This window comes from Malania oleifera, chromosome 6, assembly GCF_029873635.1.
Source record: "Malania oleifera isolate guangnan ecotype guangnan chromosome 6, ASM2987363v1, whole genome shotgun sequence".
Taxonomy (NCBI): domain Eukaryota; kingdom Viridiplantae; phylum Streptophyta; class Magnoliopsida; order Santalales; family Ximeniaceae; genus Malania; species Malania oleifera.
The window spans coordinates 90,305,122-90,377,210 of NC_080422.1; the positions used below are offsets into that span (position 1 = coordinate 90,305,122).

The 72,089-nt window shown below is 35.3% G+C and overlaps 2 protein-coding genes across 2 annotated transcripts; one reads left to right on the top strand and one right to left on the bottom strand.

Annotated features, from left to right (window-relative positions):
• Positions 1–18,171: 18,171 nt before the first annotated feature.
• LOC131157317 (probable pectinesterase 53) lies at positions 18,172–22,097 on the top strand. The gene is made up of 5 exons (XM_058111375.1): positions 18,172–18,913; positions 19,270–19,459; positions 19,534–19,740; positions 20,330–20,565; positions 21,849–22,097. Exons 1-5 carry the CDS (start codon positions 18,552–18,554, stop codon positions 21,997–21,999), a joined length of 1,146 nt encoding a protein of 381 aa, XP_057967358.1. The 5' UTR covers positions 18,172–18,551; the 3' UTR covers positions 22,000–22,097.
• A 241-nt stretch (positions 22,098–22,338) lies between these two features.
• Positions 22,339–32,069, bottom strand: LOC131158699 (uncharacterized). Its single transcript, XM_058113563.1, has 3 exons — positions 31,768–32,069; positions 31,548–31,623; positions 22,339–22,479 (listed from the first exon to the last, which is right to left on the bottom strand). The coding sequence occupies exons 1-3, from the start codon at positions 32,067–32,069 to the stop codon at positions 22,339–22,341; spliced, it is 519 nt and encodes a 172-aa protein (XP_057969546.1).
• Between the last annotated feature and the right edge of the window lie 40,020 nt (positions 32,070–72,089).

A 72,089-nucleotide genomic window follows, 5' to 3' on the forward strand; every position in this document is an offset into this window, starting at 1 on the left:
TTTGAAATAGTTTGAAGTCTTTGCAACAAGAAAATGCTAGTAACATCCTAATAGCTTCTAGTCTTGCCATATGGGCATAAGTTTCATCATAGTCAATACCCTCTTGTTGGTTATGCCCTTGAGCCACTAATCTAACTTTGTTTCTAACAATATTGCCATCTTCATCTTTCTTATTCTTAAACACCCATTTTGTGCCTATTATTGTAGTGTTTTTGGGTTTAGGAACTAAGTCCCATACTTTGTTTCTTTCAAATTGGTCTAGTTCTTCTTGCATGGCATTGATCCAGTTTTCATCATTTTCAGCTTCCTCAAAGTTCTTTGGTTCTAGATGGGATACGAAAGCTATATGATTACATCCACTTCTTAAGTGAGATAACTCCTTGTGATGGACTACCTATGATAAGGTCAGTTGGGTGATTCCTAACAAATTTCCAAGATTTAGGGAGTTCGTAATTTTCTTCTTCTAGTTCCCTGGACTTTTCATGAGATGATGATTTTGGATGATCAATTTTTATGTCTTGACAGTCTTCATCTTGATCATCATTTATCTTAAGTTGCTCAAGTTCCTTTTCAATTCTAATAGTGGTGACTTGATCATCTTCTTCTATGTCAACAGTTGTTTTGGATGTGTGAGGGTCAGTTTCATAAAAAAACAACGTGTATTGATTCTTGAACAATTTGAGTTCTTTTATTGAACACCCTATACACTTTACTGTTCATTACATATCCTATAAAGATTCCCTTATCATATTTTGAATCAAATTTTGCCAAATAATCTCTATCATTTAATATGAAACATTTGCATCCAAAAACCTTAAAGTATGAAATGTCTGGTTTTCTACCCTTCCATATCTCGTATGGGGTTTTCCCTATTTTGGATCTAATGATGACGCGATTACTAACATAACAAGTTGTGCTAACGGCTTCGGCCCATAAATATTTTGGAAGATTATGTACATTAAGCATTGTCCTAGCCATTTCTTGGAGTGTTCAGTTTTTTCTTTCAACTACACTATTTTGTTGTGGAGTTTTTGGTGCGGAGAAGTTGTGTGAATAGCCATTTTCGTTACAAAAGTCTTCTAGTTCTTTGTTTCGAAATTATCTTCCTCTATCACTCCTAATGTGAACAATTGACATTCCCTTTTCATTTTGAATTTTTCCACAAAAATGGATGAAGGCATTGCAAGTATCACTTTTGTTTGCAAGAAAGATTACCCATGAGAATCTAGAGAAATCATCAACTATTACAAAAGTATACAATTTTTCACTAATACTTGCAATATCATTTGGTCCGAATAAATCAAGATGGATCAATTCTAAATCTCTTGAAGTGGATATCATTTTCTTGATTTTGAAAGATGATTTAACTTTTTTTCCATATTAACATGCATCACATATTTTGTCTCTTACATAATTATCTTTCGGTAGGTCATTTACTAGTTCCTTAGATGATAGCCTACGTAGTAAATCCATGCTAACATGGCCTAGTCTTCTATGCCATAACCAAGAATTTTCATTAGTTGCAGCCAAACATCTAATGCCACAAGTTTTAATGTCATCAAACTCAATTTTGTAGATGTTGGATTCACATTTTCCTACTAGTATGGTATTTCCATTTAAATCATTTATCAAGTATTTGGTGGATTGGATTGTAATGTTTAACCCTTTATCACACAGCTGACTAATACTTAATAGGTTATGTTTAAGTGTATCTACAAGAGCAACATTTTCAATAGCCAAGGATGAATTACCTATTTTACCTTTATCGATGATTCTTCCTTTGGCATTGTCTCCAAATGTTACCAATCCTTCCTTCTTGTAGGTGAGTGAGATGAATTTGCTTGCATCTCCTGTCATGTGTCTTGAGCAGCCGCTATCAAGGAACCATTTATTTCTTGTGGAGTTGGTCTTTAGGCATACTTATACACAACACTAAGTGATTTTTTTTGGTACCCATATTGTCTTGAGTCCTACGGGGTTAGTGTTCTTAATCACCCATTTTTATTTCATATCTTTTCCTCTATTTCCCCTAAAGGTGCAAGTAAAGCGTACATGATCCTTTCTTTTGCAATATAAGAAAATTTTATTGGCATGTAAGGGGTTTGATTTAGGTGCAGAGATTTTTTTTGACAAGGAGCTTCTTTTAGCACAAAGATTTGCAAAACTGATTGATTCGGATGATGATAAGCCATACCCTAATCTTTCTTTGAAAATTCCAAATCTTTGGACTCCAAGTAGCTTATCAAAATTCTCTTTACCATTTGTAAATTTGTAAATTGTATTATTTTGATCTTCCACCTTCTTTTTCAATTTTGAATTTTCTTGAAGAATTCCCATAATCTGCTTTTTCAAACTTCCAACTTCTTTTTGAGATGACTCCGTGTAATTTTTACACTCCTTGATAAGTTTTTCATTTTCGAAACTAAGAGATGCATTTTCCTCTTTTAAAGTATCACATGAGCAGATTTGTTTTTACTTACATCTTGAACGAGTTTCTTCTAAAAGTTTGTTTTTCTTATTGGCAGCTATCAATTCAATGTAAAGCTTCCTAAAGTTTTCTTCTAATTCTTCATATGATGGAAGGTATTTGTCGTCAGAATTTACCTCATTTTGTTCGTCCGCCATAAAGCAGAAGTTGGCAACTTCTTCTTCGATTTCTTCATCGGCTGAGGTTCCATCTAGCTCATCCCATCCGGTTGCGTTCACGACTTTGAACTTCTTTTTGTCTCCTTACTAATTGTTACCTTTGTTTTTGAAGAGAGGGCAGTTAGCCATGTGGTGCCTGATTTTTTTTTGCAGTTGTAGCATCTTATTCTTGATTCTTCTTTCTCCTTTTGTTGCCACCTCGTTTGTTCATCAAAAAATTTCTGAATCTTCTTGTAAGGAGAGCAACTTCATCATTGTCATCATTTTCTTCTTCCTCCATGAGCTCCGTTTTCTAGCTTTTAGGGCAATTTTGGTTGCCTTCTTTGGTGCCTTAGCTTCTGCAGTAGTGTTTTTCTTTTTTATTTCATAGGTCATGAGAGATCCAATTAGCTCATTGAGAGTGACCTTTGATAGGTCCTTTGCATCCTCAATTGCTGTGGACTTTGCGTGCCAAGATTTCGGTAAAGAGTGAAGGACTTTTTGCACATTATCTTCCTTAGAATATTCTCTACGAAGGGCTTTTAGTCCATTTGTAATATATGTAAAGCGAGTAAACATAGCAGTAATTGACTCACCATCTTCCATTTTAAACATTTCGTATTCTTTAACTAACATATAAATTTTTGGCTTCTTTACCTGGATTGTTCCTTCATACACTACCTAAAGCTTTTCACACATCTCCTTTGTCGTGTTGCGTTCACAGATTCAGTTGTATTCTTCATCGTTTACAGCACAATAAAGAAAGTTTTTAGTCTTAAAATTTAGTTGTGCTAGCTTTGCATCAGCCTCGGGAAGTTTCCCAATTGGTATGTCATCGCCTTCCTCATTTTTGAAAACGTAGTCTCCTTCGGTGATGACATTCCACATTCGGTAGTCATAAGCTTGGATGAAGATTGACATTAGATCATTCCATGCCGGATAGTTAATTCCGTAGAACTTGGGAGGACGATCCACGGATTGACCTTGGGGAAACATATCCGCCATTTTGATCTTTACACCTATAAATTACTCCGAATGTCTTGCGACTGGCACTCTAATACCACTTGTTGGCCTGGATATGCATCTAGAGGGTGGCTGAATAGACACCTTTCACGGATATACAACTTTTTCTATAATCACAAAGATTTCTTGGCAAGAAAAAGAGTATTATATCACAGTGTATATATAAATCAAATAACAATGATTGAGCAACACAAGAGAGAAAGGAAAAGAGAAGCTTAACGCAGCGATGTTAACGTGGTTCGGCACTGAGCCTATGTCCACGCCTTGAGACCAATTCAAGGATTCCCCAAATCCACTATGTGATCCTCCTTCCCGGCGGAGAAGCCTATACAAGCAGCTGCTCATAACGAGCTCTTACAACGGTGTTCACCTAGAGTTGCCTTACAATGGCTCACCAAAAGCCTTATAATACAAGGAATTTGAAAACAAGTAGATACAATGTAAAATGCTCCTCTTTGAGCTGAATATCCCAATACAAACCTTACACTATTCTCTCTTTGTCAATGGAGTGTAAACAAAAGTAAGAGCAAGAGGGCAAGATGGCACAAAGTGAAATCCTAGTATGAATGCACAATAATTGTTCTTAACAACCAATATGCTTAACTCGTTTGAAATTAATGCATAAGACCTATTTTAAAGGCCAAAGGGACGAGCTAAGAGCTGGAGAGCCGTTGGGCATTTATTGATATGAGACAAATTGAAAACTAGCTGTTTTGGCGCATTTAATGCTATCTGTAGCCCAATGTTCATCGACGAGGTTGCGACTTCGTCGATGAGTCCCATTAGTCCCTTCATCGATGACACCTTGTGCTCGTCGACGAACCATTGGTTCTAAATTTAGATAGGTCTCGATTTCTTTTCATCAACGAGTACCCTGTGTACATCGACGAACCATTGCATAGACTTCGTCGCCAAATCCCCTGTATTCGTCGACAAAGGTGCTTTGAACTTTTAGGTGGTCTTGGTATATTCTCGTTGACAAGCCCTATGTACGTCAACGAACCTTTGCACAGAATTCATTGCCGAATCCCTTGTATTCATCGACGAAGGTGCTTTGAACTTTTTAGGTGGTCTCGGTATATTCTCGTCGACGAGTACCTTGTGTACATCGACGAGGTGATGTGTTGTTATCGTCGACGAAATCCTTGTATTCGTTGACGAACCCTTTACTTTTCCTTCTAAATTCGTTCAAACCAAGTTTATGTTGGAGTAAAATGTTTTCATCTTTGTTTTAGAAATGATCTTTAATCTATTTTAAGATGTCTTGGGTTTGATAAAATATGTTTGAGGGTTATAGACATCTTGTTCAGTTTACTTGACTTGTTATGTATGTGTGAGGCTAGTGCCTGTGTCCTAGTCTCTCGCGAACTAAATGCATATGTAATTAGCCCATCTCTTGCTCGCTACTTTTGAACCGCACCATACACAAAGGATTACAATATCAATCTCCCTTACTCACACACACAACCCAGAGCTTGTGCTTGCTATGCAGAATCCATAAACGCTTTGGTTGAGTGGCTAAGTTCCGGATATGCCATATGTTGGACTGTGTTGATGATCATCTGCTCTTTATTGGTTTGAGACTTGTTTATCTCTTATGCTTGCTTTGGAACTGTCCCATGCATCTAAACTGGACTAGAGGAAAACTGTTAGTAACCTTAAAGAACTGCTAATGGGTTGTTGTTATCAAAATAAGGCTGGAATGAAAGCCCTTAGCCACTAGGTCTAACACTATTTATGTAGAATAATAATTAAATAAAATAATTATGATAATTTTTATTTTTGCTATAATATTTTAGTTTGTATTATTTATACTTTTATTATTTAATCATATTTTTAAATTGTTATTTGATTCAACGACAAAAATGAGTATTTATTTAATCAAGTTTTTATTTATTTTAATTTTATTAATATTAACCAAACAAGTTGTTACGTTTCGAATTTTAGTTTTATTTTCTAGTTTTCATTTTCCTAATTTTTGATGGTGACATCAAATGACTCCTTTGACACAACCGTTTTAAAGTTCAAAATTTAACCAATTTGTAATTAATGCTCAAATGTAAATTTTCTATTTTTTAAATTAATTTTAAAATAATAATTTTTCTTATTCTTAAAAATAAAAAATAATAATAAAATGATTTACACAATTTTCCTTTTTATATATAAAAAATTCCATACCTTCATCTATTATCACCATCAACTGTTATATCAAATTTTAACAAATAATTTACTATTATTTTATAATAATAATAATAATAATTTATGTTTTACAAGGATATAAAAATGTTATTTTTATTTTATATATATATATATATATATAAAGGCTGTATATGCAGTTTTTTTGGGATTACCTTCAAATAACAACAAAAATGAGAGGGGAAAAGTAAACTGGCAGCAGTGATGCACGTGCCCCACCATATGTCCATTTTTGTTTGTGTTGTAGCTGGGCAGACTTTCCTGTTCTCAACCTCTGTGAGATTCGCCAACCCCAAGCCCCTCTCTAACTTTGACTAGAGTGACAAAAATACTTATGCCTGGTTTAGTTTATTACTTTTATTTTTAATTTGTTTTTCAACTCTCAATATTAGTATAAAAGAGTTGGAGAAGGCTAGAAGGTTTACGGTACATGTGAAAAATAATTTTATTTTTTATTATATTTTCAAAAGTTATATCTTGTTTTTAATTTTTAAAAATTTGTAAAAGAAAGTTAAAAAAGATCTCATTATTGTTTTCTAAATTTTTAATTTCCAACATAAAGTTTGAGAATTGAAAATTAAGGTGGCATTTTTTCTTAATTATTTGAAAATCTAGAAATAAAAAATAAAATGCTCTCCATAATTAAAGAAACATTTTATTTTCTACCTTTTTTTGTAATACAAATTTAAAAAAAAAATGAATAAGACGTTATTTTTTAATTCATTGGAAAATATTAGCACGAGAAGAGTTCATGGATAGGCTTGAGACACATAGGTGAACACCAACTTGACCCAAAAGCTTACGGCTATTGGGTCTTGGGTTCAAACATGTATATAAGCACCCATTATCCACTCAATTCTTCCATTGTGGGACAAACTCACAAGTGAAATTCTTAACATAAAACTAAGAATGGAAAATATAACTATTTTTCCATGAGTTAACAGGCACTCAAGTGCCCTACAATTATATTGGACGAGTGCATGTATTCCCATAACATCCAAGTGCTCTCCTATTCTGACTTCCCTAGAGCCTTCGATAGCATAATTGAGACAGCGAGGAGTTTTCCACCCTTGCAGGGATGGAGCGACAAAACTTTTGAGAATTTGAGAGGTCACAATGGAATGGGCTACTAATGTGAGGCTCGCATTATTGGGACATACCTTTTATATACGCAAATCCAAATTCTAATGGGTCTTATGAATGGTGAATTTCAAATCGACAAATCCTTTAAATAAAAATTTCTCCTTCTTTTGTATAATGTTTGGTATGTTGAAAAATGAAATAAGAAAAATATATGGTTGAATATGTAAAATTAGTCAAGACTAATTTCATTTTATTTTTACATATCAAACAAGCCATGTCTCAACCATTGAATATATTATTATTATTATTATTATTATTATATACTATGTCTTCATTCACAACTAGGTAGCTCTAGCTTGGGCAATGTTAAGTTTTGTGATTTTGTTAATGCAACAAGTTAGCCTAATATTCCTCCTTCCTAAGTTGCTCTCCCATGTGTAGGACATGTGGAAAAGCAGACCTACTTCGAGTTACTTACTACACATGTAGGGCACATGGAAAGGTAATGTTGGCGTGAGTTGTTGTTAATTAGAGAGATTCTAGGAAAAATCATAATTGTAAATCCCTTGATTGTAAATCTCTTGATACAAGGGACAACCCTAATTTTAGCCTTAAAATTAGTATAGTCCACTATAAGATTTTTTCTTGTAGATAATTACCTACTATTCTATGTAATTGGTGAAGAAGGGAATAGACAAATAAATTTTCCTTAGTTGTTGACATGGTATTAGAGCAAGGCCGATTTTGTACCTAGGTTTTGTTTTCTCCTTGAAAACTTCTTGCAGGATTGTTGCCTCACCAGCCGGCAAGCAGCCAACGACTCCTTCTTCTTGTGGGTTGTCGCCGGTGGCTTCGTCCAAACGCTGTAGCCTCCTCTGTTTTCTCTAAAACATGAATCGATCCTGATTGACGAACTTACTAATCCTTCGTCGCTCGGTTTCCTTATCACTAGAGGAGTCCGTTGTGTCGTTGTCGGTGATGGATATCTGGACGACTCTACCAGTTCCTTCTCTGCCATCGCCGCACCCAACCAAACATTGTTGACGACCACTCTACGAATATCAAGATTTTGGTAGTCTATTGCCTAATCGAACCGATGAAGGCTGTCATTGAGAGGACGAAGCGAAGAAAGCCGAAGCTATGTTGTTGCCCTTACCCACTTGCCTTGCTTCTCCGTCGTTGCCATCGTCGAAGAAGTCCTATTGATTTGCGCTGTGCTGCAAGCTCAGGCGGTTGCAGAAAAGCCGATCTCTTGATCATAAAAACTGAGACTTTGAGTCCTAATCTATTGAGGGCTTACTAAGTAAGGTGAGTGCCCTGATAGGTATTAGATGTGGCCATACGTGACTGCATAACGTGTTAGGGCAGAGGGAAGCTACCTGTATAGACTGGTAGTCTTCCTTATTCTCAAGAATTTCGTGGGTAAATATGTGTTGGAAATGATTGAATTTGAGAAATTGGTTTTAAATCTTATAAAAGCTTGCGTTATATATCTATATGATTATGAGAATATGTTTATTAGTATATTTTTCTCAGATGAAATGTTGATTTGAAAAGTAAAGTGTGCTATAACTAAACTCATATGGTCACACGTTGTAAATAATTTATTCCTTTTTCAGGGAATAGAGATAGTCTAGGCGATAAAGCTCCGAGACCATAGGGAGTTAAGACCCTGATACACAGTGTGAGTTTTTGGACTAGGGGAGGTGTAATTCCCCTAGAGTTGAATTGTTTTCGAGTATGGGATGGTAATGTATGTATATATATATGTATGTTGATACTATGGATATTGTATTCTAGTTGTTAAGAATATACTATCTTCCGCTGTTAGGTTGTTTAAATGAAATGACTTTTTACCCGGTACCCAATGCGGGTCGAGTCATAAAAGTGGTAACAGGGTTGTTGACGTGGCCAATTGGCGAATATGGTTAACGACGAGGGAATATTTATTATTGTTTTAAAAAAAATTGTATGAAAATTAGGTCGTCACAGTTTGGTATCAGAGCCTAGGTTGCTAAGTTCTGTAGACTTTAGTAGACAGCGGAATACAATAACAGAGTATAGGAGTGGATTTTGAGGGAAATAGGAGATGGGTAGATTGAAATGTAAGTTAGTGATTGTTAGAGGATGAAGTGAGAATTTAAGGTTCTATCTGGCGGCCTAGAGACAGGAGTACTAGGGTTGTTTCTATGTTTTTCCTGGGGTGACAATTTCAGGAAAACCATTGATACTATCGCCGGGTCTTGTTTCTAAGTGGTAGGATTGAATCTTAAATGGAGATTAAGGATGTGAAGATAAATGGATGTGGAAGAGTAATTTATGAATTATAGCAGTGTATTGGTTGCGTGATAGTAATTGTATGCTGAGATTAGTTGCTTCCTTTACAGGATGGATCCGGGAACAGTAACATGAGTACAGGAGGTGATAGAGTAGAACCTTCCAGTATGGGTGGTGGAGACCTTGACACAGTGTTGCGTAGCGTCACCCAACAGGTGATGGCTGAGATGACCAGGAGCTAGGGGAGCGGAGCTGCATGATCGAGCAGTTCACGTGTATACGAGCCCCATCTTTTGCTGGAGGAGCGGACCAACTAGTAGCAGAGAACTGGGTTTAGGACATAGAGGACGTACTGACAGTTCTCTCATGTATTGATGAGCAGAGGGTGTTGTTTGCCATATTTAAATTGACCGGGGAAGCAAAGCGCTAGTGAAGGTCAGTGAGATTACTGGAGGAGCAGAGTCCTGACCTTATAGCGATGACGTGGAGTCACTTTAGGGAGATTTTCTTTGAGTGGTACTTTCCCGCTATGGTTAGGAGTGCAAAGGCATCAGATTTTCTATATTTGACATAAGGGCCTTTGACAGTGCAGTAGTATGTAGTGAGATTTATTGAGCTATTCCGATACGCCTCGTATCTAGTGCCAGATGAGGAAAGGAAGGCAATGAAGTTTGAGGAGGGCCTGAGGCAGAACCTGTATGAGCAGGTGGTAGGTTTCCGAGCTCAGGCATTCTCAAAGATAGTAGACAAGGCTGTAGTGATTGAGAGCGGCCTATAGAGAGGCGCAGCAGCACAGAGCCAAAGGAAGAGGCCTATGCCTTCTGATTTTCAAGTAGGGTCCAATCGAGGGCTGTGGAGGAGATATGATAGTAGAGGGGGACGACGACAAGGAGGAGGAGATCAAGCAATACATGGTAGATAGATACCCCCTCCTTATCCCAAATGTTTCAGGAGGCACCCAGGAGAGTGCCGAGCGAGGGAGGTTGTCTGCTATCAGTGCCACCAACCTGAACATATCGCGAGAAACTAATAGGCACCGCTAGTGGTAGTGGCTGCTCCTCGACCATATAGAGGAGGCTATCAGGCACCTCGAGGTGGACAACAGAGGAATACTGCTCTGGCACGAGTTTATGCACTGACGCCGGGAGATGCTGAGGTGGTAGGAGATGTGGCTGTATCAATACTGTTATTTAAAGTTACTATCTTGTTTGATTCAGGGGCGACTCATTCTTTTATCGCCCAGAAATATGTTCAGTTGTGTGGGTTCGAACCTCAGCAGTTAGATATTAGTCTGTTTGTTGCTATGCCGACTGGGCTGTAGGGATATGTAGAAAAGTACTCAGAGACTGTCTAGTGGGTATTCAGGGGAGGTCCTTGTCAGCTAATCTGGTGGTTTTAGAGATGCATGGGTTTGAGGTAATCTTGGGAATGGATTGGCTAGCTGCCCACTATGCCAGCATTGATTGCCATCAGAGAGAGGTAGTGTTCAAAACTCTAAAAGGATAGGAGTACAGATTCGTGGGATCAAGTGTGCGCACCCCACCTTAGTTACTATCTACTATTTAGGTACGTAGATTGCTATTAGAAGGCTGTCAGGGATATTTAGCTTGTGTGAAGGTAGTATCAGAAGGGGAGCTGAGGGTGGAGGATATCCTAGTGGTAAGGGATTTTCCTGATGTATTCCCCGAGGATTTGTCGGGACTACCTCCTGATCGTGAGGTAGAGTTCGTTATTGATTTGGTTGCAGGACAACGCCGATTTCAAAGGCGCCGTATAAAATGGCACCGGCAGAGCTGAAAGAATTGAAAGAACAGTTGCAGGAACTATTAGATAAAGGGGGTATTCAGCCCAGTGTGTCACCCTAGGGAGTACCGGTTTATTTGTGAGGAAGAAGGATGGGTCAATGAGATTGTACATCGACTACCGAGAAATAAATAAAGTAACTATCAAGAATAAATACCCACCCCCGCCTATCGAGGATTTGTTTGATCAGTTATAAGGGACACAGATCTTTTCGAAGATAGACTTACGCTTTGCGTACCATCAGGTGAAAGTCTAGATGGAAGATGTTCTGAAGACGACATTTAGAACACGGTATGGACACTATGTATTCATGGTTATGTCGTTTGGGTTGACGAATGCTCGTGCAGTGTTTATGGATTTGATGAACACGGTCTTTCACCAGTATTTAGATCAGTTTGTGGTAGTATTTATTAATAATATACTGGTGTATTCAAAGAGCCCAGTGGAGCATGAGGAACATTTGAGGATAGTGCTTCAGGTGCTGAGAGAAAAGAAGTTGTACGCGAAGCTCAAGAAGTGCGAGTTTTAGTTGGAATAGGTTACCTTCCTTGGACACATTATATCGAGGGGTGGTATTTTTGTTGATTCGAATAAGATTGAGGCGGTAGTAGATTGGGTACGACCAAAGAATGTGCACGAGATCAGGAGTTTCTTGGGATTGACTGGGTACTACCGCAGGTTTGTTGAGGGCTTCTCTAAACTATCAGGCCCACTGACCAGATTGACTAGGAAGGGAGTGAAGTTTGAGTGGTCTGATGAATGTGAACAAAGCTTCTAGGAATTGAAACAGCGACTCATCATTGCGTCTGTGTTGACGATTCCTTTAGGAGAAGAGGGATTCATAATTTACAGTGATGCATCCCACAAAGGGCTCGGATGCGTGTTGATGCAACGAGAAAGAGTGATAGCTTATGCCTCATGACAGTTGAAAGAATATGAGAAGAATTACTCTACCCAAGATCTAGAATTGGTAGCGATGATTTACGCGTTGAAGATTTGGAGGCACTATCTATATGGGGTTAAGTGTGAGATATTTACTGACCATAAGAGTTTAAAATATTTCTTCACGCACAAGGAATTAAATATGATGCAGAGGAGAAGGCTGGAGCTAATAAAGGATTACGACTGCACTATTAGCTACCACCTGGGAAAGGCTAATGTGGTCGCTGATGCTTTGAGCCGAAAATTAGTGGATTCATCTATATCTGCAGTGGAAATTCAACATCCAATCCAGATGGATCTAGAGAGGCTCAGTGTGGAGCTGATAGAGGGCGATCACCAAGTGTTTATTGCTGACTTGGTTTTGCAGCCAACTCTATAAGAGAGAATTAAAGTAGCTTAGAGGAATGATGCAGAACTAGTAGAGCTTATGGGGAAGGTACATGATGGTAAGGAAACAGAGTTCAACATCTCAAATGATGGAGCCTTGAGGTTCCATACCAGGTTATACGTTCCTGCCGACCCTGATATCAAGAAGGTTATTCTGGAGGAAGCACATTAGTCCCTGTAGACTGTACACCCAGGTAACACTAAAATGTATAGGGATCTTTGAGAGTCCTTCTGGTGGAGCAACATGAAGAGGGAGATAGCCCAGTATGTGGATCAGTATTTGGCGTGCCAACAAGTGAAAGCTGAGCATCAAAGACCGGTGAGATCATTGTAGCCACTCCACATTCTTGAGTGGAAGTGGGAGCATATAACGATGGATTTCGTCACAGGATTACCGCCGGCTTTACATGGACAAGATGCTATCTAGGTAGTGGTGGATCGATTGACAAAGACTGCCCATTTTTTGCCTATCAAAGTTAGCTACTTCATGGATAGATTGGCTGAGTTATATCCAAGAGATAGTTAGGCTCCACGGCATCCCAGTGTCCATAGTTTCAGACAGAGACCCACGGTTCACATTCCATTTTTGGAAGAGTCTGCAAGGGGCCATGGGTTATCAGTTGTCATTCATCACAACTTTTTATCCTCAGATAGATGGGTAGACAGAGAGGACAATATAGATTCTGGAGGATATGCTGCGAGCATGTGTGCTAGACTTTAGAAGTCGTTGGATACAATATTTGCCACTAGTTGAGTTTGCGTATAACAACAACTGCCAGGCCAGCATTGAGATGGCACCGTATGAGGCGTTGTATGGTAGGAGGTGCCGATCCCCATTATACTGGGATGAGATCGGGGAGAGACAGATATTGGGGCTAGGGCTGATACAACAGACTCAGGATAAAGTTAGACTCATCAGAGACAGAATCCGAACAGCACAGAGCCGGCAAAAGAGTTACACAGATACTCGCCGATGAGAACTGGAATTTGACGTAGGAGATCACGTATTCCTAAAGGTGGCACCGATGAAGGGAGTTATGAGGTTTGGGAGGGAGGGTAAGCTGAGCCCTAGGTATATTGGACCATTCGAGATTCTTGAAAGAGTGGGTCCAGTTGCCTATCGATTGGCATTACCACCAGTCCTGTCTAGGATCCATAACGTATTCCACGTTTCTATGTTAAGGAAATACGTCACAGACCCCTCCCATGTGATCAACTATAAAGCACTGGAGTTGGGTGATACTTTATCTTATGATAAAGTGTCAGTGCAAATTCTTCATTGGAAGGAACAGGAGCTACGCACGAAGAAGATTTCACTGGTAAAAATTTTATGGCGCAATCATGCCGTTGTGGAGGCTTCTTGGGAACTGGAGGATCAGATGCGCCAGAGATATCCACACTTATTCAGTGGAGTTTAGAGTTGAGCCAGTTAGAATAAAAAGAATAATATTGTATATTTTTATTTGTATAGTATAACGTAGGATAGATAGAGTTTTTAGTTTTGGACCGTGTATGAGTTTAGGAGAATTTTGAATAGTTGTAATCTCCTAGAACCCTTTTTGTAACCACGATGTTCCTCCGCCATAAGTGAGGATAATTAATAAAATTGGAAGTGTTTTCTCTAAGGATGGGAAGCAGATGAATAGAAATTTTCGAGGAAGAAATTCTTATAAGGAAGGGAGAATGTAATAACCCCAAAAATGGTTATACAAGATTAGTGGGGTGATTTCAACAATTTTTTTTAAAAATATTGATTAAAAAAATTAATTAATTAATTAAATTTATAAAAATAAATAATAATAATTAAAATTTTTTTTTATTAATAAAATATATTATTATTATCATTATATATATATATATATATATATATATATATATATATATATATATATATATATATTGCCTGAAGCTTCTTTGAAGCTTCAGGGTCAGTTTGAATGTAGAGAGGCTGCGTAGGAGCCCCCCCCTGATTCCTCTGTTGCTCGTCCATCTCTCTCCCTTTCTCCTCGTTTTTCTCGATGGATACTCGCCTGATCGGAAATTGAAAGATACCGCTAGACTCCAATTTTTGTCATCATCATTTCTACCAGAGCGGATTGGTGGTAGAAGCAGCGTAGGCATATCTCCTGGGGTAAGCTAAATTTTCACTTTTACCTCAATTTCTTGTAAATTTTAAAGAACAATTGACGATCAGACACCACCACAAAAATCTAAGGATAATTCTCTACAAATCTAGCATAGCAGATTTCTCGTGGGATCGTCGTAGGTATAACCCCAAATTTGGGATAAGGGAGTTATTAAGGGGCTAATTGTTATTTAATTAGTATTGATTTAGAAATGTTAGAATATTGAGCATCTGAGGTTGAAGTAGGATTTTTGAAATTTAGAGTCCAAGTGAGCGCCGCGAGTGTAATTTTAGGACCCCGCAAGCACAGTTTAGAAAATCAAGTGAGGGTGTTAAATATTAGTTTAAATGTTAACTTAGGGTATATGAAGCCTAGGGAAGGATATATGGGTATTATTTTGGAGAAATGAGTTAATTAATTTGGGAAAAATGTGAATTGTAGGATTTGAGTTTCGGGTGCCAAGGGCGTAGGATTTGGGTTTTAACGAGACTCTCAAGTTAGGTAAGGGGAATAAATTATAACAATATTTTTTAAAACTACTGTTTGAACTGAAATGTGAAAAATGAGCATATGATATTTTGTATGGAAATTATTATGATATAAAAATTAGATAAATTGTGTGGCATTTGAGTAATATTAAATTGTGATATTTTAGAATATGAAATATGATTATAGAAATATTATTTATAATAAATGGGGAAATATGAGAATATGATTTGTATTATTGAAAAGTGTGGAAATTTACGAAATGGGTTATATATACATATATATATATATATATATATATATATATAGATATATATTAATTTGAGATTGAAATGTGTATATTGAGATGGGGAATTCTGAAATTGTGAATATAGAAAATGTAAAAATTGTATTGAGAATTCTACAAGGTTAATACTGAAATGTGAAAATGGGAAATATGAGTATTGTAATGTAAATGCTACAGTATGAATAGTTGAAACATGAATATTGAAATGGGTATACTGAAATGTAAATATGACATTATGAATATTGAGTTGAAATGTAATTATTGAATTGGGTATACTGACTGTGAATATTGGGAAAACGTGAACGTTGCAAATTGCAACTACTACAAAGGGATCATTGAAATATGATTGATGAAATGCCAATACCGTATAATGATTGCGGGTATGTGATAGTGAACCCTGATGAATGGTTGTGAAAACCCTAATGATGGGTTGTGATATTGAGCACGGTACCGTTGCTAGTAGTGTAGTGCAACCACACGGACTCTTGGAGCGTATGGCGTGACAGTCGACTGGGTTGTTTAGTAGAGTTGTTGTGCCCCCTGAGTTCGGATCAGGGCTATAGGCCAACCAGTCGTACTACAGACGCGAGATATGTGATATGATATTTTAATCTAACTGGGTCGGCCAACCGCAGTTAGATCCAACCTTCGGGCCGCACAACCTTAACCATGGGGGGAAGCATGGCGTGGAAAGAAAGTTCCTCAGGGTAGCCATGAGTTACAGATGTGATGTTGGTACTGGATATCAAGGATACTCATGAGCCGGATAGTGAAATGGAAACGGAAAGTGAAAGAATGATAGAAATGGGCTAAAATGAGAAGTGAAAGAAATAATGGAAAATGAGAAATAAAGAATGATAAAATTGAGAAATGGATCTAAGTGAGTTAATAATATAAATAATTAAAGCGAAGTGAAACTCTCCACCTGAGGGATTACTGAGTAAGGTGAGTGCCCTAATAGGTATTAGATGTGGCCATACCTGACTGCATAACGTGTTACGGCAGAGGGAAGCTACCTGTATGGGTGGGTAGTCTTCCCTATTCTCAAAAACTTCGCGGGTAAATATGTGTTGTAAATGATTGAATTTGAAAAATGGTTTTAAAGCTTATAAAAGCTTGTGTTGTATTTCTATATGATTATGAGAATATGTTTATCAGTGTATTTCTCTCAGATAAAATGTTGATTTGAAAAGTAAAGTGTGTTATAACTGAACTCATATGACCACGCACTGTAAATAATTTATTCCTTCTTACCGAGAGATGTCTTACCCAAATTATCTAAATTTTTTAGGGAACAGAGATAGGCCAGGCGATAGAGCTCTGAAACCATAGGGAGCTGAGACTTTGACACACATGGTGAGTTTTTGGACTAGAGGAGGTGTAATTCCCCTAGAGTTGAGTTGTTTTTGAGTATGAGATAGTAATGTGTATATATATATATATGTATGTTGATACTCTAGGTATTGTATTCTGGTTGTTGAGTATATACTATCTTCTTATGTTAGGTTGTTTAAATGAAATGACTTTTTGCCCTATACCCAATGCGGGTCGGGTCATAAGAGTGGTAACAGGGTTGTTGACGTGGCTGATTGGCGAATATGGTTGACGATGAGGGAGTATTTATTATTGTTTAAAAAAAATTGTACGAAAATTAGGGTGGCACATATCAAAACTATTAGAGCATTTAAGTATGTACATGCCTATGTAGGTAGTTACTAGCTTATCAATAACCATCCACGTTCTTGTGAGCTAACATCCAGGAGCGGTTAATTCACAAGAAATCCGGGCATAAAGGGAAGATTATTCTCAGAAGGGTAAAGACAACACAAAACTCTCCCTCTTTGAGAGAACTTTCTTCTTTTCTTTCCTCTAAACCTATTCACTAATTTAGGTATCGGGAGATCTCCCGGAGCCCATTGGATCTCCTAAGAGCTCATTTTTGCCTTATAAATATTGAAGATGACAACGAGACTTCATTAACATTCCATTTTATCAACCTCTGAAGCGATGATCCACTTTTTGACATCAACAATTAGCACTTTTGGTGTTAAAAAAGATATTTTGGGTAGTGCTTCTCTTAGATAATTTGATTTAAATCACCCAAAATAATCAAACAATATTATAATGTTAATTGTGAGCACAATCAACCATAACTAGTGTTTTCAAAATTTAAATTACGCCAATTTCTTACAAAAAAAAAAAAAAAAGAAACAATTAATTATGGTATTTGAATTAAAAAGTTTTTTTTTTTCTACAAAGTTACACCATAACATAGCAATCCAACAATTCAAAGATACGAATAAATCATAACAATAATATTAGATAGCTTAGTATGTCAATAATCTTTATCAATTGTATAGGATGTCAATCATTTTTAATACCTGTAACCTTCCTCATACTAGCATGTATAATAACCGTGATCAATTGATTAACCTTAGAATTTTTCAATAGACAAATTTTTAGAAAAAATTATCTTTGAGCATAAGATTATGCTCAATGTGAACCCGTATAATATGAATGGTGGTGATCAATCGATTAACCTTGATATTTTAAAATAGATATATATTTAAAAAAGGTTGTCTCTAAACATTGTGAATTCTTAAAATTGTACTGAGTCTTGTACAACTTAAGTGGTTCAGACACTAACAGGACAATAGGTTAAAGATAATTGGTTGAAGGATGATAGGTTTTTTAAGGTAATTCTCCCTTCAAGGACCCTAATAATTAATCACGCACAACTTGGTCCCAATAATTGGACGGCCCTGATTGATGAGCAGGTACATTTTAGAGAACTTTACAAGCCAAAAGGCAGAGGCATGACATGAAATGAAACAAATCCCACACTTTAATTTGCACGAATATTCACCTTCACACCAAAACAGGGAAGTCGCTCACGGGCACCCCCCAACAAAACCCACCCCCTCTTAAAAAATTTGAGGTCTCACTTTGAAAACTACATTTTTATAACGCAGAAAGTGCAACCGTGGGACGCTGTCTTGTCCTGTGGCTTAGATTGTTCGCCTGTGAATTGTGATCCCTCTGTCCATCTCTCCCTCTCTCTCTCTGCATTGATGTCAGTAGAAGAACCCGTGACCTCTCCCTCCCATGTCACCATTTCTCTAATTCGATATCACTTTCCACATAAAACAAGAAAACTAACCTATATATAAATCCACACAGAGGCCAATTTCTCTTGCGCTTCATGACTCTCAATTCCCCAAACACCAGCACTTCTTTTCCAACAATCTTACATTTTCATTTCTATTCTCTTTCTGTTTCTGCTTCAGTCACTGCATTCTATTCTATCATTCTTGAAAATGTCTAATTTTCAGCACATGCTTTACAGTTTCTTTGTTATTTTTCTTCTTCTCTGTTCGAGCCAGACCCTGTGCCACACCAGGAAAATTCGACCCGGGAAATCCCCCCTGAAGCAGTTTTCTGTGAATATGACACAGACCCAATTCTCAGAACAGCAATTCATGAAGTGGGTCAGATTTGTTGGCAGCCTCAGGCACTCCTTTTTCAAAATTGCGAAGAACAAGCTCATTCCTTCTACCACTCTCACCGTCGACAAGAATCCGGCCACTGGAGACTTCACGTCTATTCAAGACGCCATTGATTCGCTTCCTTTGTTTAATGTTCTTAGAGTTCTCATCAAGGTCCACGCCGGAATTTACACGTGAGTTGCTGCTTAATTGCTTTCTCAGTTTCTCCGCTTCTATAATTTTACAAGAATTTCTATCTTTTTTTTTTTGGATTTGTATGATTTTATTTTGGGTCTGGTTGCGCCAGCAGTTTTCTACTCACCGACGATGGATACTCCTGGTTGTTTTCGGATTTTGTTTCATGCATTTAAAAAGATGAATTTTTTGTTTTTTATTGTCTTTTATGTTACTGATAAAAATATCTGCGGGCTGAAGTTTTTGGACTTGAATTGGGCACCAAGGATTGCCTAAGTTGTCCTTTGTTATGTATTTTTATCAATTATTTTTATAGAAGGGAAATGAGTCATATTCAAAAATGTGGAAATTTCAGGGAGAAGGTAAGTATTCCTCCATTTAAAGCCTTCATAACCATACAAGGAGCAGGGGCGGATAAAACAATTGTTCAGTGGGGAGACACAGCTGACAAACATGGGCCAAGAGGACTACCTCTTGGGACCTATGCTTCTGCAACCTTTGCTGTTAATTCCCCTTACTTCATCGCCAAAAACATCACATTCAAGGTACTCTTCTTCTTCTGTCTCTGTCTGTCTCTCAAACAGAATGTATGGAGATTTTGATTAAGGCTTTGATGCAGAACACCGCACCTACACCACCGCCGGGAGCAGTGGGGAAGCAGGCAGTGGCATTCAGAATATCAGCAGACACAGCAGCTTTTGTGGGGTGTAGATTTTTGGGCGCTCAAGATACTCTGTATGATCATCTGGGCAGGCATTATTATAAAGATTGCTACATTGAAGGCTCTGTGGATTTCATCTTTGGCAATGCCCTCTCTCTCTTTGAGGTTAGCATCGATCATCTCCCTCTCAACCAAGTTAGCATTCTCCTCTTCATTAAATTATGAGAGCTTGAATGAAAAGTATGCCTCATTCATTAGGATGGTTCATTTTTTTTCTGAAGGGAAAGCAGCTGCAGCCTCCAGAAAATGAAAAATTGAACTAGTAAAGAGGGATTCCCTAGGAGGGGAGTTGGTCCAAATGCTAGGAGCCCTGGCATTTCTAGAAAGATGGGTCTGCGGATTAAATTCTTGAATTGGAAAAAGTAGGTCCAATCATTCAAATATCATACGCATTACTGACCAGTCATCACCTCATGCATGCCTTTAGGTTTTTGACATCTGTATTTTGTATATATATATATATTTGTCAAGTGCAATCTTCAATTGCCCATTATGGTGCACAACTCATTTTAGGGTATCTTAAGAGAAGGAAATGTTTGTCAAGGTTGGGCCTAGAGGCATAGCATATAGTTCTCTAATTAGGCACAGTTAATGGCGAAATGTGATTGGATGACATCATCTGAAAAATTAATTATAAGGGGATAAATAGTATTTAATATTAATTAAGGCGATTAACGAACGAATGAACATGCAGGGGTGTCACGTGCATGCGATAGCGCAGAACACAGGGGCCGTAACAGCGCAGGGGAGGAGCAGCCTATTGGAGGACACGGGGTTCTCCTTCGTGAACTGCAAGGTCACGGGGTCAGGAGCCCTCTACCTTGGGAGAGCATGGGGTCCCTTTTCTAGGGTTGTCTTCGCCTACACTTACATGGACAACATCATCATCCCCAAGGGCTGGTATAACTGGGGTGACCCAAATCGCGAACTGTAAGTCACCCCCAAACCTCTCTCTCTCTCTCTCTCTCTCTCTCTCTCTCTCTCTCATGCAGATTAATGTATAATTAACTAAGGCTCTTAGATGTGAATTAGTGATAAGGACGGGCAAGGAACTGAAAGGGATCCTAATTCAATTCTTTTTTGGGTTATCTTTGAATTGGTTCGTATTGACTATAGGAGAAATTATATAAGGAATCTCTCTCTTCAAGTGTTTATGTGAAAATGGGTCCCTATTTGATATTAATGAATGTAAAACTAATTTGTCACATATCTAATATTAAAAAAAATATGCACACAGATACGTGGAGGGGGAGATCCTCTATAATTTCTCTGACTATAGGATGTGCTCAATTTATTTCGAATTTATAAGAAAGTAAAAGACCTGAAAAAGTCATGGACCAAAATTTTCGGTCATAAAAAGTAAACATAAAAAAATATCTAAGGGCTATATATAATGGGCCAAAGGAGAAAAGGGCAATCGGACACGGAACGGTGCATGCCATCCTGGCCTCTTTCATTCCCCATTTTATAATATCTAGCCTTGTCATTTTACTCTTCTTTTCTTCTCCTGTTATTATTATTTAATTGACCCAAACACCCACCAAAAGCAGAGCACTTTGAGTCACGGTTCATTTTTTGCAAGTTCGTACAAGGAGGACCTTTTTGGCATCTACTGAAAGAAACTAAAGTAGGGGTACCCTTCAGCAACCTAACCCAGTATTTGTGTGCCCTTTTAATTTCTACTGGGATCCACGTAATGCACCCCCAAATATTGTTTGACCCATGTGGGCTGTACCTTCTCTGTGTTGGCCCCCAAATATTGTTTGCACCCTTATGGGCTGCCCTCAAATTAGTCCATCCATGGCTTTATCCCTAAGAGCAGACTGTCCTTTTGTTCGATTCTTCTCTCTTTCTCCCTTTATTTATTTCTCTTTGGAGTTTTTTAGTGGCATTATATAGTTCTTTGAATCCACTTAAGTATTGTCCTTTCTTGATTTATTAGGCCTCACCTTTTCCTCCCACCAAAAGAGAACTAAATTTGCTTTTTTTTTCGGACCACATCTCTCTCTCTGACTCTCTCTATAGCACAATCTTAATGTAAGATTGCGATGGGCTCCTGGGTTTTTACCCTTTTATATGATCTCTGTAAGTAATAGAGACTTTGGTGTGGGATCGAATTGGTTTTGGTTAATTGTTAACATCCATGCCTGCATGAGTAATTAATGATTCATCAACTGATTTGGGGTTTTGGCTAATAAATATGGATGGTGCAGGACTGTGTTTTATGGGCAGTACAAATGCACAGGGCCAGGAGCAAGCTTTGCAGGGAGAGTGTCATGGGCAAGGGAGCTCACTGATCAGGAAGCCAAGCCTTTCATTTCACTTTCCTTCATTGATGGCTCTGAATGGATCAACATTTTGTGACAATCATCCTCACATATTTTTCATAGAATATTAAATCTTTGTAATTAATTATTGATCCATCTTAATTGAATTAATAATAATTTATAATTTGCCCAATAGATATATGATAGTTCAACATCAACTACTTAGGCTCAGCACAAGTTGTGAACACCCTTCAGCTACTTAGGTTTAGTTTGGCTTTCCTCTAACCTTTTAAAAGGGAAAATAAATTTATTAGTATTATTTTAAAAATATCTGATCCTCTTATGAAAATGTCTGATAAAAAAATTAAAGGTTTTGATAAAATGAATATGTCCTTTTAGGAAATATAATTAGTGTTTTGATAGTAAACAAAAGGCGCTATCCAAGGCATTCAGTGGACGGCCCAACTACTAAGCCCACATTCGCAATAGAAGGACCTGGGCCCTTACAAATGCAACTTGCATTAACCCATGTTGACAGGCAGTGGACGGCCCAACTCGTAAGCCCAGATTTAGGGCTCTGCAGAATTCAGTCCAAATTAAAATAGTCAACTGACACCTAAACTAGTTCTGTCCAATCGGTTCAAATTTTGGTCACAAAAGAATTTTGATTCTGATTTTTTGTTAGACCAAGTATATTTTGGTTCGGACCGACCGCAAATCAAAATATTTAATTATTGTTTTTTTATTTTTCATAATATTCATAGTTTTGAACACCTATACCAAACTAAATTTGGTACACTAAGCATAGCAATTCTCATTGTAGTAAATTTTTTAGGGCCTATTTGTTATTATTTCTGTTTTTTGTTTTTTGTTTTCTCCACAGTGAATAAACATATTATAAAAACACGCTTATTTATATTTTCAGTTTTCTATTTCTGTTACCGATTTTTAGTTATTAGTCGAAAAATTGAAAACTAAATTTTATACTTTTCAATTGTTTTGGAAGCATGTTTAAAAATTTTAATATCCAAAAACAATTTTTTACATTAAATTATTAATTTTACACACTTTTAAATTAAAATCAAAACTTAATGATCATATGAATTTAAATGCAATTAAAGTAAAAATATACATAAATTTTAAAAAAAATACTAATAAAGCCAATTAGAAAATGCTTTTACTATTTTTTAATTATCATATCCAATAAAATTTTTATTGTAAAGTAAAATTTGAAAGTAGAACAATTAACGTAAAATAGTTATAATAAATTTTACTTTTATTATAGTAAATTTTTTAAAATGTGTATTATTTGTAATTTTATTATTTTAATTACATTTTTATACTATTATTTGATTTAAAATGAAAATGAGTATTTTTTAAATTAAGTTTTTAATTCGTATTAATTTTATAAATGTTAACCAAACAGATTTTTGGTTTTCAAATTTTAGTTTTTGTTTCTAGTTTTTAATTTTAGTTTCTGATTTTTATTTCTTTAATTTTTAACAGTGTTACAAAACAACCCCTTAGGGTCTGTTGAGTATATTTGTACTGAATGCATCATTAGATTAGGTAGCCGAAAGTGTGTAATGATGATTTTGGTTAGTATATATGTACTTAACACAAAAATGTTATGGCAAAACTTGCACTTACCAAGTAAAACATTGAATAACAAAGGTCTCATTTAATTAAATTGAAAATATCCAATTAGAATTAATTCTAATAATGTAGAATGAGTGAAAAATAAATAAACAAATAAATCCCCAAACAAAGTGAATAGCTAGCTGTGAGGTGTCTTGAGTTGTGTATTTTGGCACCTGACTAGATACCAGAGTGGACCCCACATGTGGGACCAACTTAATGTGGGGTCTACCCTTGTTTTATCCTGGGTAAAAGCTGAGATACACAACCTAATAATTGTAATTATTTAACTTTATTTTTAGTATCATTATCTCATTAATTACAAAAGCATCCTTACCTATTTACCGCTAGACTTTTCAAAGTTTTGAAATGATTTCTCAAAACATAGAAAGTTTTATAAAATGGTTAACTCTCTTTAGGTCTATTACTATAGGATATGACTCAAAGTTGATTTCATAAGAAGGTAGTTTAAAATACTTTTCTAACCACACTCCTTTCCATAGAAGCCATTGTATTGCACTGCTAATGAAGGATTTTACTTGGAGAAAGGAAAACAAAGAAAAATAAGGAGGAAACCATTTTTCATTGTATTTACCTTCAATATTAAATACTATGAGAAATGAATTTATTTTAATATGATTAAAAATTAAGAAAAATCAAATATAAAATATGTAAAATCAAAATTTTGTTCATCATTTTGTTATATTCATTATTATTATTAGTTTTTTTTTTTTTTTTTATTTAGAATTCCACCTGTGAAGTTTGCCCTACATTGAAAAAAGTGAGTATTTGATGGGTGTTTATATACATGTAGTCCAAGACCCAATTGACTTAAGCTTTTAGGTCAAGTTGGCGCTCACTCATGTGTATCAAGCGCACCTATGGATTCCTCTAGTGCTAACAAGTGGTATCAGAACCGACAGTTCATAACTCTGGGTGTGGAAGTATGTGACCGAAGCTAAGAAGGATCATCTAAGCTACCAATATGGATCCAAATCGGGTCAAGACGTGGAAGGTAAGAGTGGTTTAGAGGCGCCATTTGGAATACACTCCGAAACACGTAAGACAATATTCTTTTGCCAAAAGTGAGAATATATCAATAAATAAATGGAGGTGCCGCCCTCCTTTAGTTAAAAAAAAAAAAACGACCCACTTGAGCAAGCTGTTGGAGAATTTGTCCTATAAGGGAGAAGATAACTTCTGTTTAAGGGGGAACAGTTGGAACTCACACGTGGGAGGAAGCTTCCGTTCAAAGGAGGAGTAGTTGGAACTCAAAAGTGAGGGGGAGATTATTGAGAATTTCACTTGTGAAATTTGTCCTATATTGAAAAAAGTGAGTATTCGATAGGTACTTATATACATGGTATAGCCCAAGATTCAATAGATTTAAGCTTTTGGGTCACGTTGGCGCTCACTCATGAATATCAAGCACACCTATAGACCCTCTGGTGCTAACACTTTTTAATTTTACTTGATAACCACACATAAAAATGTAGATTCCATAATATATTTTTTTCTCCTTTTAAAAAATATTTTTTGGAGTTCCAATTGGGGTCATAAAATTTTACTTGTAAAGAAGAGTTCAAAATAAAAATGCAAAAAAAAAAAAAAAAAACAATATTAATTTCACTAAAGCTATGAAAGAGAAAATACCATCACATCATAGCAATTTGAACAAATGTTAATTTCTTATAATTAATAAAAGAATGGATACAATTTTTGTATATTTACAATAAAATAAAATGTTCTTTGATTCAATCTCTTTGAAAAGGGAATCCACTAATTTGGAGTCTCGTGTTGTCAAAGATAATGGTGGATTTAGTGAAGGATCAATTTAACGACCTGCAATGGTGGATTTTCTTGTTCCGGGATTAATTTGATCACATCTCTTGATTAAGGAAATAGGTAGTAAATCTTTCGAATGACCAATTTAATAATCTACGAAAAGTGAACTTTTTAAATTATTGATCTGTATGAATGGGATGTGCCAATTTCAGGATTTGGATGTGAACTTTTTTGTGTTTGTTTCGTTTTAGTCCCGGGATTTTAACCTTGAGGTACTGTTGAGAGCACCATCAAATCCATTAGATTCGGCCTCAAAATTGGCCCTCTATCTACAGCAAATTTGCTCTTGCTGGGGTTTTGGGCTCCAGACAATGGGCTTCTCGTACCATGCAAAATAACTATTGGGCCCTGCCCCTGACTGGGCCTTCTCGGCACATTGGGCCTCTGTCTCCTTCATGGGAATCTTTTAGGCATAATGGATTCTGGGCCCTTTGTATAAGTTTTAGCTTCCTTTTTTGAAATTACTGCTTTTGGCCCAAAATGTATTGAGAAACAATCAGCTAAAATTTAAAAGGCCCATTCCTTGTGGAAACCGGTTTCAATTTTTTATTTTAAATTTTTCATAAATTACAAAAAATAAGCTATTTTTCATCTTACGATATTTGTATAAAATAAATAAATAACATTAAACAGTTTTGATATTGTTTGTGGAAATAGTTTTTTTTTTAAAATTTTTTATTTTTCAAATAATTACAAAAATATCAACTTGTTTTTAAATTTTTCAAATTTTTATTGAAGAGTCGAAAAATATTTTTTCATTATTTTTTTTAAGATTTCTAACTCTCACTTTCTATATGAGAGTATGGAATTTGAATCTTAAACTTTAATTTGTCTGGATTATGTATAGAGTTTCTTCTAAACCCACTCGAATCCAAATTCTAGCACCAAAATTCATGATTCTAATTACTATATTATATATATTTTAGAAAATCAGAAAGCAGGTTCCTTTTTGTGATTATTTTAAAATACATAAATAAAAAATAAAAAAATATTTTGAACATTTAAAAAAAAATTCTTTATTTTCTACCTTTTAATACGGATCTTGAAGAATTTTAAAAATAAGTTAAAATTTTTCAAATTCTTTGAAAAACTAAAAAATGAGAAAAAAATATTTTTCACAGCTAATATATGCCATAAATTTTTCTAGGTTTCGGCCGTTGAGTGAAAATGTTCTAAATTTATATCTTTTGATGTGTGTGTGTATGTGTGTTTTTTTTTTTAATGTATTCTCATACACTCCACCTTTTAATGCTTCTTAATTAATTTAAACAAACAAACTGATAATTCAAAAAAAAAAACATATAAAACCCTAATTCTCTCTCTCTCTCTCTCTCTCTCTCTCTCTCTCTCTTAGTTAAGAAGATTATACAAAGGACAATTTCATCTTTCATTTCTTATATATTCTGCACAATCTAAAATTTATTTTCTAAATATGATAAATACGATCGATAAGTTCTACTCTTATTAACTGTCATTTTTTGGACGAGTTGTAAAGAATAAGACCTATATGCCACGTGTTTGGACAATAAAAATAGAGGTATAAAAAAAAAAAAAAGAAGAAGCCAATCCCTTCCATAATTTTGGGTAGGATAAGTAGTAGGAGGCTGTCCTAGCAAATAGCTTTCAGGGCACTCCACACAAGATTTTCTTTCCCATAAGTGGTCCCCAAATAATTATCTGCCCTAGCTCGGTGGTCTTCAGCAGTCCTAAAGTGACAAGCGGGTACGTATTGATGGTCAGCACAGACCAATCGGATGTATCAGAATTCTATAGGTGGGGAAGGCCTATTTGTAGGCCCAATTATGCCAGCCATGTGACAAGCCGCTTCAAATGCATGCCACCCCGCGCGAAACCACATGCAGACCAAACATCTACACGTCATGCGTTTACATGATATCATTATATATTTGAGGGTGAAAAGTGGGGCACTCTAATTTCTAAATGTGTTTAAATTTTTATAATTATTTATCTTTTTAAAGCTAATTTGTTTGATTAAAATATTAAGCATTTAATTGGTATTATATCTATTTTTTTATTGTCCATTTTCGTTCCTGTATAATGAAGAAATAATTTTTGAAAAAATAATTATTTATGTTATTAGTTTTATATTTCTTTGTCGATTTTCACCTATTTGTAAGAAAATGAAAACAAAATTTTATGATTTTCAATTATTTTAATAGCTTATTGTTAGAATATGTTGAGACGTTCACTTGTGAGTTTGTCCCACATTGAAAAAAATGAGTGAATGATAGGTGCTTATATATATGGTTGATCCCAATACCCAATAGATTTAAACTTTTGGATCAAGTTGGTGCTCATCCATGTGTATCAAGTACACTTATGGACTCCTCCAGTGTTTACAAGTGGTATTAGAGCTGACGGTTCATAACTCTTGGTGAGGAAGTATGTGACCGATGCCAATAAGGATCATCTAGGTTGCAAAAATGGATCCAAATAAGGTCAAGACGTAGAAGGTAGGATTATTTTGGAGGCTCACGTGGAATACAATTCGAGACATGTAAAACATAGTGGTATAAGGCCCACTTGAGCAAACTATTGGAGAATTAATTCCATGAGGGAAAAGATGACTTCCGTTCAAGGGGGAGCAGTTGGAACTCACATGTAACGCCCCGACCTGACACGTGGGCTTGAGGTGCTACTTTAGTGACGTTTGTGTACTTGATACCATATTCATTATATAAATGCAGTGGAAGTAAATAAAACGTTCTCCATAATCCATTACTAGAATTCTAAACTACCATTTATACAATAGTCTCCAATTATCCATATAACAACCCATTAAAACAATACAAACAAAAACAACTCAATTCATACATCCCATGTATTTATATACTATACTTCTAACTCAGCCCCTCTAGTCTGCTATGCATGATCCCTGGTATATCCTAAAAAGATGATTTGTAAATTGGGGTGAGACACTTCTTAGTAAAAAAGATTAAGTTAACATTAGTATGTGGTCAGCATGCATTTAGTGTTTACAGAAAAACATACATCCTCCATTTAACTGAAAATAGCTATTTTACATTGTACTCACTTTACACAATTAAAAATACTCGTCTCATTTCCATAATATAAACATTTCAATAAATAAATAACGTCATTTACATAAATCTATAGATATTCATAAAAGACACTTCCTGGGACTAAACATCATTTACTTCCCCCATGGGACTAAGCGCTGGGGGATCAACCTAGACAAAGTCAAAATCATACATTTGCTAACTACGTCTACAGGCATCTGCAACTAGATACGAGTGTCTGATTGCTTTACCACTTCTTGGTCCGGACTCCATGGAAGCTACACCCTCTACTGAGGCTAATTAGCTGAGACCACCCTACACTTCTATCCAGAACAGTGTGGGTGCACATGACTAAATACTGAATCTCTAGCAATGGTACTGTACTCATAATACAACTAGTCCTCAGGGTTCTTAAAGCATATCAAACAAATTTAAGTAATAAAAACTGTAGTTTAAACTCATTTCGTATAAAACCTGTCATATTATAAAACTCGGCCCCAAATCATCATATACACTCGGCTCACAGCCACTAAAAAAAATCCCGGCTCTCGGCTGTCATATAAAACTCGACTCACAACCGCTAAATAAATCTCGCCCCCCTGTCGTCATATAAAACTTGGCTCACGACCGCTAAATAAATCTCGCCCCCCTGTCGTCATATAAAACTTGGCTCACAACCCCTAAACAAATATTGGCCCCTGACCATCATATAAAACTCGGCCTACAACCGTCATATCAAAACCCTGCATTTTTTACAAACAGTACCAGTATTTTGCAAACATTCACAAACTCAGTTATACAATAACCCCCAAAATAACATTCACCCGGCACACGATTTCATTATTTTGAACATAGCCCGTAGGCAACCAAGAAACAAAGTATATTTAGTTTATAAGGTTAAACCAAACTTTCCACCATTCATTTTTACTCAAAATATGATATCATATATCTTAGGTTTGAAAAATCCATTATAAACGGTTGGTTTTCGTAATAAAAACTGAAAACATAAATATACATATATAGCAGTTTAATCGGTTCAACTTTAGAAAAATCCTAACTTAACTTAATCCACTTATCTATTTACTAAGAGAGTTCCTACTACGCTCCTAAAGTCCACCCAACGGCGATACGGAGCCCAAAACCCTAAAAACACATTTCCCCATTTTTATTAACTCAAATCCCATATTAGCAACCATTAAACATCCCCAAGCCCATACACCCCATTTAACTAATTACATGCTAGATAGATAGCCTATTTATACCCTTACCTCAACTTTGGGGTGATACCTGGAAAGACCTCGTTCAAAAATTCACTTCGCTAGACTTACAGAGAAATGCTCCTAGATCCTCGTGGTAACTTCCGATCGTCAATTTGGGTGACGAATGACGAGATATCATAGAGAGAAGTGGTAGGGCGTGGTTTAGAGAGAGAGAGAGAGAGAGAGAGAGAGAGAGAGAGAGAGAGAGAAATATTTTATGATTTTTTAATGAATAAGTAACTTAAAAATCAATTTATAGGTCGTTGACTCGATCACATTCGTTGACAAAATGGAGCCTTCGTCGATGAATTACAGAAGGACGTTCATCAATAAAAGAAGGGGTTCGTCGACGAATCCTAAGCTTGAAATTTCTATCGTTCGAGATTTCTTCGTCGACGATGCCTGAACTTCGTCGACGAGATATAGAAGGGCATTCATCGACGAAAATAGGGGATTCGTCGATGAACCCTACTGCTTTGCCCTTTTTAAATTCCTTTCTTCTTTTCTTACTTATTTATTTTATTTTCTGAGTTCAGGTTTCTACTATCTCCCCTCCTTATAAAAAATTTCATCCTCGAAATTGCTAACTAATACCGATCACGTTCTTATCTCACAATTCATCTCTAGCAAGTGTTGGTAGCCACCCACATAGCGGCCTCGTCCTAAGTTTATTAAATACCCTTACTTATGGTGGAGGAATACCATGGTTACATACCATATCTTGGGAGATTACAATATCATACCAAATTATCCCAAGACTATTCATATACGAAAACCATAACAAACCAACAAACTAAACAAACCTACCTTACCTAACTTGTAATTAAAACTAACACTTACCTATGTTGCCTACTAATCTGTCTGTTGTTAAACCTCTCTGAAAAGCTATGGGTATTTTTGGCATAATGTTGTTTCTAATTCCCAAGAAACCTCCTCAATTGCGTGATTACACCACAACACCTTCACTAACGGTATGTCCTTAGCACGCAGTTCCTGTATTTTTCGATCTATAATCTGAATTGGTACCTCCTCGTATGCCAAAGCATCCCCAATTTTTAAAGGCTCATAACTTATCATGTGCGAAGGATCTGGCACATACTTCCTCAACACTGATATGTGGAAAACATTATGAACTCTAGACAATGCTGGGGATAACGCAACTCGATAGGCAATTGGACCAATCCTTTCTAGGATCTCGAATGGTCCAATGTACTTAGGATTCAACTCGCCTTTCTTCCCAAACCTCATCACTCCATTCATCGGAGCATCCCTCACAAATATCATATCACTGATCTCGAACTCTAGCTCCGATGGCAAGTGTCCGCATTACTCTTCTGCCGATTATGTGTTGCTTTAATCCTCTCCCTGATAAGCTCGACCTTTGCAAAGGTCTGTTGAACTAATTTCGGCCCCAAAATCTGCCACCCGTCTACCTCATCCCAATACAACAAAGATCAGCACCAGCTACCATACAAAGCCTCATATGGTTCCATCTCGATACTGGCTTTATAACTGTTACTATACGCAAACTCAACAAGCGGTAGATATCGAATCCAACTATCCCCAAAGTCCAGCACACACATACGCCCACAGGATATCCTATAGAATACGAATAGTCCTCTCGGACTACCCATCCGTCTGCGGGTGAAACGTAGTACTAAAAGTGAGTTAAGATCCCAAGGCATCCTGCAAACTCTTCCAGAATCGAGAAGTGAACTGTGGATCTCGATCTGAAACAATGGAAACCAGGATGCCATGAAGTCGTACAATCTCCTACACATAAGCTCTGCCAGCCTATTCATAGAGTGATTGACTCTGATTAGAATGAAGTGCGTAGTTTTCATCAGCCGATCCACAATAACCCAGATAGCATTCTGCTTATTCACCGCCGAAGGCAAGCCTGATACAAAGTCCATCGAGATATGCTCCCACTTCCACCTAGGGATATCAAGTAGCTAAAGTGGTCCCACTAACCTCTGGTGCTCTGCTTTTACTTGCTGACATGTCAAGCACTATTCCATGAATCTCAAAATCTCTCTCTTTATGTTACTCCACCAGAATGATTCTCGTAAATCTCTATACATCTTCGTATTTCCAAGATGAACAGTACAGAGAGAGCGATGAGCCTCCTCTAGAATTGTCTTTTTAATCCCCGCGTTGTTAGGTACACATAATCTAGCTTGAAATCTAAGAACTCCATCCTTTGAAACATTGAAGTCTAGTTGCTGCTCACTCCGTACTTTCTTCACAATTTCCATTTGCTCTGTGTCTTTCATCTCAGCAACTTTAATTTTCTTCTGTAAGGTTGGCTGAATGATCAAACTGGCCATGATTGCCTGTGAATCCCCATCCACTAACTCTACACCCAACCTCTTTAGGTCCATTCTGATATGATGTTGTGCCACAACCGCTAGAACTGACGCACCTATCGACTTCCGACTCAAGCATCAACTACCACATTTGCCTTTCCTAGGTGGTAACTAATGGTACAGTCGTAGTCCTTAATCAACTCAACCCATCTCCTTTGCCTCATGTTCAATTCTTTTTGGATGAAAAAGTATTTAAGACACTTGTGATCCGTAAAGATCTCGCACTTTTCATCGTATAGGTAGTGCCTCCAGATCTTTAACGCATACACTACTGCTACCAGCTCCATGTCGTGCATTAGATAATTCTTCTCATACTCCTTGAGTTGGGTAGAAGTATACGTGATAACCTTTCCCTATTGCATCAAGACACACCCGAGTAATTTCTGAGATGCATCACTGTAAATCACAAAACCACCATCACTTGATGGAATGGTCAACACTGGACTGTGACTAGTCATTGCTTTAATTCCTGAAAACTCTGCTTACACTCCCCAATCCACTCAAACTTACTATTCTTCCTCATAAGTTGCGTCAAAGGACCTACCAAACTAGAGAAACCCTCAAAGAACCAGTGATAGTACCCTGCCAGACCCAAGAAACTTCTAATCTCATGCACGTTCTTTGGTCTCGCCCAATTAACTACCGCCTCTACTTTGTTCACATTCACTAAAATTCTTTCCCTGGGTACTACATGTCCCAGAAATGCAAGAAATGCAACTTGTTCTAGGTAGAACTTCCATTTCTTAAATTTAACAAATAACCTCTTCTCTCTAAGCACCTGAAGTGCTAGCCTCAAATGAGCTTCATGCTTTGCTAGACCCCTCGAATAAACTAGGATGTTATCAATGAACACCACTATGAACTGATCTAAGTACTCATTGAACACCCTGTTCATCGTCCATAAATGTTGCAGGCACATTCATCAAACCAAACGACATAACCAGAAATTTGTAATGACCATATCGGGTTTGGAAAGCTGTTTTTAATACATCCTCTGATTTCACCTTCAACTGATGATACCCAGATCGCAGATTGATCTTAAAGAAAACCCGTGTGCTCTTCAGCTGGTCAAACAGGTCATCAACACGAGGTAATGAGTACTTGTTCTTCACTGTCACCTTATTAATTTTCCTATAGTCGATACACATTGTGATGACCCAAAAATATATATACGATCACAATAATAATAAAATAATAAAAATGGTCATTAAGTTAATATCAATACAGAAGTGTTTTTCTATAAGATCCTTGATTCCATGTTTGATGCTTAAGAAAGACCTTGTCTTAGCGAGTGCTCAGAGTTCAAAATGGAATTTCATAGGATAAACAGAATAGACACTGTTTGTACACGTAAATAAGTATATATACGTAAAATAGTGTTTTGACAGACATAATTTGTAGAAATACATAGTAAGATAATAATAATATAGATATCATATGTGGGGCCCACATGAGTCCCGAAGTCATGTGGGATTCACATGAGTCCCGAAGTTATGTAGGGCTTATAAAACCATATAAGGACTATTAGAGTTACGTAGGACCCACTTGGGTCTCGAAGTTGTGTGGGGCCCACAAGACCATGTGGGGCTCACATGAGTTTTCAAAATTTAAATTTAATTATTTAAAAAATAAATAAATAAATAAATAAATACTAAAACATAACTTAAAAGTAATAATAATGATAATAATGATTTTAAAAAAATAAAATAAAATAATTAATTAACTAATTAATTAAAAAATTATTTAATGGGAATGGTGGCAAGCACTCCCACATGGCCTCCATCCTCATCCCATACTCAACCTATACCTTACCTATCCCTTACCCATTCTTTAATTTTAAAAGAAATTATAATTTTACCCCTCTCCCCACACTTTTACGAATTCCACTTATTCCCCAAAATTTTCCTATAAATAAGAAGCTCTCAACCTTCATTTTTCACAAAATATTTCTAAGGAAGAGAAGGATTAGTGAGTGAAAGAATTTGTGGTGGAGAGAGAATTTTTAAGTAAGTTCTCACTCACCCACTCTTTCTGATCTCATTTCTTAGAGATAGTTACTGTGTTCGTAACACAAGATAAAAGAAGAGGTAAGTAAATTTGATTATGTTAGTTTTTTTTTTTTATTTAAAATTCATACTCGAGTTTATTTTATAAGTAAATTTCAATTATGTTAGTTAGTTCCATAAAATTTTCATGAGTTTATTTTTTACGCATATTTAATTATACCAGTTCTATCTTTAATATACTTACATTTATTTTTGGGTTAAGAAATGTTCTAATCTCCTCGGGTAAATTTTCAACATTTCTTTCTATTATATATATTTTTAACACAAAAATTGTGTGGCATGAGTTTATTTCTACGTTGCATTTTTCATAAAAAATATGAGTAAAGATGAGACTTTCACGAGATTATTTTAAATTACATAAATTATAATAAGATGGTTTTAAAACCCCTTATGGCAAAACAAGTTCAAAATTACAGATGTTCGGTACCGCAGCTTAAAGTTTAAACGGATTAGAGTGCACCCACACTGTTTACAGAGTGGTTATTTATGTTAGTGGATTTCTCTTGAGTGCACACCTAGTTCTGGATCAGGACTTGATAAGGAAAATCTCACTTAATGTTTACGTACGTTGATTTAGTTTGGTCGGCTAGCTAAGTCCAGTCTTCGGACCGCACAACCCAGTCATGGGGGTAAACACGACTTACGACAAATAGGCCTAAGAGTGGTTTTTATAATATATGTTTATACATATTTAATTACGTGTATAGAGTTATTGATGATTTGAAGGAAAAGTATATGTTTATGTGAAAAGGGTCATTATTGTGCCTAAATGACGATCTAAAGGAAACGTATATGGAAAAGTATATATATGTAAATAATTAAATATTTTTACAGTTTTAAAGTTAAAAGTTAAATTTAATAGTCACAATATATGGTTATTAAATTTTACTGTTATAGTTGATGGTAAAAGTTTTATGCAGAAATTTTTAAATTTACATTTATTTTAGAACAGTTTTGAAGTTATAGTATTAAATATTATTTTACGAAATTTTAAAAGCTTATTTTGACCACACATTAATAATAATCTTATTTACTTACTGAGTGTTGTCTCATCCCAATCATATTTCTATATTTCAGATAACTCTGAAGGACATATCAGAAATCAGGCATAGCAAACATGCAGGTGGGAATAGAAGAGAAAAATAAAGCGTGATTAAAAATTTTAGTATGATGCCAAATATTTAGGCTTATGTAATTTTTCTTCTTTTGAAATAAACGATTGTAATATGGATAATTAGCGCTCTGATTTAATAATAATTGAGTTTATTTACTTCCGCTGTAAATCAATGGCAAAAAGTAAATATCTCAGACCCTTCGGGGTTGGGGTATTACACACATCCTCATCGACCCATCCTTCTTCTTGAAGAACAACACCGGCGCTCCCCAGGGTGATACACTCGGTCTGATAAAACCCTTGTCAAGAAGTTCCTATAATTGCTCCTTTAAGTCCTTTACTTCAGCCAGAGCCACTCGGTATGGAGCTTTGGAAATTGGTGCCGTCCCTGGAGTTAACTCGATGGAGAATTCCACCTTACGATCCGGAGGCAATCCCGGTAAGTCCTCAGGAAACACATTTGAGAACTCCTTTATCACTGGGATATCCTCCAGCTTTAGTCATTCATTTGGTGCTTCTTTCACATATGTAAGATATCCCTGACAACCTTCTAGAAGTAACCTCCTTGTCTGAATCGCATAAAGGATCTGTGATGCAGAGCAAACACACAACCCGATAAATTTAAACTCCTGCTCCCCCAGAGGTCTGAACACCACTTCCTTTCTGTGGTAGTCTATACTCGCATAGTTGGATGCTAGCCAATCCATCCCCAGAATAATGTTGAATCTATGAATATAAAATACGATTAGACTAGTAGGCAGCCTTCTCCCCTGAATCTCCACTAGGTGATCCCTAATCACCTTGTTACACACCACCACTGACCCTATCGGTGCGATCACAGCTAACTCGGCATCTAACGGTTGTGTTTCTACCCCACACAATTTAATAAATCTTGGAGACACAAAAGAGTGCGTCGCACTTGAATATAAGAGCACAACAAATTTATTTGAAAGCACATAAATGTTACCTGTAACCATATTTCCTACGTGCGTGACGTCACCCAAAGTTATAAAATACACCCGCACCTGGGCGATGCCCCTTTTGTGACTACCTCGGGGGTGCCTGGTTACCTCCCTTATATTGATGTTGTGGAGGTGCGTAATTCAATGTCGAGTGATAGTCTCGTGCCTGATGTCCTACCCCGCCACACTGGTAATAGCCAGCTGATCCAGCCCAACACTCGCCCCCATGCCTTTTATGGCATTTGGGATAGGTTTCGGTGAGAATTCCCTTGAGGGACTCGAGATCCCATCTCCTGTCACTGGCCTGTGAAATTACTAGGTCGCCTTTATGTACCCACCCTGGCTAGTACTAAACTAAAAACCCTAAGGTAAGGGTCTCTTCTTCTGGTTTTCTGCTCTCTCCCCTTGAATACTAGCCTCGATTACCATGGCCCTGTCCACCAGCTCAGAGAAACTTTGAGTCAACAACACCACCATCTATGCACGTACACCCTGCCTAAGACCTCTCTCAAACATTCGAGCCTTCTTTGACTTATCTGAGACCATGTGCGGAGCGAATTGGGATAGCTCCACAAACTTGGCCGCATATTGCTGCATAGTTATGGGCCCTTGGTTCAGATGCAGGAACTCCTCTACCTTCACCTCTCAGGTGGCAACCGGGAAGTATCTATCAAAGAAAACCTCCCTGAAACGGCTCTAGGTAATAGATGCAAGTCTTGGTCACTGTTCCTTCACTAGCTTTGCCGATGTCCACCACCTCTTTGCTTCCTCCACCAATTTAAAGGTGGCATATCATACCTTTAGTCCCTCTATGCACTCCAACACACCCAACAACTCCTCAATCTTCTGAACCCAATCTTTAGCTCCAATCGGGTTTGCTCCTCCGAAAAACACCGACGGACTCGCCTGGGTAAATTGTTAGAACGTGAAGTCCCTATCGGCCGATAGCTGATCCCTCTCTCTAGAGTCTCTTCAGTCCTCCTTCCTAGCCTACCACGCTATACTTCGCAGTACTGTCGAGGCATCAACATCATCTTCAATGGAGGTGTCCACATGATTATCCCCTCCAGCCATGATATCCTTTCCCCTGGGATCCATCTTGAAGATAGGATAGAAATCGATTTAGAAATTCCACATTTATCATGGTTGATGCAAGTATGAAATGATGAAATAATATAACATTTGAGTTTGCAGTTAAAGGGATCATTTACATAATTCTACTATAAAGCCATCAAGGTACCGACCTCTATCCATAACACAAACACTACGCACCTATTCAACCGACCTAACGTTCCCCTTTAAATTTCCAAGTTCCAGTTTCTTAACCCAGAAATGAAACCATCAATGGATTTACCATGGTTTTCCTGAAATTGTCATTATAGAAAAAATGTAGAAGACCGTCGAAAGATTTTCGCCTCTAAGCTTCCAGACCAAGACTCACCTAATCTACCCACCCTTATTCTTATCTTATCTCAACCTATACTTTGGTAATCATCCACTATCAAAGTCTGTAAAACCTAGCAAACCTAGGCTCTAATACCACCTGTAACGCCCTGACCCACCACGTGGGTCGAGGTGCTACTTTAGTGACATCTGTGTACTTGATACCATATTCATTATATAAATGCAGCGGAAGTAAATAAAACATTCTTCATAATCTATTACCAGAGTTCTAAACTACCATTTTACACAATAGTCTCCAATTATCCATATTACAACCCATTAAAACAGTACAAACAAAAGCAACTCAATCCATACATCCCATGTATATATACTATACTTCTAACTCAACCCCTCTAGTATGTTATGCACGATCCCTGGTATATCCTGAAAAGATGATTTGTATATTGGGGTGAGACACTTCTCAATAAGGAAGATTAAGTTAACATCAGTGTGTGGTTAGCATGCATTTAGTATTTATAGAAAAACATTCATCCTCCATTTACGCTATTTTACATTGTACTAACTTTACACAGTTGAAAATACTCATCTCGTTTCCATAGTATAAATAGTTCAGTAAATAAATAACATCATTTACATAAATCTACATATATGCATAAAAGACACTCCCTGGGACTAAACACCATTTACTTCCCCTATGGTACGGGTTGTGCGGCCTGAAGGCTGGACTAAGCCCTGGGGGATCAACCCAGACAAAGTCAAAATCATACATCTGCTAACTACGTCTGCAGGCATCCACAACTAGATGCGAGTGTCTGATTGCCTTACCACTTCCTGGTCCAGACTCCATTTAAGGTGCACCCTCTACTGAGACTAATCGGCTGAGACCACCTTACACTTCTATCCAGGACAGTGTGGGCTCACATGGCCAAATACTGAATCTTTAGCAACGGTAGCGTGCTCATAATACAACTGGTCCTCAAGGTTCTTAGAGCATATCATGCAATTTAAGTAATAAAATTGTAGTTTAAACTCATTTCGTATAAAACCTGTCATATTATAAAACTCGCCCCTCGACCGTTATATACACTCGGCTCACAACAACTAAACAAATCTCCACGCCGGCCATCATATAAAACTCGACTCATAGCCGCTAAAAAAATCCTAGCCCTGGTTATCATATAAAACTCGGCCTATAACCGTCATATCAAATCCTTGCATTTTTTACAAACAATTCTAGTATTTCGAAAACATTCACAAACTCGGTTATACAATAACCCCCAAAATAACATTCACCTGTCACACGATTTTAGTATTTTGAACATAGCCCATAGGCAATCAAGAAACACAGTATGTTTAGTTTATAAGGTTAAACCAAACTTTCTACCATTTTTTTTATTCAAAAATACGATATCATATATCTTAAGTTTGAAAAATTCATTATGAACTATTGGTTTTTGTAATAAAAACTGAAAACATAAATACACATATATAGCTGTTTAATCAATTCAACTTTAGAAAAATCCTGACTTAACTTAATCCCCTTGCTTATTTACTGAGAGACTTCTTACTATGCTCCTAAAGTCCACCCTACGGTGATATGGAGCCCAAAACCCTAAACACACATTTCCCCAATTTAATCAACTCAAATCCCAGATTAGCAACCATTAAACATCCCCATGCCCATACACCCCATTTAACTAATTACATGCTAGATAGATAGCCCATTTCTACTCTACCTCAACTTTGGGGTGATGCCTGGAAAGACCCCGTTCAAAAATCCACTTCGCTAGACTTGCAGAGAAACACTCCTAGATCCTTGTGGTAATCTCTGATCGGCGATTTGGGCGACGAATGATGAGATATCATAGAGAGAAGGGGGGGGGGGTGTGGTTTAGAGAGAAAGAGATTTTATGATTTCTTAATGAAGAAGTAACTTAAAAATTCGTCAACGAAATGGAGCCTTCGTCGACGAATTACTGAAGGACGTTCGTCGACCAAAGAAGGGGTTCATTGACAAACCCAAAGCCTGAAATTTCTATTGTTTGAGATTTCTTCGTCGACAACGCCTGAACTTCGTCGACGAGACATAGAAGGGCATTCATTTACAAAAATAGGGAATTCGTCGACGAATCCTACTGCTTCGCCCTTTTTAAATTCCTTTCTTATTTTCTTATTTATTTCTTTTATTTTTTAGGATTGAGTTTCTACATCACAAGTAAGGGGAAGATTGTCGAGAATTTCACTTGTAAGTTTGTCCCACATTGGAAAAAGTGAGTGGATGATGGGTGCTTATATACATGGTTAGGCCCAAGACCCTATAGACTTAAGCTTTTGGGTCAAGTTGGTGCTCACCTATGTGTATCAAGCACACATATGGACTCCTCCAGGTGCTATTCATTTGGCAAAGAATCAAGTCTACCATGCACGAATGAAGCACATTGACGTTCGGTTTCACTTTATATGAGATATAATTGATGAAGGAAAAATACTCTTTTAGAAGATTACTACAACTGAAAATCCCGCAGTTATGTTGACTAAGATTGTGACAACAATCAAGTTCAATCATTTTTTGGACTTGATTAATATCCAGCAAGTATGAATATTTTTGGAAGGCACTGATGATGTGGAACTCCAAAGAATGTCGATGATTGAAAATTTTGTTGAATTTATCATCAAGGTGGAGATTTGTTGGTTTTTGTTTGTCCCACATCGGTGGGAAGATTGTTTGAAATTTTTTGTTTGTCCCACATTGGTGGGAAATATTTTTTGAACTTGAGGTTGAAGTTATATGAAGAGCTCCTATCTCAATTTGTAAAACACACATCAAAGTTGTAATTTGTCTGGAAGTAGTGGATTAATCGTCGGTGCCCGATGACGTAGGTAATTTTGTATCGAATCTCGTAAACTCTTGTCTTGCTCTTTATTTTTGTCTTTATTTTTAGTTTCTGCATTGCTTTAGTTTTTTTATATATTCAATAGCATTAGTTATATTATTAGTGTTTAATTGGCACAAGTGGGGTGCTAGCCACAATAGAATATTTAATATCTTTAAAGATTAAACTATTTATTTTATGCATAATTTGTAATTAAAATCAAGATAAAATGATTTTTTGAATTTAAAATATAATTAACATAAAAATATCCATAAAATCTAATTAAAAAAAAAATAATAGAAGCAATTTACAAAATATTTTTATTATTTTTCAAATTGTCATGTTTCTTCTAAAGTGAATTTTTAAATACAATAAATAAGAAAAGTAATTATTATTATTATTATTATTATTATTATTATTATCATATTTTAAATTTCTATTTAATTCAAGAATAAAAATGAATATTTGTTTAATCAAGTTTTTAATTTATTTTAGTTTTCAAATTTTAGTTTCTGTTTTTAGTTTTTTAGTCTGTATTTTTTTTTTATATAATATTTGACAATGATAGCAAATGACTCCTAAGCGGAGGAGGTATTGCTAGAAACTTAAAAGGTATTATGTGGCATTTAAAAATTTTGAGGAGGGAGTATTTATGAAATTTACCTTACATTTATCTACACTACAAGAGAGACATTTGCAAATATGAGATTCAAATCACTGACGAATAAAATATTATCCATGCCATTATATATGTTAAAGGCAAGAGAAACTTCCTAGGAGGTTGGGAAAGTAAGGGCGGGTTTTAGGAGAAATTATTAGATAGACGGAGTTTACCACCTCATTTCTAGACTAATCCAATAAAATAATAATAACTTTTACACTAGATTAATAAGTAAATTATAAGTAATTTTCTTTTAAAGAAACAATCAGAAAAATTATGAATTGTCACTATTTTATTCAATTTAAATCCAGTCTACCTAATAATTTTTTTAAGTTTCGGGGAAGAAAATCTCCTTCTAATTAGATAGATGGGTTGCTCATAAGCCACACAAACTTTCTAACAAGGATATGTTCTTACTCAAATCGTTCTACAAACACCTTCTTGCAAGACAATTTGGGCTATTTAAAGAGCTGAAATTTAGATTAATATGGAATATGGAATCCACACATGTTCGATCCACATCAATTCTTCCAGAGTTTAGTTGTTTGAACATCATTCTCTCTTTGATTAATCTCCAAAGAAGAAGTTGGATCATCGCCTCATTCTGTCAACTTTGTAAATCGGATTCAGAATTGATGAATCACATTCCAACACTACAAGTTTAGTGAGAGGGTATGACACTTGGTTTTCAAATTGATAGGCATTAATTGGCTTTTGCCAAAATCAAATATAGAGTTTCTATCTATGTGGAGCCGAACACTTCTGAAAGGAAAGGAAGCCATGGATAAGCGACTGAACTTTTTCATTCTGGCTACGGTGGTTTGGAATCATGGAAGGAAAGGAATTAGAGAGTTTTGTGAGACATCTCTGAAAATTCTTTGTCAACTTCTATTGATTCCCCTCCTCGTTGTCTTCAAGAGGCTGGCGTGACACTTTTTGTATCTTCTTCTCTCTCTTAGTAAAATTCTCTTTACCTTGTAAAAAAAAAAAAGTTGATATTATTATTATTATTATTATGTTTAAAATGCTTAGGTCTTTCTACCTTTCTCTACTAAAATACTTGTGAGCAAAATTCTTTTTTTATTTATTTATGTACATCCCAATCTTACATTATATATCGCCGGTCATATGCCGTGAGCAACCTCTATCCAAGTACCACTTGTCCTTGGATGACAACGATCTTAAACACACCTGCAAGAAAATTCAAGTAACTGATGCTGGTTCCCAAATTCTGTTGGGTCCACAGGGATTAGTGCCTGGGTCACTTTGATTCTCTACACTTTTTTAAATCTTACATGTCTATTTCTAAGTGGACAATCAAACTGAATACGACCAATTTGCTTGTATTTAACGCATATCATTCGACATCGAGGATCTATAGGTGGAATTTGGGATTTTGATTTTCGAGTAAAATGTGCCAAATAAAGATCAGGTCGTCTCATGTTTTCAATACCATTAAATCAGAGACCTTCTTTGCTAAGAGAGTTTCTTTAGGCCCCAAGAAGTTTTTCAAAATTGCGTTGGCCCTCAGTAAATTTACAAACAATTTTGGAGCTATCCTCCAATTTTCTCTAAAGCTTGGCAATTTTCAAATATTTTTCTTTAAGAACCGAGGCATGAGACTTCTTTGCAATATTAAAAAAGTTTTGACCAGTTTTCACATTTCTTTTTCAAAACATCATTTTTCTTTGGTCATTTTGTTTAATAATATAGATACGCGAATATATTTATATTGCAATTCTTTAAACGTAGGCATGTTATCAGAATCACAATCATCATCGAAATAATATGAAGATAAGGAGCAAGAAGACAATACCTCATTATCATGTGCCATCAAGCACAACTTGGCAATCTCAGAGTCGCTGCAATCTGAATCTGAATCGCTGTTGTTTTGTTTATCCCACAAGGTGCCTACTTTCATGGCGTTCTTCTTTTTCCTTGAATCCTTTTTCAGTAATGGGTAATCAGGTTTGATGTGCCTGACCTTATTGAAATTATCGTGGGAGCATTCAATTTTTATTTTCTTTTACTAGGCTCTCCCTTCTCAGATATTGAATCTCTGAACTTTCTATATGGCCTACTGTTCTTTCTAAAGAACCTGCTAAACATCCTAGTAAGCATAGTCATGTCATCTCCAGATTCAGGTTCACTGCACTCACTAGAAGTATTAGTAGATGTTTTTAAGGCAGTCACTTTCCTCATTCTATTATGCTCATTTAGTCTCTTATTAATAGATAAATCATAGGTGCTAAGTGACCCTATCAGTTTATCTAGTGACATAGCCTTTAGATCTCTACCCTCAGATATGGTCGTAGCCTTTGCTTCCCAAATAGGAGGCAAACCCCTAAGGATTTTTCTGATCATTTCAAATGTGGGATAGGTCTTACCTAATGCATGCAGTGAATTAATAATGTGTGTGAAGCGAGTGTACATGCTCTGAATGGAATCACCAATATTCATTCTAAATGTTTCGTGCTCATTAGTCAACATGTCTATCCTACTATCCTTAACGTCTCTAGTACCCTCATAGGTGACCTCTAACTTATCCCAAATTTTCTTAACAGAAGAACATGCCATAACTCTATTAAATTCATTGACATCTAGTCCACAATAAAGATTATTCATGGCAGTAGCATTTATACTAACAACTTTCATATCCTCATTAGTATATTTATCTTCAATCTTAGGAACTTTAATTTCACCTTCAGTTTTCATGGGAACATAGTTTCCCTTAGAGACAACTCTCTACACTTTCCAGTCAATATTATGAAGGTAAACAAGCATCCTTTGTTTCCTGAAGGTGTAATTGACATTGCTGAAAATAGGAGGACATGTGGAAGAAGGTCCCTCAGGGAAATGGGTTACAGTGTTATGAGTCATCTAGATCTTTTCCAGAAAAATGGTTAAGTCTAAGCTACTAGGCTCTGATAACAATTGTTAGCTTTACTATAATCCCAAGAGGGGGGTGAATTGGTATTTTAAAAATTTCTCTCCTAAGCCAATTATCCAATAACAGTATTACACAACCCTAGGGTCAATCTAATGTAGATATAAAATAAATCAATATATTCAGCTAAAACTAAATTACACAAGTAATCTAATTAGGCATGCACTGAAAAGCAAGTAAAAAGAGATGTCACTAGATATGTTATCGAGGTTCGAAAAATGTGCCTACGTCCCCGCCTTGGCTCAAAAGCACAAGGATTCCACTAAGGTTCACTTCACGGGTGGAGTGGCACTGAAATGCAACTAGGACAAATTAACACAGGGTTGACCTTAACCTTTACAACCAATCCTTCAGGGCTGGATTAACGTCCCCTCAGGCCATGCCTGGAATACAACTAAATCACAATACAAGATGTGTACAAAATTTATGCTTCTTATAAAAGCAGATTTGTACCAGTATCAATCAATGCACATCAATAATATAGGAACTATAAGCTCAGTGCTATATGTATGCAATCAACACTCAATATAATCTCTATATTCAATCAAGCATAAGAGTGTATTAACAAGCTAATCTTTGAAACAATGTATAGATGTAAATCTCAATAACAATTTAGGGTTTCAAAGATTTTCACCAAGAGTAATCAAAATATCTCTAAAAATATTTTCTTAATATTCAAGCACAAGAGATATTTGAAAAATGAGTTTGTGAAAATATTTTTGCACACTCAAAAACACAAGCTAAGGTATCTTGCAATTCTAAATGCCATGACCCACAAGCTTTAAGTTTTCCCACACAAAAGATTTATTAAATTAAATCTGGAGAAAACCTATGCACAACTCTCAATCCAAAAATCAAACAAACAATAAGCAAAATGAGAGTTTCTAGAAAATGGAAATAAAGTGTAATTGCTCAAGGTACTCTCACAGGGCTTGATATAGCAAGGGAATAGTAGAATATGAGAGTATAGGCATTTAGAGCTTTGAAAAATTTGAGAGAGTTTCAATGCATCACAATGCTAATCATGCTTAATATGAGCAAATGAACTTATATTTATAGACCTGACCAAAATTATAACCGTTGGGGTTACCACGGGAATTATTAAAATTGTTTTAATTGAGTTTTAAAAAATTAACCCTGTTTAACCCTAATTAACTGCGGTAAAAATTGGGCCAACCCGTCGGTCGATCAAGCCCTAGGTTCAGTCGCCCAAACAGACATATAAGAAAAAGGCAATTTTGATCTTTGGGTGCCTGGAAAATGGTTCAGATGGCTGAATGAGGCGATTTTCCAAATTGTCTGAGTTTGGGTTGCCTATCCTCAAGTTCGGTTTGCCAAACTTGCATGTTCGGTCGCCCGAGGGAATTTTGAACATAGGCATTTGAGTGCCCGAGTTGTTGGAAAAGGTTAGGGTAATTGTTCAGTTGACAGAAGATGCTAAGGTATTTTTGGTTCGGTGCCTGAAGTTAGGTGAACTCTTTGACTTTTCCCATGTTCGGTCAACCGAGGTGTTTTAAACACCAAGGTTCGATCGCCCGAAACCTCACAACTTTAGGACCTAAGTAAAATATGTTTCCTTTAATTGCATATTTGAAAGTGGGGACTTGTTCTAAGTGTATGTGCAAGGTCCTAGGGTCTTTGAGCTTATCAGTTCCTACATGCATGATATGCATAAATTATTACAGACTTTTCTAAATTAAATATTACAAACCCAAATTGAAGAGAATATAAATTAGAAAGAAACTAAATATTCTGGGTCTTTATCTCCTTCAAGTCATCTCATGCCATCATATGATCTTGCCAATATGATCCTGCACACAAACTTGACAGACATTAAATATCGGAGTATTTTTCATAATCAAAACAGGGTTTAACCAGTGAGGTCAATAGTTCATTATCTCTAAGAACAAAATATTTACAAGAAAAGACATGGAACTAGGAAATATTTGGTTTATGGTCATTCCATAATTCATAAGGAGTTTTATGAAGAGTAGGCCTAATCAAAACTCTGTTCAATACATAGCAAGCAGTATTTGGGAACTTATGTTCTTTCAGCATTGTTCTACTCATTTCTTGTAGAGATATATTCTTTCTCTCAACTACCCCATTTTGTTGTGGTGTCCTAGATGTAGAAAAATTATGGGATATGCCATGAATGCCACAGTAGTTTTCCATATCTTGATTTTTAAATTCACTACCTCTATCACTTTAGATATTTGTGATTGTATGACCCTTTTCATTTTGAATTTTCTTGCAATGTTTAACAAATTTTTCCCATGCTTCATCTTTGTGTGCCAGAAATAATACCTCACGTCTAGAATAATGATCAACAATGACAAAGGCATATGATTTACCTCCTAGATTCTGTACTTGATTTGGGCCAAATAAATCTAAGTGAAGCATCTGAAGTGGCCTAATGGTGGAGATAACTTTCTTCTTCTTAAATCTAGATCTAGTTTATTTTCCTAGTTGACATGCATCTCATATTTTATCTTTCACAAATTGTTTCTTAGGTAAACCCTTAACTAATTCTCCCTTAACTAGTCTAGATAGTAAATCCATGTTAACATGTCATAATCTCCTATGCCAAAGCCAACTAGCCTTAGTTATAGCAGAAAAACATTTCACAAGTTGAGAGGCCAAGATATCAAAACTAGTAGTGTAAACATTTTCATTTCGTTCAGTAGTGAATAACATCTTATTCTCAGATATATTTTCTACAAAGCATTTTTCATGTTTAAAAGACACCCTATATCCTTTATCACATAATTGGCTTATACTCAACAAATTATGTTTCAATCCATCAACTAGTAAAACATTATTTATAACTAGAGAAAGATTCTTAACAACCTTACCTACTCCAATGATTTTGCCTTTTGTGTTATCCTCGAATGTGATGAATCCTCCATCTTTGGGTGTAATGGATGCAGACTTTGCTTTATCTCATGTTATGTGTCACGAGCAACTGCTATCCATGTACCATTTTTCCTTTGAAGAGGATGATCTCAAGCACACCTCATGATCGTCATGTGCCTTTAGGAACAAATTAGCAACCTGATCGTCACTAGATTTAGTGTCTGAGCCGCTAGAACTATTTGTGTGCCAACTAACTTTTGGTGCTTTCTTCTTATTTTTGGACACTTTCTTTAGTTGAGGACAATTTGGCTTGATGTGCCCAACTTCTCTGCAATTGTAGCACGTTAGAGGATCATCCTTTTTTTTTTTTCCTTTTTTATGACTCTCATTCTTTTGTTTTTGAGTCTCAAAATTTTCTACTATACTTCTTATTATATTTTAGGAACTTGCCGAACTTTTTAGTTAGAAGAGTCATATCCTCTTCTGACTCCAAATCAATATCTTCACTAAAGCTACTGGTAGATGCTTTGAGAGCTGCTACTTTCTTTGCTTTATTGTGCTCACTCATCCTTTTATTTATCGCCAATTCGTATGTGATGAGTGATCCGATAAGCTCATCCACCGTTATTGCCTTTAAGTTCCTTCCTTCAACTATGGGAGTGGATTTTTCCTCCCAAACTAGTGGTAGACCCCGAAGAATTTTCCTAATCATTTCATATATAGGATACATCTTACCAAGAGCATGCAAAGAGTTTGTGATATGGCTAAACCTGGTGTACATAGATTGAATTGATTCATTAGCAGTCAGTTTAAATGCTTCGTATCCACATGTAAGTGTGTCTATCCTACTATATTTTACATCCTTAGTGCCCTCATATGTGACTTCTAATTTTTCCCATATTCTTTAGTAGTCTTACAAGTCATAACTCTATTAAATTCATTTACATCTAACGTGAAGTATAAAAGATTCATGGCAGTAGCATTTACTTGAATTGCTTTCATGTCATCTTCTGTATATTCGTCTTTAGTCCTAGGTACATTGTATTTTTCTATAATTTTCATTGGGACATAATTTCCTTTGGAGACAACCTTCCACACTTTCCAATCAGCATTTTGAAGAAAACTACGCATTCTTTGTTTCCAATAGGTGTAATTAACACCACAAAAATAGGAGGTCGTGTGGATGAATGTCCCTCACCAAAAGGGGTTACACCAATATGAACCATTGTGATCTTTTACAAAAACATTTAAGTTAAATGCAATGAGGCTCTGATACCAAATGTGATTTTGGGTGTAATCCTAAGAGGAGGGGGGTGAATTGGGTACTTTTAAACTTCCAGGTCTTTAAGTCCTAATTTTCAAAGACACAAGAACACAAGCACAAGCTAGGAGATACATAGTTCAGTATTACACAACCTAGCAAACTCAAGTTATGAATTTTTCAAACAATCAGTATTACCCAATAACTCTAAAATGCAATAAATATTTAAGACATACACAATAGGCAAATGTGAGATAAATAATCAAATGCAAGCAAAAATAAAATGAGATAAGGGAAGAGAGATGCAAACTTCAAATTTTACGAGGTTCCGCCAAACCTGACCTATGTCCTCGCCTTGGGCAAACTACCCAAGGATTCCACTACTCTACTCCTTAAACTGGGACGGAGCCTCCCGTTACAATCCACTACTTACATGAGGCGTAGCTTCCTTGTTGTTACTATGGGTCATACCCTATTTTGATTATGAAAAATACTCAGGTATTTAATATCTGCTGAGTTGATTTGTAGGTTTATCTGAGCAACATCTTATAATGACACTCGGAGACCTGGAGGAAAATGAAGACCCTAGTTGAATATTTATTTGTTGTAATTTCTATTTGGGTCTGTAATCTTAATTAAGAAAAGGTCTGTAATAATCTGCATATCATGCATGTAAGAACTACAAGCTCAAAGACCTTAGAATGACTCTAGGTCCCTACACAAAATCATGACCTTAGAAAGACCTTAGGGAAAACCATTCGGTCAATTGATGCTAGATTTTTTCGGTGTCCTAAAAAAATCTAGAATGACCCTAGGACACTCATGCATGCTTTAAATATATATGCTCACATGAATAGGGTTTATGTATAAGGGACTTGAACCGAAATATATGAAAAATACATGTTCGGTCAACTGTACTTGAAAGCACTATATCCCTTGGTCGACCGAACCCTAGCTAGTTCAAGTCACCCGGTCGACCAAACTCCCTCCAGGGTAAACGTTTGACCATACGGTCGATCGCACCTAATGCTTAAGCCAACTACCTGGTCGACGGAGTTCCCATGTGTGTTTGGCCAATCGCCCAGTCGACCGAACCACTCAGTTCAAATCCACACGGTCGACCAAACTACTCTAAAATGAAAAATCACCCTTGGGACACTAAGTCCAGTCGACCAAACTCTCAGTTCAAATTTCTCCCGATCGACCGAACTTGGTCACCTGGTCAACCGAACCCCAAGTCCAATCGACCGGTGCTCTTGGGTTGGAAAATTTTTTATCGTGGTTAAATTTTTTAAATGGGGTTAATTGTATTAAAATGGTTTAAAACAATACTAATAATACCCTATGTGTCCTAAACAGTTAAAATTTTGGGAAACTCTATATATACCACCTCATTTGCAAGGATTAGTAGTAGATTAGCAAAAGTGAATAGGAAAATTTCTCTCAAATATTTTATACCCCTTTTGCTATATACTCAACATTCCAAGCCAATTTTATACACTCTCTTTGATTCTTCTTTGCAAAACCATCTTTGATAAAGAGAGCGATTATTGTATCCTCTTCATTTGCATTATTGTTGCAACTTGAAGAGTAAATATATTTGTGTGTTTTCATACATTATTTTAAAGCTAGTATACTCTCTCATTTATTAATGTTGAAATTATTTTTAGAGAGTTAGATTGAGTTGATCCCAGATTATTTCACTGATAAATATTATTTTGGGATAACTCGTTTGAGCTTGTGAATTTTTCATTATTGTTGCAAGTATTCAAAAGCTTGTCTTGTGTTGTGAAGAAAAATATTTTTGACAAAGTTTGTTTTTCAAAAATATCTCTTGTGCTTGAGCTTTTGAAAATCTTGTTTGAGATATTTGATTTTCATATTGAAGGTTAAGCAAGGATTTTTCCAACGATTTAATTTGATAAATCTTGTGTGATAAAAATCCTATAGCTAATTGGGTCGTCTTTGCATTGTTATTGCAAGACTCATTTAGGCTTGTATTTTGTGTTTGCAAAAATATTTTTCTTAGATTATTTTTAAATATTTCCTTGTGTTTAAATATTAATAAACTATTATTTAGAGATATTTAGAATTCCTTTGGTAGTAATCTTTGAAACCCTAAGCTTGTGATTGGGATATAGCGATACATAGTTTCAAAGATAGTTCTAGAATACACTTTTGTGCGTGATTAGATAACGTCATTATTCTGAGTGTTGATTGCACACATAGAGCACTGAGCTTACAGTTCATACATCATTGAGGTGCATTGATTAAATTGAGCTTATTGGTACATATCAACTTAGTGTAAGAAACATTTGTTTGTACATAAAATTTTAAATCTATTGTAATCCAGGTGCGAGCTTAAAGAGGGAGACTAGCCCTGTTGAATAGTCTCGGACTAGCTTAGACCCGGTTAGGAAAGTTAGGTATGTCATCCTGGTAAGGCGTGTTGGTTGAAGTCAGCCCCTTGAATTGACCTAGTTGTAACCAGTGTTGCTCCACTCGTTAAGTGAGGTTTAGTGGAATCCTCGACTTGAGAGATAGAGGTGGGGGCGTAGGCAGAGTTGGCCGAACCTCGATAACATATTATGTGTCTGTTTATATTTCTGCACTTTATATTTACCGCACGTGTATGTTATGGTGTGAATGATGTGCATGATTTAAATTTCCGCATATTATTTTTATCGGCGCATTTGGGATCACATAGAAAGACCCTAGGTTGTGATATTCTGCTAACATCTGGTTTAACCTAGGTATAAGTTCTAAAAATTCCATTTCACCCCCCTCTTGGGATCACACCAATTCCAACATTCCTCACCACGGTTACACCAAACCGCAAATACAATAGAGATGAGAAATAACTTTGCGTACAATTGGATGCTCTTAAGAAGCTTATGTGTACAAGTGAAAATCTAAACACTATCACAAGATATAACTTGAAGCTCAAGAGAGAATATGTGTTTATCCCAATGAGGTGTTTGTAACAAAAGAGTCTGTGATCTTCGTATAAAAATATGTATAATGAGTTTCCTTAAAGATCTAAACTCAATGCAATATATCTCCAAAAAATAAATTTTCAAATAATGTGTGTTGTAGAATCTAGGGTTTGCTCACAAATAGCTTTTGCAATAATAAGAGAGTATGAAATCTTTGAATCAAAATATGAAAGTGAATGCTTCAAAGATTCAAGCCCTAGTATAAACTTTTTCCAAAAGATTTTTCAAAGAAAAGATATATGGGAAACTAGGGTTCTTCTCAATAAAATTTTAAATAGAATAGTATGAGAGAAGAAAAACTCTGAAGATGAAGATTGAATGCTCAAAGAAAATACTTGTTTATCAAACCTCAATACCAATGATGCTTGCAAGAGATGTGAGTGAATGACTTTTGAAAAGTGAGAGTAGAGAATGCCCAAAAGTGTTTTAATGTGATAGAATATTGGCAAAACGTGTATAGAATATTAAAAAAACGTGTAAAATAAGTTTTAGGGGTAATATTTATAGGCATTTTCGGCATATAGACGTTTTCTAACCGTTGGGGCATTAAAAGATATTTTATTTCAAAAAAATTTGACTTTTGAGTACTGGAGCGTCAGATTTGCCCGACAGACTCGAGTGGGCACATTTGTCGATGAGTGTCCTTCACTCGTTAGTTGACGAGACTAGGAGATTAGTCAACGAGTCACAGAGTGAGAATATTGAGGTCTTGGTATTTTCTCGTCGATGAGGACAGGGCATTAATCAAAGAGTGGCCTTCATGTACTCGTCGACGAGGCCGGGGTACTAGACGACGGGTCCCTTATTTTTCAGCCCTATTAGCCTTCAAAAATGCTAAACCAATCTATGACATGTGTATGAAATTTTTTCATGAAATGCATGAGTACTAGGGCCAATTTATTGGTCATTTTGAGCTTCCTATCATATCTTATGAGACATGTAAATACAAATAAGACTAAATACAAATTACAATTGAAAAATTGAATTACCTTCATCCTTTTGCTCTTTTACTTCCATGGAATGAGCCAAGCCGTATGCGCTTCAAGTTCCTTAGGCTTCCATAGCATCCTTACCATCCATGCGTGCTAAGTAATGATCATGTTCAAAAGCCTAATGCACAAGTAAGATACTATGTGATTTGTCATTATCAAAACGGGATTGGACTCATAGAGTCAACATTATTATTGATCTTTTAAAACAATTTGAGTTGTAATATTTGAGTTGCTTACAACTCTTACCACCGTTTTCTTATCTTCTCTGCTTATTTTTGATATAATATGTTTCATGCTAAATTTGGATTATATTAAATATCTTTTGCATGCTTTATGATGTATATCTAAAAGGAATAATTTGATGAATGCTTGACTTGAGAAATTACATACTGAATTATGGACTATAATTGTGAAATTGCTAAGGTGCAATGCATGTTCATTTTCTTCAGTTACCTTTTTTGTTGATGTGAAAAAGGGGAGAACTATGGGAAAAATGAGAATTTATGATTAAGATATGAACATAGTTGTTGGCCTAATAAGGCTTACAATTCTTATTTTGATGATAACAAATCAATGATGTGTTTAATATGGTTCAAGTGTAAGTTTTTCAGGAAAGTAACAAAGCTCAATTGCATAAGGAAGCCTATGGATCACAAAGAATTCTTGAAGAACATAGTAAAGCTTATGGATTACAATGAGCATGAGGAATAAAGTTATACTGGTGAAAAGCTCAAAGATGATGGAAGAACAAGATTAAAGATCAAATAATTATATTTTTAAGGATGATCTAAATGTAAGTACTTCAAAGTTAATTTCAAGTATAAATTGGTTTGAAGCTCTTAGAAATTCAAAAATATATTTTTATATATATACTCTAAAGAATATTTTTTTTAAACAATGAAAAGAAAAGTTTTTGAAAAAGGAAAATTTTCAAATATTGAAAGGCCAAGCGACTGCCATGAAATGGCAGGCAACTGCCACATTAAGAAAGAGGTTTTTCAAAAAGTCAGTAGCTAGACAGGCGACTGCCTAAACCTGTCAGGCACCTACGTGAACAAGCCAGGCGACTGCTAGCATTCTGTGTTGAGAGTTTGTTTTGTGACAGGCGACTGCCAAGTCGTGGCAGTCGCCTGCCACTCGAACGTTGGCATTAAATCTCTCAATGAGAAGATTTTTTAAACCACGTTTTTGGACACAATTAATTTAAAATAATTGGAAACGATTTTTGGGAATCTTTGGGAGTAATGAATGGCTTATAAACATATATAAATAGCTCAAATCTTCAAAGGTTTTTTAAGAGAGAACGATTTAGCAATACTCAAACATTTTTGAAATTAAGCAATCTTCAAGGGTTTTTAGATCCAGCAATCTTCAAAAGGTTTTTAGATCAAACAATCTTCAAAGTTTTTTTGATCAAGCAATCTTCAAGCATTCAAAATTCTCAAAGGATCTAAAAATCTCTTGTGTTCAAATTACTGGTTTGCTACTGATTTATACTTTGAGGCAAAGTTTTCAAAATTCAAAATCTCTCATCTTTTGAAAATTATATTGGTGATTCATACTAAGTATTGAGCTTCAAATTCTTTTACATTTGAATTACCTTGAAGTAACATTGTGCTTATTATTGTACTAATCTACTCTGCTGTGAGAGTTTTATTTTGTACACAAAATTTCTTTATCTTCATTCTTAGACGATTCAGAGCTGTTGAATCGTTGGACCAAACGAGGGATTGTCGTTTGGAGAGGCAGGCTCTAGCCTAACAGAAGGAGTGGTTGTAAACAGGTGTTGTTCCACCCAGTAATGGAGCTGATATAGTGGAACCCTTTGGTGTTTTGCTAAGAGCAAGGATGTAGGCTATGTTGAAGCTGAACCTCGTAAAAATCTTGTGTCTTTCTCTCTGTTTTACTTTATATTCTTTACTTGCTATTGTTGTATGGTTTAAAAGTGCAGGTTGCAAGTTTTTTTAAGTGAGAAAGAACTAAAGGTACTTGATATTTAGGAAGTACATTTTGATTAACCGTTTGCGGAAACCCAAAAGGGAGTATGTTGGTTAATCTCGAAAATCTTGATCAAGTGAAGTGCATACTAAAAGCTTACATGGAAATTAAAAAAAACTCTAATATTCTTGGTTGAGTGATTGAACTACTTTGATTTCATTTGTGAATTTAAATTTCAGTATTTTTTAAGTGTGATTATCATTTATATATTTTTTTTTCTAGGTATTAAAATCAAAAGCTTAAAAATCATTAAAATTTAAAAGAATTCAATTCACCCCCCCTCTTGGGAAGCTATTCCTTATTTCAATTGGTATCAGAGCCTAGTTATAGAAATTCCTAACAAGAAACTATAAAAAGATCTAATGGCTAACATTGGAGTAGCACCCTTTGGCGAAGGACAATCCTCAACCCATCCACCAATCTTTTGTGGACACAATTATACTTTTTGGAAAAAGAGAATGGAAATATATCTCCAACACATGGATTGGAAAGCTTGGGAAGTTGTTATGGATGGAATTCTTATCCCCACTAAGTTAGTTGATGGAAAACATATTCCAAAAGAAAAGAAAGACATGACCAACTTAGATTATAAAATGCTTCAAATAAATGCAAGTGCTATAAATGCGTTATATTGTGCATTAGATGCTAATGAGTTTAATCGAGTCATGGCCTGTAAAACAACTAAGGAGATTTGGGATAAACTAGAAGTAACTTATGATGGAACTGTTGATGTTAGAGACAATAGGATAGACATGCTAACAAGTGAATACGAAGCATTCAAAATGAATTCTGATGAAACAATATCAAGCATGTACACCAAATTTACCCACATAATAAACTCTTTAAGTGCCTTAGGAAAAACCTATACTACATATGAAATGATCAGAAAAATTCTAAGAGGCCTACCCTCTTTTTGGGAACCAAAGGCCACAACTATCACGGAAGGAAGAAACCTTAAGACTACTTCTTTGGATGAACTTATAGGTTCACTTCTTACATATGAAATGACATTGAAAGAAAGGAATCCTGAGCCAAAACATAAAAGATTCATAGCTCTAAAAGCATCTAGTCATAGCACTAGTGAAGAAGAAAGCGAAACAAGTGACTTAGATCAAGATGAACTGGCATTCATTACTAAGAGACTAGGAAAATTCTATAGAAGAAATAAAAGGTTTCCTAGAAAGTTTAATAAAAAGAAAACTGAAAAAGGAGATACAAGTAGGTAAGAAAATAAAGGTAAGAATGAACTACCAATCTGTTATCATTACAAAAAGTCAGGGCATATTAAACCTGAGTGTCCATTATTCAAGAAAAACAAGAAGAAAAAGAAGGAAGCAATGAAAGCCACTTGGGACGACTCAAGCTCCAGCGAAACTGAATTCGAATCAAGTGAACAAGAGATGACAAATATATGCTTCATGGCGAACGACGAAGAGGTAAACTCTTATTACTCTTCAACAGAATCTCAAAATGAGTCTTGTGATGAGTCATGTGACAGTTTGCCTTCTTATAAGGAATTATAAACTGAATTATTTTCACTACATAAAAGATTTATAAAAGTGTCTAAAAGAAATATAACTTTGAAAGATCAAACTAGTAAAGCAACTTGAATCATTCAAAGTTATTGAAGAAGAAAGGAAAACTTATATTAAGAAGTTGGAAAAAATAAACATAGCAAAACAAGAATTAGATAAAACTCATAAAAATGATTTGAATAAGAAAAATTTAGAAATAAATGAACTCAAAAAGATAGTTGAGGATAAAGAAAAATTATCTATAATTTTACTAAAGGTAAAGAAAACTTTGAAAAGATGATTGGACAGTAAAGGCTTCATGAAAACAAAGAAGGAATGGCTACAACGGCAAAGCAAATAAAAGGAATAAAAAGATATACATGGGATATTTTGTTAAGGAAGTTAAATTTTATGCTAACACTTCATCAAATAACAAACATGAACACACCACTTGCTATATATGCAAGACTAAAGGTCATGTGATGTTCAATTGCCCATTAAAGAAAAAATATGTCAAAGTTCAAGGAGAATGGAAAGCAAATAGTGGAACCAACAACAAAACAAAGAAAGTCAAAAGAATTTGGGTTCCAAAAACTAACACACAGTATCCCTCATTGTAGGTTTGCCTTAGGACAACAACAACAATGGACAAATGATACTTGGACAGCGGATGCTCAAGGCATATGACCGGTGACAAGACCAAGTTCACTACCTTAAAACAAAAGGATGGGGGATATGTCACCTTCGGTGACAATGCCAAAAGTAAAATTGTTGGTATCGGAAAAATTGGTAAAGAATCTTCACTCACTATAGATAATGTGCTATTAGTGGAAGGACTAAAACATAATCTTTTAAGTATTAGTCAATTAAGTGATAAAGAGTTCGAAGTAATTTTCATGAAAGAAAAATGCATTATCCAAAATCCCAAAAATAAAGAAACCTTGTTTATGACTGATAGAATAAATAATGTTTACTGTATAAATCTTGAGAAAATAGCAAATCAAAACATAACTTGTTTAACAGTTATGAATGGAGTAAGTTGGTTATGACATAGGAAATTAGGTCATGCTAGCATGGACCAACTATCTAAATTATCTAAGAAAAATCTTGTAAAAGGATTACCAAACATTAAGTACATAAAAGATAAGATGTGTGATGCATGTCAAAAGGGAAAACAAGTAAAAACAAGTTTTAAAAAGAAAAAAATCATATCCACCAAAAGACCCCTAGAACTCTTACACTTAGACTTATTTGGTCCAAATAGAACCTTAAGCTTTGGTGGAAAACAATATGCTTTTGTAACAATAGATGATTTTTCAAGATTTACTTGGGTAATCTTTTTAGCAAACAAAGATAAAACTTGTAACCAATTAATAACCTTATGCAAGAAATTACAATAAGGAATTACAAAATGAGAAAGACTATAATGTAACAAGCTTTAGAAGTGACCAAGGAAGAGAGTTTAAAAATAAGGAAGTTGATAAATTTTGTAATGAACATGGAATAACTCACAATTTTTCAGCACCTAGAACTTCACAACAAAATGGAATTGTTGAAAAGAAAAATAGAACTTTACAAGAAATGGCAAGAACAATGCTCAATGAAAATAGTCTACCTAAATATTTTTGGGCAGAAGTTGTAAATATAGCATGTCATATTGTAAATAGGGTATCAATAAGATCAAAATTAGATAAAAGAGAGAAAACATAATATATCCTACTTTTATGTATTCAGTTGTAAATGCTTTATATTAAATACTAAAGATGATCTTGGAAAATTTGATGCAAAGACGGATAAAGGAATTTTCTTAGGTTATTCTACATATAGTAAAGCTTATAGGATTTATAATAAAAGAACTTCTACAATTATGGAATCAATTCATATAACTTTTGATGAATCAAATCATTATGACATTAAAGATATGAATGATGAAAAAGAAGTCACTTCACAAAAGAAAGAAGTTCTTGAAATAAAAGAAGAAAAGAATAATGATACTCTAAATGAAAACTTTTCAGAGAATCTGAAACTCCCTAAAGAGTGGAAATATGAAAAAAATCACCCAAAAGAACAAATTTTTGGTGAAACATCAAAAGGAATAACCACTAGAGCCTCACTAAAAAAATATTTGCAATCATTATGCTTTCTTATCCCAAGATGAACCAAAAAATATTGAAGATGCTTTAAATGGTGATTCTTGGATTATAGCCATGCAAGAGGAATTAAATCAATTCGAAAGAAGTCAAGTATGAGAACTTATACCAAAACCCAAAGATAAATCAATTATAGGAACTAAATGGGTGTTTAGAAATAAGAAGGATGAAAATGGAGTTGTTGTAAGAAATAAAGTTAGGCTAGTGGCACAAGGGTATAATCAAGAAGAAGGAATTGATTATGATGAAACTTTTGCACCTGTGGCAAGGATGGAAGCTATTAGGATGCTCTTAGCCTATGTAGCCCATAAAGATTTTAAGTTATATTAAATGGATATGAAGAGTGCATTTTTAAATGGATATATAAATGAAAAAGTATATGTCAAACAATCTCCAGGGTTTGAAAATTCTAAAAATCCAAACCATGTATTCAAATTAACAAAAGCCCTTTATGGTTTGAAACAAGCTCCAAGAGCTTGGTATGAGAGGTTAAGTAAATTTTTACTTAAAAATGAATTTACAAGATGAAAGATTGATGGTACCTTATTCATTAAAACTAAAAACAAAGATATGCTATTAGTTCAAATATATGTGGATGATATTATATTTGGAGCTACAAATAAAGATCTATGTAAAGAATTTGCCACATGTATGCAAAAAGAGTTTGAGATGAGTATGATGAGAGAATTAAATACTTTCTTGGATTACAAATCAAACAAGCAAACTAAATATAAATCAAACTAAATATATTAAAGACATGTTAAAAAAGTTTGACATGGAAGAAAGTAAACCTATAGGAACTCCTATGAGTACTTCAACTAGTCTTGACAAAGATGAAAAAGGGAAACAAGTTGATACTAAGCACTATCGAGGAATGATAGGGAGCTTACTTTATTTAACAGCAAGTATATCGGATATTATGTTTAGTGTATGTATGTGTGCAAGGTCTCAGTCAGCTCCTAAGGAATCACACCAAACAACGGTCAAAAGAATCTTTAGATATCTATTAGGCACACTTGAATTAGGTTTATGGTATCCAAAGGAATCTGAATTTGAAATGATTAGTTACTCAGATGCAGACTTTGCTAGATGTAAGATCAATAGAAAAAGCACAAGTGGAACGTGTCATTTTCTAGGACACTCTTTAGTTTCATGGTCTTCAAAGAAACAAAACTCTGTAGCATTATCCACAGCAGAAGCAGAATACATTGTTGTAGGAAGTTGTTGTTTTCAAACATTGTATCTGAAACAGCAACTAAAAGATTTTTAAATACAATATCAAACTATTCCTATCAAATGTGACAACACAACTGCTATTAATATTTCAAAAAATCCAGTATCTCAATCAAGAACAAAATACATTGACATAAGACATCATTTCTTGAGAGATCATGTGCAAAACGAAGATATAATACTAGAATTTGTAAACACACATGATCAATTAGCAGATATTTTCACAAAACCTTTTTCGGAAGAAAGATTCATATTTATAAGAAGAGAATTCGGCATGCTACATAGTCATGAAGTAATTTAAACATTGTTCTGCTTGGTAGGTGACTACCACCAAGGTGCTAGGCGACTGCCAGACTACTGTCTTTTAAAATTCCACATAGACAGGCGCCTACCACATTCAAGCAGGTGACTGCCTCGTGGCGGGTAGGGTTTAAAACCCTGTTTTAAGTCATTTTAAAAACCCACCAGGCGTCTGCTCATTCATCTTTCTCTCTGAAATCTTTCGTCTCTATCATTTTCCGTACACATATCCCGTTCAAATCATCTTGAAACCAAGTTTCTAATCCTTTCTACTCATCAAATCCCGAACCTAACCTAGGGTTTTTGTGTTTTTCTTCTCCATACAAATATGCCTCGATCTAAATCTGTTGGTGTCAAGGGATCCTCACCTTCAACAAGGATCAATAATGATGAGGTGGAGAAATGGTTAGTGACTCCACACGCTAAGCAACTTTATCGGAATCAGATTGTTTTAGCTGAACCTATTTTAGGTAAGGTTCTTGACGTAACGTTCTTCAATTTTGATTTTCCTAAAATCATGGAACTCTTTAAGAACATTGGATGGGATAAGTTTATTACCTATCAAGCTAAAGGATATTATCCCAATGTTGTTCGGATTTTTTATGCAAGCGTGGAACGATGCGACAATGAGTTCAAAACCAATCTGCTTGAGCAAAATATCCATCTAACTTCCATATCCTTGGGAAAGATTCTTCGAATTAAGCCAGGGGATTTTGAGGTTCACATTATTAAGAAGCAATGGATTATGGCTCAAGGTTTTACTCCACAAGAGTTTTTGCCTCTGGTTATGACTGAAACTCCTGTTAACTTTGGGCATCCTCCTCTTTATAAGCAACTTAATCTGAAAGCTCTAATTCTGCACAAGCTCATTACAAACAACATATTACCAAGATTTGATTCTCATGATCATATTTCATTCCTGGATTGTTTTGTAATGTGGTGTATTCTCAAAGAAAAAAAGATGGATCCTCCAAGTTTGATTATCCAGTGGATTATCATGAAAGTCGATGCTCCTCATATTGTTCTACTGAATGTTGGGATGTTAAATATGGTTTTTGCTCATTTTAATGTTCTAACACCATCATTTAACTTCACTAGGAAGACTTATTATGATATCTTTTCTGATACCGTTCTTAAACGTATGGGCTATAAGAATTCTCCTCAAGGATGGTTTCATAAAGGACATTGGCATGTATCATCTACTCCATAACCTCCTTCATTTTCCATTCCAACACCTTCAGTTTAGCTTGATCCAGACACTCCTTCATGGTTTGTTCCATTTTTTAATCATTATATGACTTTCAGTGATGGAATGAAATCTGGCCTTGGTACTCTACAAGAGAAGGTTACCTCTATAGAAACTCATTGTTCACATATTAATAAGCGAGTTGATAAGATTGAGCAACAGTTGGCCAGTTCTTCTAAAGGAAAATATCCTATGAGTATTAGTTCTGCTACATCCAGTAATGATGAATCTGGTGACCAAGAGGAAAGCAATGATGATGAATCTGGTGAACAAGAGGAAGGAGATGATGATGAAGGTGGATATATGGAAGCTTCTGATTGATGTGTTTTCATTTATAAGATATTTATCATTTTTATGTGCTTTTATGTATTCAAGATTTATCGGATAGGCTGTTCTTAATGTTCTAAAAATAGTACTTTGTCTTGCAGCATTTCTTTATTTCTATATTTCTTTCTCCTTTTTGATTGATGTCCAAAGGGGGAGAAATGTTTAAGAGAAGTGAGTGCAAAAATATGATATACCATGGTTTGTAGAACTTTAAATGGATGGATGAATCTTTAATGGATTATCTTTGTACTTATGGTTTATTCATGGATTCTCTTTTAGGCTTATATGTATGGATCATACCTATATAATCATATCATGCTTATTGACAGGGGGAGCCATCATGCTTATTGATAGGGGGAGCCATGCTTACTAAAATCTTATTATTTTTGCTCTCGATTTGTCATCATCAAAAAGGGGGAGATTGTTGGCCTAATAAGGCTTACAATTCTTATTTTGATGATAACAAATCAATGATGTGTTTAATATGGTTCAAGTGTAAGTTTTTCAGGAAAGTGACAAAGCTCAAGTGCATAAGGAAGCCTATGGATCACAAAGAATTCTTGAAGAACATAGTAAAGCTTATGGATTACAATGAGCATGAGGTATAAAGTTATACCGGTGAAAAGCTCAAAGAAAAATTGAAACCACAAAGATGATGGAAGAACAAGATTGAAGATCAAAGAATTATATTTTTAAGGATGATCTAAATGTAAGTACTTCAAAGTTAATTTCAAGTATAAATTGGTTTGAAGCTCTTAAAAATTCAAATATATATATATATATATACTCTAAAGAATATTTTTTTAAACAATGAAAAGAAAAGTTTTTGAAAAAGGAAAATTTTCAAATATTGAAGGATCAGGTGACTGCCACATTAAGAAAGAGGTTTTTCAAAAAGTCAGTAGCTAGATAAGTGACTGCCAAAACCTGTCAGGCGCCTGCGTGAACAAGCCAGGCGACTGCCTTGGTTCTGGCAGGCAACTGTCAGCATTCTGTGTTGAGAGTTTATTCTATGACAGGCGGCTGCCAATCGAACGTTGGCATTAAATCTCTTAACGGGAAGATTTTTTAAACCACATTTTTGGACATAATTAATTTAAAACAGTTGGAAACAATTTTTGGGAATCTTTAGGAGTAATGAATGACTTCTAAACATCTATAAATAGCTCAAATTTTCAAAGGTTTTTTAAGAGAGAACGATTTAGCAATACTCAAAGGTTTTTGAAATTAAGCAATCTTCAAGGGTTTTCAGATCCAACAATCTTCAAAAGGTTTTTAGATCAAGCAATCTTCAAGGGTTTTTTGATCAAGCAATCTTCAAGCATTCAAAATTCTCAAAGGACTAAAAATCTCTTGTGTTCAAATTACTGATTTGCTACTGATTTATACTTTGAGGCAAAGTTTTCAAAAGTCAGAATCTCTCATCTTTTGAAAATTATATTGGCGATTCATACTAAGTATTGAGCTTCAAATTCTTTTACATTTGAATTACCTTGAAGTAACATTGTGCTTATTATTGTACTAATCTACTCTGCTGTGAGAGTTTTATTTTGTACACAAAATTTCTTTATCTTCATTCTTAGACGATTCAGAGCTGTTGAATCGTTGGACCAAACGAGGGATTGTCGTTTGGAGAGGCAGGCTCTAGCCTAACAGAAGGAGTGGTTGTAAACAGGTGTTGTTCCACCCAGTAACAGAACTGATATAGTGGAACCCTTTGGTGTTTTGCCAAGGGCGAGGACGTAGGCTGTGTTGAAGCCGAACCTCGTAAAAATCTTGTGTCTTTCTCTCTGCTTTACTTTATATTCTTTACTTGCTATTGTTGTATGGTTTAAAAGTGCAGGTTGCAAGTTTTTTTAAGTGAGAAAGAACTAAAGGTACTTGATATTTAGGAAGTACATTTTGATTAACCGTTTGCGGAAACCCAAAAGGGAGTATGTTGGTTAATCTCGAAAATCTTGATCAAGTGAAGTGCATACTAAAAGCTTACATGGAAATTAAAAAAAACTCTAATATTCTTGGTTGAGTGATTGAACTACTTTGATTTCATTTGTGAATTTAAATTTCAGTATTTTTTAAGTGTGATCATCATTTATATATTTTGTTTTCTAGATATTAAAATCAAAAGCTTAAAAATCATTAAAATTTAAAAGAATCCAATTCACCCCCCCCCCTTTTGGGAAGTTATTCCTTATTTCAATAGTAATAGTATATTCAAGGGGAGTTATAATGAAAGCATGATATATATTGAGCATTCTGAAAGCTTGATACTATTATGATATAGCTTAACACTGTTCTGATATAAGTGTTGACAGCATGATATATATTGTTCTGAGCTTGACATTGTTTTGATATGAATGTTGACGACATGATATATATTGTTATGATATGAGTATTGAAAGCATGTTATATATTGAAAATTATGTATGCTTGCAATTGCTCTGATATGAATGTTGAAAACATGATATTCTAATATGCATATTGAAACTTCTATTATTCATGTTATGACTTGTTAATGATATACTTATTGTAAGGGGGAGCCTTTTTTAGGCTTTCTCATTTTTGCTTCTTATTTTTTATCATCAAAAAGGGGGATATTGTTGGCCTAACAAGGCTTAATCTCATTTTGATGATAACAAATCAAGGTTACTTAACATGGTTATTTGAGTTAAGTTTCAGGGCTTGAGTGTTTTTATAAAATCAAGTAGATATGCTTGAAAAGCTTGAATGAAAATCACACTTAAAGCTATGAGCTATGATGAACATGAAGTTTCAAGTCATGAGAGATATGAAGATTATTGAAGATTCACTTAAAGCTTAGAAGAATGTCAGAAACTTCATCAAATAAGGACTTGGGAACTTAGATAGTCTATCTTGTGATAGTCTCATGTAAGTACTTCAAATTTTAATATTGTTGATTGAAGCTCCTAGGATATATCATAGACTTAGATACCTGGTTTTACATGAAAAATATTTTCTTAAAGTCCAAATTAAGCTTTCCAAAGTATGAATTTAAGTTTGGAACCAAAACATTGAAAAACAATTGTTGCTGAAAGGTTAGGCGACTGATGATATTTCATCAGGCGACTGAGGTGCTACTGACTTTGAAAATATGCAAACAGAATAGGCACATATGACTAACCTATTGGGACCAGTCGATTGACCCCATTCTGACTTTTATAATGCACTAATTTTAAAAGAGCATAGGCGACTGACCCTTCGAGTCCAGTCGATTGATGCGCATGTTTAAATGATTAATAACATTGATATTGCTTCCAAAACTTGCATGATTGGTTTCCAAATTGAGAGAAAATTTGAGAAAAACTTTTTGAAACCCTAGAGCACTATTTATACATCACATTCTCGCACATTAGGGCAAGAAGAGATAACGACACGCAAATATTCTTTCAAAACTCTCTGGTTATACTCTTTTGAAGAGGCTGCTGTGTTCATGTTGAATACTCATGAAATTCTGATTTGATCTTTCGAAACTCACACTCTAAAATTAGATTTCTTGTGATATGCTTTCGAGCTTTAACTTCTATATTGTTTTATTTGAAGTATTGTGATTCTAACGTGTAATAATATGCTCTATTAAGGAGTAATCTTTTGTACAAGCAATCTTTCTTTGTTCTTATTGTGTTTGATGATTCAGGGATTTTGAATCGTTGCCCAATGAGAGGATTGTTCTCATTAGAGAGGCAAACTCCACCTTGAATAGAGAGAGGTTTTACTTCACCTGGTAATGAAGTTGGAAAGGAAATCCTCACAACGGGTTGCTTGAGGCAAGGACGTAGGCTGCGACTGAACCTTGTAAAAATATGGTGTTCAACTTCTTCTTCCCTTTCTTTTTTAATTTCTGCAAGATATAAACTATGTGGATGATTTTATAATCTTTGAATACTTGCTGAATAATTGAGAACTTGATGGACATTAATATTTTTGAGTATTGGAGAATCTGTTGAACTATAGGAAACAAATTTTTGGTTGAAACAAGAACACCTATTGTTTGCTGATTGTATGTTGGATTAAAATTCAGAATAGCAAAAGTTTTTTGAATCTTTGATTAAAAAGGTTGTGCTTAAAGAGTTGGTATTTATTCATACTATTGAAGTATATAAGCTAAGATAAACCAACTTCCATTACTATTTTTTTTTTTTTTTGAAAATATCATTGATTCTAGCTTAAAATCAGATTCTGAAATATGGATTAACTGAATTCATTAAAGCTAGGTGTTGTATTGTAAATTCAGATTTTATATTTATCTTCATATCTAGGACTCTCGATTGGTATAGTACTACATTCTACCCTCCTTATAAAAATTTTGTCCTCGAAATTTGCTAACTTACATTTATCTCAACTTCCTCTGGGAATCACTAGAATATTTATTCGACTCTAAAAAGAGTCTGCGGCCACCCACATAATGGCTCTGTCCCAAATTTATTAATAAACCTCACTTGTGGCGGAGGAATATTATGGTTACAATAGGACAATAGGATCCTGGGAGATTACAATCAATCACATAAAAGAAAATTCTCCCAAAACCATTTATAACCTAAAACCAAAAATACTAACTACCCTATATTGTACAAGTCGATAGACGTACACTGTCATTTACTTTTACTCTTAATGGTCTAACTCTGGGTCCCACTGAACAAGTGTGGATATCTCTAATGCATCTTTTCCTTTAATTCCCATGAAACTTCTTCTACTGCATAATTGCGCTAGAGCCCTTTTACTAGTGGGATCTTTTTAGTACGTAGTTCTTATTCATTTTGATCTAGAATCTACACTGGCATTTCTTCATATGATAGGGTATCTCTAAGTTCTAGTGCCTCATAATCGATTACATGTGATGGATTTGGGACGTATTTCCTCAACATTAATACATGGAAATGTCATTCATCTTAGCCAGCACCGGAGGTAATGCTAACCTGTAGGCGACTGGACCCACTCTTTCCAGGATCTTAAATGGTCCAATATACCTAGGGCTTGGCTTACCCTTTTCCCCAAATCTCATAATTCCTTTCATTGGTGCAACCCTTAAGAACACATGATCCCCTACACTAAACTCCAGCTCTCCTCGGCGAGTGTCATCATAACTTTTATGTTGACTCTGAGCCGTTTTGATTTTGTCTCGGATGAAACTATTCTTTTCTGAAGTCTGTTGAAATATCTCTGAACCCAATATCTGTCCTTCACCAATTTCATCCCAATATAATAAAGATCAGCACCTCCGACTATACAATGCTTCATATGGTGTCATCCCAATGCTAGCCTGGTAACTGTTATTATAAGCAAATTCAACTAGTGGTAAAAACTGTATCTAACTATCTCCAAAGTCCAGAACATAAGCTCGCAACATATATTCTAGTATCTGTATGGTCATCTCTGTGTGTCCATTGGTTTGAGGATGATATGATGTGCTAAATGTTAGCTGAGTACCCATGTCTCTTTGAAAACTTTTCCAAAATTGAGATGTAAACCGTGGGTCTCGGTCCGATACAATGGACATTGGCACACCATGCAGTCTAACTATATTCTATATATACAACTCTACCAATCTACTCATGAAGTAGTTAACTTTGATGGGGAAAAAGTGGGTAGTATTCGTTAATCGGTCCACGACTACCCAGATGGCATCCTGTCCATGAAGTGTCGGTGGTAACCTTGTGACAAAATCCATAGAAATGTGCTCCCACTTCCATTCGGGGATGTGAAGTGGTTGCAACGTTTCCGCCGGTCTCTAATGCTCAGCTTTCACCTACTGCCATGTCAAACACTACTCTACATATATAGCAGTTTCTTTCTTCATATTGCCCCACAAAAAAGACTCCCGTAGATCCCCATCCATCTTAGTTTTTCCACGGTGAACTATATAAAGGGATCAATGTACTTCCTCCAGGATAATTCATTTGATCTCAATATTAGCAAGTACGCAAAGTCTATTATGGAACCCCAAAACTTTAAACTCTGCTCCCTAACCATTCTACGCTTTATCCATAATCTTTAATAATTCTGCATCTTTCATTTGGGCAGCTTTAATTCTTTCCTCACTACAAAAAGAACTGGTTTTTAGTAACGAACGTACTAGTGGCGGATTCAATTTTATCACTAAAAGTGGGTATTAGTGACGGTTTTTAGGACTTGTCACTAATAATTTGGTCACTAAAAACTGGTTTTCCTGCTTAAACTATCACGAGAAACTTTTTTTTGCCTAGGATCTATCTCGGGAAAATATTAGCGACGATTCTTGTGGTATTAGTGACGAATTGAATCCATTAGTAAAAGTCTCTTATTAGTGACGATTAAGTAACCATCACTAATAGTATTTATTAATAAATAAAAATAATTTAGTTAACAATATTAGCGACAGTTTGGGTGATTCTTCACTAATAATAGAGTATTAATGACGGTTTAGTAATCCGTCACTATTAGTGTTTTTATTTAAAAAATATAAAAAATAATTTAGTTAACAGTATTAGTGACGGTTTAGGAGATTCGTCACTAATAATAGGGTATTAGTGACAGTTTAGTAATCTGTTATTAATAGTGTTTTTATTTGAAAAATATAAAAATAATTTAGTTAACAATATTAGTGACAGTTTGGAAGATTCGTCACTAATAATAAGGTATTAGTGACAGTTTTGTAAACCGTCACTAATAGTGCTTTTATTTATGAAAAATATAAAAATAATTTAGTTAGTAGTATTAATGACGGTTTTGAGATATTTGTCACTAATAATAGGGTATTAGTGACGGTTTAGTAATCCGTCACTAATAGTGTTTTTATTTGAAAAATATAAAAATAATTTAGTTAATAGTATTAGTGACGATTTAGGAGATTCGTAACTAATAAAAGGATATTAGTGACAGTTTTGTAAACCGTCATTAATAGTGTTTTTATTTTAAAAAATATAAAATAATTTAGTTAACGGTATTAGTGACAGTTTAGGAGATTCGTCACTAATAATATGGTAATAATTACGGTTTATATTCGTCACTAATATTGTTTTTATTTTAAAAAATATAAAAATAATTTAGTTAACAGTATTAGTGATGGTTTGAGATATTCGTCACTAATAATAGGATATTAGTGACTGTTTAGTAATTCGTCACTAATAGTGTTTTAATTTAAAAAATATAAAAATAATTTAGTTAACAGTATTAGTGACGGTTTGGGAGATTCAATACTAATAATAGGGTATTAGTTACGGTTTATATTCGTCACTAATAGTGTTTTTATTTAGAAAAATATAAAAATAATTTAGTTAACTATATTAGTGACGGTTTCGGAGATTCATCACTAATAATAGAGTATTAGTGACGGTTTATATTCGTCACTAATAGTGTTTTAATTTAAAAAAAAATATAAAAATAATTTAGTTAACAATATTAGTGACGGTTTGGGAGATGCGTCACTAATAATAGGGTATTAGTGACAGTTTAGTAATTCGTCACTAATAGTGTTTTTATTTAAAATATATAAAAAATGATTTAGTTAACAATATTAGTGATGGTTTAGGAGATTCGTCACTAATAGTATTTTTATTTAAAAAATATAAAAATAATTTAGTTAACAGTATTAGTGACAGTTTGAGAGATTCATCACTAATAATAGGATATTAGTGACAGTTTAGTAATCCGTCACTAATAGTTTTTTATTTAAAAAATATGAAAATAATTTATTTAACTAATAGTGATGGTTTTAAAGTTGTCACTAATACTTTAACCTAAGATAAATTCGTCTCCGCGTGCACGATTACCCCAATCTCCCTCCTTTCCCAATCTCCCTCCTTTCCCAATCTCCTTTTTTCCCTCCTTTCCCTCTCCACCTCGATCCCCTTCTTTTCCCTCCTCCTTTCTTTCCTCCTCCCTCATTCCTTATTTTAGCCTGTGTGCATCCTCTCCAACCTTCCCCGCGGCTACTGTTGTCGCCATTGTTGCTTGTTGCCGCTACCGTTGCTTCCCGCCGTTGCTGTTGCTTCCCCCTCCTCCCTTCTCGCAAGTCTCCCTCGCCGATTTCAAATCCGCCATCAACAACTTTAGCTTAGACTTCATTGTCTCCGAGAGAAGGAGAAAGCCCCGAACATTGTGTACAAGGGTTGCCTCCTGACCCGCCGGTGGATCGCCGTCAAGAAGTTCACCAAGCTTTTCTGGGTTGATCCTAAACAATTCACTGTGTGTTTTCTCGTCTTTGTTTCGTTTTCAGCTTCTTCCTCAATTGTTAGGGTTTTTTGATATTTAGGGTTTAATGTGTGTTTCTTTGTCTTGATTTTGGTTGATTCTTAGGATGAAGCGTGGAGTGTTGGGAAGCTATGACATCAAAGGCTGGCGAATTTGATTGGGTATTGCTATGACGGCGATGAGAGGCTACTCGTTGCTGAGTATATGCCCACAATACCCTGGAAAAACACCTATTCCACTGTATGTCTCTCTTCCCCCCCTTTTAGGCTTTGATTAGTTTCAGTGATTAGTTATTGCCTGAGACCTAACTCAAAATTTAGTCAAATTTGTGATATTAGATTATATACGTAAATGAATCTTCGCATTCTTCCTAGTGGGAAGTACATCCCTCCAAGTCATGTAAGTGTTTTCTCATTACATGTTTTTTTTTCTATCTTGATGAATTACGTTTGTTGGCCTTAAAGGCTTAATATCCTATTTTGATGCTAACAAACAAGTATAACTTAACATATTTGGTTAAGTGTTGCTATTTTCAGGACTAAATGAATAATGCAAGGATAAAGAGTTCATGAGAGCTTGTACTTTAGAAAAGGATAATTATATCAAGCTTGAGGCATGGATTCAAGAATAAAAAGAAAAAATTCAACATATGATCCAAATTGAAAGATCAAAGAAGTCTGGAAGATCAGAAGTTCAGTAAAGAAGATCAAGAGACCTTAAAGCCAAGAAAATGTCAAAATAGCTTAGGTCCAAGTCTTTGTAAGTACTTCAAGTTTATTCAAATATGAAGTGTTCATTTTAAAGCTCATTAGGAAAAATGAGACTTAGAGACCATAACTTAAGCCTTGGAACATGTTTTTAAAAGTTAAACAAGTTAATTTTCCAAGATAAACTCAAACAAAAGAGAGAGAAATCAAAGAGGGCTTAAAGAAGAAAAACTACCTAGACAGACGACTGTCTATTAATGGACAGATGACTGGCCAATTTAGTGAAGCTTAACTGAAGACAGAAGCCTAACAGACGACTGTCAACATTCTGACAGATGACTGCTAGTGCCAAGTGAGAAGTCTGTGAGTGTTTTGCCAGACGACTATCCACCACTTTGAGTATATTGAAAAATTTGAAGTGTTCATGGATAGACGACTGTCACCATATGGACAGATGACTGCCACCTCACTGAGTTGTATTATAACTACGTTATACAGGCGACAAACAACTGCCACTTAAGGGACAGACGACTGCCACTTCTCTGTCTATATTTTTTTAGTTATAACATATTGACAGACGACTGCCAAGACTTCACAGTTGTCTGCCTCACGACATTTTTCAAACTTCCAAATGGATATAATTTTTGAAATTCAAATTTTTGGAAACTTAAATAATTTTAATATTTGGAAACAACTCTAAGTATTCTTGGGGAACAAGCAAGGAAGTTTTCTACCTCTATAAATACCCTCAAGGATCATTGTTTTAGACACCAAGAAATTAATTAAACTCTCATTCTCTCTCAAAGCCTACTAAAATTCTGAAAGTGTGCTATTGCTCTCATCACTCACGAAATTTTTTGAAAGCTTTGCTGAAGTTTCTCACTGAGTTGTGCAACAAGTTGTTGATTCTTTCATCAATTGAAAGATATCTATGGTGATAAGTTTCTAAGAGTTTCATTCTGAAATTTCATGTTTTGAATTTACTGAAGTACATAAGTGTTTTAAATTTGTACTAATCAACTCTTTGAGGAGCAAGTTCTTGTACGTCTTGTTTTCTATCTTTGTAACAGGATTAGTTGACGGTTCGAGTATTGAATCATTGGACCAAACAAGGGGATATTGTTTGGAGAAGGCGGGCTCTAGCCTTACCCAAGGAGTGCTTGTAACTGGTCTTGTGCCGCCTGGTAAAGGAACGATAATAGTAAATCCTTTGGTGGTTTTGCCAAGGGTGAGGATGTAGGCTGTGTTGAAGCCGAACCTCATAAAAATATCTGTGTTCTTCTTTCTCTACTCTACTCATTATTTTTATTTTTACAAAAGATATAATCTGTGTGGATGCTTTAAATTTCAATTCTGAATGTTTGGTTGTTAAATAGACCGGAAGGTAATTCGTTTTAGATAAATCAGCATTGATTGCGGAAACCGAAAGAGACTACATTGGTTGATTATCCTTGACCTATTAATTTGAAATTTTATTTAGAAACTGAACATTAGGAAGAAGAATAATTGTGATACAGGGCTTACAACGAGTTCAGAAAATTTTCACATATATATAGGGTTATTGTTACATAAATTGAGTAATTGATCTTGCTATGTTAATTGTGATTGTATCTAAGTTTTGATTGTTATTATAACTCAAAAGAACTAAGACTAAAGGGATAATTTTTTTTTAAAACCCAATTCACCCCCCCCCCTCTTGGGAGGCTATTCAAATTTCAACGTTGAATAAAAAATTATGTTAGGGACCTCAGGGTTGTTTTGTTGTAATTCAAGTAGTTGAGCTACTAGAAGTTGCCAAATTGGAGGGCTCAATGCAGGCAGCAAGTTTTCTTTGGATGACAAAAATTAACTAAATATTTTTGGAGAAGTTTTTTAGACTGGAAATAAAGAAAAGAGGATGGGTGGAGGGAATTTTAGTGTGAAGAATGTAAAACTTGACTTAATGTCTAAGGGTTTAACAAAAAATATTCCAGCATTGATAGAGTAGAATGGCAAAATGTGCTTAATGTAACTAAACCAAATAATTGGTACAAATATGAATAGAGTTGAGGTTTAAAACTCACGTACGAATCTTAATTCTAACTACTTGAAAATGTGTTTTCACTTTGAAAATATTGGAGTTTTTAGAACTTCCACTTTTCGCTGGGCATTGGTGGAAGATAGAAATTATAGCTTAATTTGTTTGGCTATCTTTAGTTTGGTTGTGATGACCTAAAAATTCATACCATTTTTAAAAAAAAT

Excerpts from the sequence above, each read along its gene's own strand:
- LOC131157317 (XM_058111375.1), top strand. The coding sequence starts at position 18,552 with ATGTCTAATTTTCAGCACATGCTTTACAGTTTCTTTGTTATTTTTCTT. Across the intron at positions 18,914-19,269 it reads GTCCACGCCGGAATTTACAC|GGAGAAGGTAAGTATTCCTC; the intron begins GTGAGTTGCTGC and ends TGGAAATTTCAG. Across the intron at positions 19,741-20,329 it reads ATGCCCTCTCTCTCTTTGAG|GGGTGTCACGTGCATGCGAT; the intron begins GTTAGCATCGAT and ends ATGAACATGCAG.
- LOC131158699 (XM_058113563.1), bottom strand. The coding sequence starts at position 32,069 with ATGGACCTAAAGAGGTTGGGTGTAGAGTTAGTGGATGGGGATTCACAG. Across the intron at positions 31,624-31,767 it reads CATCTTGGAAATACGAAGAT|GTGGAAGTGGGAGCATATCT; the intron begins GTATAGAGATTT and ends TGATATCCCTAG. Across the intron at positions 22,480-31,547 it reads ATAAGCAGAATGCTATCTGG|AGCCCTAAATCTGGGCTTAC; the intron begins GTTATTGTGGAT and ends TGAATTCTGCAG.